The sequence below is a fragment of the Arachis stenosperma genome, chromosome 3 (assembly GCF_014773155.1).
Source record: "Arachis stenosperma cultivar V10309 chromosome 3, arast.V10309.gnm1.PFL2, whole genome shotgun sequence".
NCBI classification, from domain to species: Eukaryota; Viridiplantae; Streptophyta; class Magnoliopsida; order Fabales; family Fabaceae; genus Arachis; species Arachis stenosperma.
Window position 1 is genome coordinate 23695816 of NC_080379.1, and position 60575 is coordinate 23756390.

The window sequence follows — 60575 nt, forward strand, 5'->3', positions numbered from 1 at the left end:
ACTTGAAGTTAATAAGATATTTATAGAGGAAAAAATAATTTGATTATTTTTTTCGATCATTGATAAAACTCTTAATTTAAAAGGGGAAAAATAATTAGCACTCCGTGTTAAAAAGACGATAAACAAAAATTTACAACTCAAATCCAAAAAATGATAAATAATCAAAACACACTAAGGATGTCAACGGGACAGGACGGGGGTGAGAAATGCCTCCTTGATCTCCATCTCTATTTTCAGATTTACTCCATATTTCTGTCTCTATTCTCTATCGCGGAAAAATATTGTTCTCCATCCTCATTCTCCGCGGGGACTCCATTCACCATTTCTCTAATAGTTTTGACTAATTATTATTTTCTATAGGAATAGAGCTGAAAGTATTCATCCTATACAAAAACAGTAAGATTTTATACAAAAAATCTAAACGTTAAGATGGTGACTTTCAAAATGACGCAGTAGGAGACGTCATGGCGAGATGGGGGACACGACATCAGAGAGAAGAATGGACACGGCGACAGAATTGTGGAAATGAGTGCCACGAATATGGAAAAAGACACGATGAGGGTGATGAAATGGTGAGGAGTGACAATACGGTGAGACGGGAGAGTGGTGAGGGGGTGGCTGCAGAGAGGTTGGATGGAGTATGGATGACGTTGGAGATCTATGAACTAAAGAAGGGTTATGCAAATGAGGATTAAGAATTTTGAGTCTCTTTCTCTCTATATATATATATGACATGTGAAATGACTAAAAAACATATACGAGAATAAACTATTAAGAACAATTAAGTAAACTTAGAATTTCGGGAATTAGTGGGGACGGGGCGGGGATTTCCGCTCGAGTCCTCGCACCTGCCTTGGGGAATTTCATCCCCCATCTCATCTGGTCATCTTAATGAAAAAAATTTCCCACAATCGGATCTCTATTCGGAACAGTTTTCGTAGAAATTTCCGCATTTCGAGAAGTTTTGTCATCCCTAAAACACATTAAAAGATTTTCAATCTCTTACTAACCGCTATATCTAAGCAGAACACCACAAAGACACCAGACAAGCGATCTAAATTACCTACAAAAGACATTATAATGCAAGATCTCTCCTTTTAAATTTTGCAGAATCTCTATATTTGTAATAATGGGTGATTTTTTTTATTTTTAAAAAACGTATCCCATATTATAGTAAATGATGATTTGTAGATAGTATCGAGGTAATGGAGTGATAAGACTCTAATTACTGTATCTGCACAAGTCGGATTGAACGCGAAGAACGAAATTCGTGTCTCGAATAATTAAGTTGGATTGACAAATTTAAAATCTCATCGGATTGGATATATATAATTAATAGACTTTCTTAAAATAATTCAATATTTATAGAGCTCATAGTCCTAAACTATTTGGATCAGAATATAAATACTATTATCACAATTACTTTTAAATTGATTAAAATTGAACACTTTAAATAATGTTACAATGCATTATTGATTAATTAATAATAATGATAAAGATGTAAAAATCTTTTGCATTGATACTATATCTAAATTTAACATCGATTAAATAAATGAAAGTTATGTTATGGCCATATTTTTATGATAAGATACCATGTCAAAATTTTGGATAGAAGTTGTCTTTTACCTCTTCAACTAACGTATTTATATCATGTATGTCATTCATGAAGAAATAACCGAGTGTTTCTAAAATGCAAATAGAAAAACGGAGTCTACCTACAATATGTTAATATATTTTTGGTGGGGTGGGGGGAATAATATGAATAACTGAGCGAAATTGAATTATTAATAATCTACCTACAATTTATTATAACGATGTGAAATGAATTAATTGAGTCAAACTGAATCTGTCTTACGGTACATTAAGTCAAATTTATACCTAATAATTATATAATTTTAAAAAAAATTAATTATTTTGTTAGTTTTTATAATTTATAATTTTACCAAATTTTAAATAATTTTTTTATATTATTTTTTAATTAAATTTTTATATGGTATTAGATTTTGTAATTACTTATTAATAATAAACGTTATAAAAACATTTATATAGTGTGAATTTATTAATTTACATATACCCTCTTCTTATAGAGTTTATATTGATCTGAACATGCTTTTTTTTTCCCCCATTTTTCGTCTTCTATATTCTTTTGAGATATTTACAACGTCATATAAGTCGAGGAGCTTTTCTTTTTCTCTCATTTGGAAAGTTTTATATCAAGAAATCTCAACCTCAATAAAAAAAAGACACTTGTGTTTATGTTGAGAGACAATTGTTGTGCTCTCTTTTTCGGCCGTGACAAAATATAATTTTTTTGAGTGAATTAATAATGATGATGAAAATTTGATGAATTGTTAATTAAAAAAAAAAACAAACACTCATTCTTCGAATTTTTGAAATAATAAAAAAAATTAAAATAAAATATTTATTTTTTTATCGTATCGAAAGATGTAAGTTGTAATATTAGCTGAATTTTTTAAGATAATTTTGCCTATTTACATAATAGTTTTTTTTTTACTATTATTGAGATTTTTGTTTTCCGGGTCTTTACATTTTTTTAGTTTTAGAATAGTTGTTGAAAAATGAAAAGAGTACTTACGAGAAAATAGTAGAATAATTTTCCACATTTTTATAGTTGTAAAGTAACATCAATAATTAAATAATGAATTTTGCCTAAAATACGTTAAAAAATTATTAAAAATATTTAAAGTAACAAATAAAAGATGACAAAAACACCCAATTATATACAATAGCAAATTAGCACAAGTACTATATTAATACAAAATCAAAATATCAAAATAGATAACTTAAATTTTATTGAATTAAAATTAATTTTTCTTTCTAGACAAATAATAAAAAAAGTTTTCTATAATGATTCTTATATATTTTTTCTTTTTTAATGATTTTGAATTTGACCTTTTCAAAAAGAAAAATATCCATACCAAAAGAAATAGCTGTAGACCGCATCTCGTCGGACCAAATTACATATACTAGAATATACTATAAAAAAATATTATTTATACATTAAATAATAATTTTGTTTAATAATTAATTTATTAGTTTGTTTAAATGAATATTAAAATTTAAATTTTATATTGTGTATATAATAATTTATTGATTAATTTATATAGAATTTAAATTTATAATGATTTAGTCTTTGATATACTAGAATAATATACTATAAAAAATATTATTTATACACCAAATATTTTATATATATAAACAATCATATTAAATATATATTAAAATCAGTCACTAAAATTAGTTATTAATTAAAAATATATATATTAAAATAAATTAAATTATACATATATTTATATAATTTTAATTGTTGATTTTAATATATAAATAATATTTTTTGTTTGCTAATTTTTTTTTGTGACTGAAATAAATTAAACAAAGAAAAACAAAACAAACAAAACAAGGAACTGCTTAAATAGAGGGGTAGTCCCATTTAAGACTACTCTTAAACTCTTCCCAAGGTGAAAGAAGCTCCACATGCGAAAGTTGTAACTTCATCGCCATCTTTGCCATAGTATCTGCCACCGTGTTTGCATCTCTTATAATCAAACGAAAGTCAACACGCTAATTCCAATGCATGATATCTCTTATTTTGAGCACCAATGGATCAATAAACCCAAAACCATCTTGAGTAACAAGATTAAATGCTTCCACACAATCCGTCTCACAAGTAACATCTCGTTGACCCACATCCCAAGCTAAGAGATATCCTCTCCAAATAGCAAACAATTCTCCTTGAAGAATACTATTACTCTCAATCATTCCCAAACATCCCCTTTGCCAACTCCCATTACAATCTCTAATAACACAAGCAAAACCAACACTATCACCCAAACCAAAATAACTAGCATCACAATTAATCTTAAAAGTACCAATGGATGGGGGATTCCAAAAACCATTTAGAGTAGAGGGAAGGAACATACGTTGTAATTCAAAAATATTCCTAAGCTCCTTTTCTGAAGTTAATGCTAGACAAATCACTTTTTCCGGAGGCCAAGTTTCATGGGGATTAAATATGTCATTATTCCTTGCTCGCCATATCCACCAAAGCCCCGAAAAGAACTTGAACGGATGCTCTCTGCTATGATACAAGAACCAGTTCTTCAAATCCAAAGGATGACAAGAAATATCCAACCTATGCCAGACAAGCTGAGCTTTTGGACAATCCCGAATACAATGTAAAACCGATTCCTGGCTAGAAAGACATCTTGGACACCTATCCGATGACGACATCCCTCTTCTAAAGCGAAAACTTGCAGTAGGAAGAGCCTCCTTAAGACACAACAAAGCCAAAAACTTATGCTTTTCTGGAACAAGCTGACGCCAAAGCCAAAGCCAATTCTCCCGCTCCTCCCAACCAAATAGTTGCTTACACAACCACAAGTAACCATTGCGTGAGTTATAGACTTTGGCAGCAGACCCACTCCAATACCAACCCACTTCCAGACCTGCTTGTTCATCTGGATTGTAAGAGAGAATATTACCTTTCAGATTTTGAGATAAAGGAGAATAAAGAGTATCCAAATGCCACCTACCAACCGACCAAATATCCTATATCCGGAGATTCGAATCAGAAATGTGAACATAATCCATCTCATTAGATAACCGTCCTTCTCTCCTCCAGCTAGAAAACCAAAAATTCTGGTTCAAATCTCCAATACACCAAGCAAACCCATCCTTCAACACTTCCCAAGCCTTGCAAAGACACCTCCAAATGGGAGAGTCCTTGTTCTTAGGATAACTAAAACAGTCATATAGAGATGATCGGTACTTGGCATCCAACAATTGGACCCATAGCTTGTTTGGTTGCTGGAAAAAAGTCCAAACTAGCTTCCCAAGAAGAGCAATATTTACACAATAAGGATCTCTAATCCCCAAACCTCCATATTTTTTTGGAGTAACTAGTACCTTCCAACTAACAAGATTCAATCCTCTTCCATCAACTTGTCCTTTCCAAAAAAAATTTCTCATCATAGACTCCAATTTACTAATGATTCCTTTGGGAAAAATAGAGACCTGCATCTGGTACGTGAGAATAGCAGCGGCAATAGAATTAACCAAGCAGAGTCTACCAGCCTGATTGAGTAAACTCCCTTTCCAGCTTGCTAGCCTACTCCGAACCTTATCCAGGACACCATTGAAAGCTGAACGAGTCACCCTAGAATGGCTAAGGGTAACTCCAAGATACTTGCCCAAGTCCTGGACAAATCTGATAGAGGATACTCCAGTGAAAATCTCTTTCCTTGTTGCAGACACATTCTTAGAGCAAAGCGCTTTAGACTTCTCCACATTAATCTTCATCCCAGATGCTTTGCAAAAAGTCTCTAAAACCAACATCACATTTTGCACTTGTCTCTTTGTAGCTTTACAGAATGGAAGCAAGTCATCCGCAAACATTAAGTGGGATATTCTTGGTCCCCCTCTAGAAATAGCAACCGGCTCCCACAAGCCCAAATCAACCTGATGACTAATAAAGCATGCTAATCGCTCCATACACAACACAAAAAGATAGGGTGACATAGGGTCTCCTTGTCTAAGACCTCGACTAGGAGTAAAGCCATTCAGACGACTCCCATTCCAAAAGAATAGATAAAGAAGAAGCAGTGACACAATTCAAAATCAAATTAAGTGTAGGAATAGGAAAACCAAAGCTCTTAAGGGTATGAGCTAAAAACCTCCAGTCAACTCTGTCATAAGCTTTCTCCAGATCAATCTTAAAGGCCAGTGTGCATTTCTTTGATTTAGTCTTCTTCATAAAGTGGAGGACTTCTTGAGCAATAATGATGTTGTTAGGAGTTCCTGGTCCCGGAATAAATCCTCCTTGAAGCGGGCCAACAATATCCGCAAGATGAGGACGAAGCCTATTAACAAGGACCTTCGTGATGATCTTGTAAACTACATTGCAGAGACTAATCGGCCTGAAATCTTTCATAGATACCGGTGATTCAACCTTTGGAATGAGAACCAGTAAAGTCTCCAACATTCTCGGGTCAAGAGTAACACCGGAGAATGCCTGCTTAACCATCTTCCAAACATCAAGGCCAATGATCTCCCAATATTCTTTGAAGAAGAAAGCTTGAAATCCATTAGGACCCGGAGCTTTAAAAGAGTTCATGTGAAAAACAGCTGTTCTGACTTCCTCCATAGTAACTGGTGCCGTAAGATTATTGCAAGCTTCCTCATTTAGAGAAGGAAGATGCACATCACCAAGGAAACCCAAATCAACATCATCCAAATGACAGAATAAGCTTTTATAGAAAGACTCTGCTTCTTGACTCAGAACCTCTGGATCAGTTTCCCACACTCCATCCTTGAGAAAAAGGCCATGAATCTTATTATGCTTCCTTCGCGCAAGAGTTTGAATATGAAAGAATCTTGTATTCCTATCCCCGAACCTAACCCACTGCTCTCTGGACTTTTGGAACCATAGGAGCTCTTCTTGCACTAGAGTATTATTATAATCATCAAGCAACTGTTGCTTTTTCTGACGCAAATAAATACTATCCACCACTTCCAAATGCTTTTGTAAATAATTAATCTGCTGCTCTAATTCACATTTCTTAACAAAAATGTTACCAAATACCTTCGAGTTAAACTCTAGTGAATTCTTCTGTACTTCCGAAAGCTTGCCATGAATCCCTCTATTACCAGACCACCATGACTGGTTCACAATATCCCTATACCCAGGATGAGTAGCCCAAGCAGCAACAAATCGGAAAGGTCGATTCCCTTTAGGCTGAGGACGACCTTTACAACGCACCAGAATAGGGCAATGATCATACTGAAGCCTATTTAAAACTCCTGCATAAGCCTCTGGAAAGATAGATAACCAACTACTATTTATACAGACTCGATCAAGCTTTTTTGCCACGTCAACATAATTTTTCACCCTCCTGTACCAAGAAAATTGCCTCCCAATAGTCTTCAGATCAAACAAACCACTATCCCCTAATGAAGTAGCAAACATGTCTGCTCTTTGATGAGAAAATTGACAGCCTTTAGATTCATGAGAAAATTTGACTTCATTAAAATCACCAAGAACAATCTAAGGTCCTTGAAAAACCATGGATTGTGCAACAAGATAATCCCAAAAGAGAACCCTTTTCTTAAATTGAGGACTGCCATAAATACCACTACACCTCCAAATTAAATTATCAAAGTGAACCTCAACAATAACACCCTGATCAAAAGCATCAATGAACTTACAACAAACACCCTTCATAGAGGATAGAAACCAAATACCTCACTTATGCCCCTCTGCTTCTACTATACCAACAGAGTGATACCCCAACCTTTCCCAAAATAATTTTAAATGCTAAAAAGGGGAGTGAGTTTCAACCACAATAAAGAAAACAGGTCTAAATTTCCTAACAAGTTCCTTACAATGCACATGGGCTAACTTATTAGAAGCACCCCTAATATTCCAAACAATCATATTTAAACTATCCATAAATAATAGGGACAGAATAAATAAGAACATAAACTCTAAACAGAATCACCAACCTCAATAGGTGGTTTGTCCTGCGGTACTAGCACACTCTGATCCTTAATAATTGCCACCTTCGGACCTCCTGACACTACACCTGTCATGCTTCCATCTACTAAAATTTTTTCCGTTGTGCCACCATTTTTATCAACTGGCGAGTTCTGTAAGGAGGAAGGCCGATGACGCTTCCATAGAGAAATTCCACGACGTGCAGGAGTTCTGCGCGATGGAGATGGCGTAATTTCATGTTTTTCTCGCTTCCCCATCCTAATGTCAATTGATTTGCCTCCATCACCATGCAAATTGGGCCTTGGAACCCTTCTCGAACCAAACTTGTGCTGCTTTCCATCTTGGTCCTTCAAACCTGATGATTGGCCCATTGTGAATTTTCCCTTACGCAGCACTTGTTGCCAGCCCTCTTCATCATCCATGCATGCCTCATTAACATGACCATCAGGCACGTGAGGAGCCAATGATTCCATAACCACATCCTTCCCTTTAACAACTCCTAATTTCTCACACAAATTACGAGGATTCTCACTTAAATCACGAGCTTCTGATTCGGTCTCTTTTTGAATCTCATGATTGTTGTGTGGCACTAGTGTCGGGGATTCATTATTTTTTCCATCACCAAAGGAATTTCCGTTTCCTTCCAAGGACTCCTTCTCCATGCACAACGATTTATTATGCCCATACCGTGCACAAGTAGCACAAATCAACTGTAAACTCTCATACTCCACTTCATAAGTCACACCCTCCACTATAATATGTTTAATTACAGGCAACTCAAGATTAATTTGAACACAAGCTCGGGCATACTTTTCTCTTTCTGCAAGTTTAGTGGCTAAATCTACTTTCACCGGAATCCCTATTGCAGAAGCAATTCGTAGCATTGCTTGTTCCTGGTAGCACCAAATTGGAAGTCCCGAGACTCGAATCCATACCAGCGTTGATCCAAAGGATTTTTCGCATGGTCTAAAATCCACATCCCATGACTTTATTGCAACATAGTGACCGTCTATCAACCACGGACCACCAAGAATGACTTTTTTGTTTGCTAATTTTAATAACTAATTTTAGTACATAAATAATATTTTTGATATACAAATTACTAATTAATTATATATCTAAATTAATTTTAATTAACAAAACAGAAATGATTCGTGTATGATTGTTAAGAAAAAAATTAAATAATAAAAAAAACATATTTTAGGACGTCACGAAAAAAATAAAAAATGCAGTTAAAGGAAATGAGCGACCAACTCTCGTATCGCCAAGACGCCAACAGTTGTTGCGTGGAAAGTGAAATTTAATCTTTGATTAAAGTGAGAGGTCAATTCCCTCACCTTCAAAATTCAATGCCACATCTATGCAAATGCTGACTAATTGTATTTTCATTTTTCATTAATTATTAATTTCTTTTCGCCATTGTGTTTCTTCTTCTTCATCATCTTCTTTTAATACCCTTTTGCTTGCGTGACAAAAAAGGGGGCGTGTGGCCCCTCTTTGTTGCCTAGTCTTTTCCTTCAATTCCGCGTGTTTTTATTCCTTAACTTTCAGTTTCACTTCCTGATTTCTGTGTATGTTTTTTTTTTCAGATCTAAGACTTCATTCCATTTTCACAGAGAGTCTTAGATTTAGTTTTTGTAACATGTGTTTTTGTTAGTCTTAGATATGTCATAGCATAGTCCACAAGAGAAAAAATAAGAAAAAAGAAAAAAACAATACCCCAAATTCAAAGATTGCAACTTTGTAGAAAACAAAAAACACCCACCAATTGGAATCCAGAATCCGGTGATGGGGTTCCAAGAAAATGGGAATGGCGAAATGGGCTTGTCTGGGATCCCGTTGGGAGCCAAGAACAAGTACAAGAGAATGAACAGCGAGTTCCCTGAGACCGACGACAACGATGTTGATGATGTCATCACACAACAGCAACAACATGAAAGAAGAGACAGTACAAGAAAATATGTGATAGCATGTGCTATCTTTGCTTCTCTCAACAATGTCCTTCTTGGCTATGGTAATTGCTTCAATGGTTCCTTTGAAAACGTCTCTCCTTGGTTTTTGTTAGTTCCGTTGACAAAGTCTTCTGTTCCTGTTTTGTTTTGGTTTTTTCGCTGCTGTTTCCGCATTTCAATTGACCATAACTCCTCTTTTTATTATTATTTTCTTTTGGGATAACATTGACTATGTTTAGATTATTTTGCTGATTGGTGATGTTATGTGAATAACTATTTGCAACCATGTAGTTGATATAGATCTTAGACTGATTCGGTTCTTTATCAGATTTATCTTTGAATTCTGAGGTATCTATGAGGCAGATCTGCAAAACTTTGGTCTCAAGGCTACCCAGCTGAAAGAGTTCTCAAACTGTATATTTTATTGGGATCTATATTGGAGATCCATTATGATTTTCAAAATTGGGGTGTTTTTGGAATGGACAAAAGATTGATGATTTCTTTGGTGAATTTCAATTTGCAGATGTAGGGGTTATGAGTGGAGCAGTTATATTTATCAAAGAAGATCTGAACATAACGGAGGTTCAGGTAGAAATTTTGGTTGGTATTTTGAGCATTATTTCTCTATTTGGTAGCTTGGGTGGTGGAAGAACATCTGATATTATTGGTAGAAAATGGACAATGGCATTAGCCGCAGTCGTCTTCCAATCGGGCGGATTAACAATGACTCTTGCCCCTTCCTATACAGTACTAATGATTGGAAGATTTCTGGCAGGAATTGGAATTGGGTTTGGTGTTATGATCTCCCCTATTTATATTGCTGAGATATCCCCAAATGTTGCGAGAGGCTCGCTTACCACATTTCCGGAGATTTTTATAAATGTAGGAATCTTGCTTGGTTATGTATCAAATTATGCATTTTCTGGCCTTCCAGCACACATTAGTTGGAGGATAATGCTCGCTGTGGGAGTTTTGCCCTCGCTCTTCATTGGCTTTGCTCTCTTCGTTATTCCTGAGTCACCAAGATGGTTGGTAATGCAGAACCGAATCGACGAAGCGAGATTAGTGCTCGCGAAAACAAATGACAATGATAAAGAAGTGGAGGAGAGACTGGCAGAAATACAACATGCTGCTGGAATTGCCAATTCTGAGAAATACGAGGACAAACCGGTCTGGAGGGAGCTTCTCTTTCCTCCTCCTGCTCTTCGCCGGATGCTGATTACTGGACTAGGGATTCAATGTTTTCAACAGATCTCAGGGATTGATGCAACTGTGTATTACAGCCCCGAAATTCTAGAGGCAGCCGGGATTAAGGATAAATCTAAACTTCTTGGTGATACAGTTGCTGTAGGTATAACCAAGACTGTTTTTATCTTGGTTGCAATCATTCTTATCGACAAACTTGGTCGGAGGCCGCTTCTCTTAATTAGCACAATTGGGATGACAGTCTGTCTGTTCAGCATAGGGGCTACTCTAGCTTTGTTTGGACAAGGGCCGTTTGTGATTGCATTGGCGATTCTGTTTGTTTGTGGAAATGTAGCTTTCTTCTCAGTTGGACTCGGCCCGGTGTGTTGGGTTATTACATCAGAGATCTTCCCTTTAAGAGTTCGTGCTCAAGCGTCTGCGCTTGGTGCTGTGGCTAACCGGGTTTGCAGTGGCCTAGTAGCCATGTCTTTCTTGTCTGTGTGTCGTGCAATTACAGTTGCTGGAACATTCTTTCTGTTTTCTGCTATTTCTGCTCTTGCCATTGTATTTGTTTACATGCTTGTTCCCGAAACGAAAGGGAAGTCATTGGAGCAGATAGAGTTAATGTTTCAGAATGAACATGGGATTCAAGTAAGCGAAACGGAGCTAGGAGATGTTGAACAACTTGTGCAGAACAAAACTGATTCAATGAATTAGCTGCCTCTTATACAAACTCTGATCGATTCGCCATTTCATGGAAATTGCAATACATTTCTCTTCTATGTGTAACCATCATACTGCCCAGTTCTGCGCCGGACATTGATCGTATTGATGATTCGTCGTCTACGACCGGAGGGAATTTGCGGCCTGGAAGGTACGAAAGAAAAGTTGAAAAGAAATTGAGCAGTTGTATACCATAGCAAACTTATTCTTATTGTACAATTATTCTAAATAAATTTTTAGTTACATTTGAAGTCAATTATAGCGATGATTTTTGGCGGAGACTATCTTTGTCATGGAATGGTCCTCTCAGATGTTCTGAAATGACTTGTGTAGTACCATGAATCCAATGTACTCCGTTAAGGGATGTAATAATGTGACAATTCTTTAATAGATTATATTCTTTTTCAACTTCTATTTTTTGTGTCCTTGTGATTATCTTCATGTGACATCTAACATGCTTCAGCTTGATCATGTGATTGGCAACTTGCTACTGTCCTGCCTTTATAGATTAGCTTTTACTTTTTAGAGAACTTTCAACAGTGGTTCCATATGTATAATGTGAAGTTACTCATTGAAACATATCTTAGTTTGTACATAATTGTATTGGAAAACTTTCAAATATGCTGCTACACCGATATTTTAGTAAATTTTAACCGTTAATCTTAATTATATATATTATATATATTTTTTATAATTAAGATCAACGGTTAAAAATTACTGAAACATTAGTATACTAGTACACTTAAAAATTTTCCAATTATATTTGATTTTATATTTCTGCTCCATGGTTATTGTTAGTATGAAAGTTCTGAGTCTGTAGGAGCTTTTGGATTTGGAATAGTGGTAAAAAATTGTGACACTGGATGGAACCTATTTTCATCTTTTTCCATTTTTGTTCAATCCAAGCTTTGGAGCTGATTAAAATTCCTTTCCCATACTATTCCATTCCACCTTGTTCTACCGATCTTTTTTTTTGGGGGGGGGGGGGGGGGGGGGGGGGGGGGATTTTGTAGCATCACAAATAAATAGCATTTTATGGAGTGTGGATCAAGAACCCTGACTCCCTGTTTCTACTGAATATTGATCTAAATATAACACAATCGACTCTTCTAAGCCTATAGTGAACATTTTTTTTCCACAATATCTTTTAATTCAGTAAGTTAAGAATTAATTTGTCACAAACTTAAATTTCATTTAAGAGTATATTGTTGAATGCTAACCAATAAATTACTGTATATACAAGAAATTTAATCAAGCAAAAATGATATTAGGTGTTCTTCTGACATTTAAACAATAAGGACCATGTTCATCCAAAAAGAGCCCCCCCCGCCCGGGGGTTAGTATCTCAAAAATTATTTAGAATTGCTTTTAATATTTTCAAAGACAAATTACAAATATATTTGTTTTATAATATATGTTACTGAAAATGATAATAATTAAAGGATATAATCATAAATATATGTATTAAATTTTATACTTTTGACATGATAATATTAAATTCACTATTTGGAATAGAAATATAAGTTGACGGGACTAATTTTTTTTCTAAATTAAGTTAATGTCAATAATTACATTTTAAAATTTGAAACAAATAAAGAAATATTATACTTAATGGATAATTACAAGAATAAATTAAAACCCACTAATGAAAGACAAGAAATGTGACATAGATGATAGAACATGTTTACACCAATATAAAAGCACATGCCATTAGAGAATGAAAGATTTATGTACGGTTGTATTCTAAAAGAAATTGTTATTTTTACTATATCTTATCTTGAATAAAAATTATAAAATTATATGAGGTGCAGATTGCACATGCCATTAGAGAAAGATATATTTACTCTTGTATTTTAAAACAAATTGTTATTTTTACTTGTTTTTTTCTTGAATAAAACTAGATAAGGTATAGGTCTCCTGTATTTAATGGTGAATGGGTGACAAATATGTATTTGTTGTCAATTTCAATTGGTGAATGCCTACAAAAGACCTTTCAAAGATTTTAAACTCTCCTAGCAATCTAGCATAATAATTATTTTTTGTAATGATATTTTTTTTAAGATTCTGTAACTTATTATATTAGTATTTTTATTGAAAATCGATTAATGGAAAAGAACTATTTACAGAGAAGTTTAACTAGCAAAAAGTTGAGTGAAATGCTTTAAAGTGAAATTATTAGGATCTCGATTATTACAAAAATATTATATCATAAATTTTAAGTAATTAATATTTAAAAAAAAAGTCTCGCATCAAAAGATCAATGTTTTAAAGTTTTTTTTGTACTCTTCTATCTTACTAATTAACTTTTATAGTGTGACTATTTTTACGAAGTTTTATAGCTTGCATTAACTCAATATTTTGAACAAACAAACAAATATTTGTGTATGTAATAATTTATTTTATGTATACAATAATTTATTTTACTTAACTAAATATTAATAATTTAAATTTTATTATATATACAATAATTTATTAGTCTTTTAAATAGAATTTAGCTTGATAAGTTGAGAAATTAAGAGTTAAAAAAAAACATCTTTAGGAATCAGGATACATTAGAATATAATTGTAGGAGTCAAACCAATAATCGAACCGATTAAGTTATTGATTTATTAGTTTAAACCAATTCTATGTGTTGATTGAAAAAATGTTTTCGATAGAAGTAAGTTAATTCGGAGAAAAGTAGAGACAATTTCTCGAAAGAATGTATGCGTGAGCGTGGGGTTGAAGGTGATCAACGCGAATTCAATTATGATTGATTTATTAATCGGATAAACTTAATCGAATAGGACATTCGAAATAGGTAATCGAACAAGACATTCAAATGAGTGATCGAACAGTTATGGTAATGGAGAAGTTAAAGGCATTCATCACGCGAGGAATTTATGGAAAACGTGCGCAGCCAAGAGGCGGGAACGGTTACCAAGGAGAAGGCATTTAAGGTCGTGATCTTTGTAATTAATTGTAATTAATTGTCAGCTACTTAATGCAGATTATAAATATTAGGAAGTATGAGGGAATAAGAGTTAGAACTTTGCTTCAGAAAAGTACTCAAGCACACTCACATCCCAGCAAATTTTTGAGTTTGCAATCAAATTTATTTTCTGTAGGATTCCTTCTATGTTTTTATCTCTTCAATTTACCTTTTCTGTAAACTTTATCTTTCAAGTAAATTTATTTTCTAAGTGTTTTTTTATCTTCATTGTCTGATTTACATTTCCGCATTTAAGATTTTCATGCCAAAGTTCTTTGACACAGTCGAAGATATTTTCCTTTTTTTTTAATTTCAATGCAAACTTTTTCATTTTTAGTTTGTTTCTTTTTCGAAAACTTTACTTTTGTCTTTATTCCCAATTCCCATCTAATCGAAGACGCTTTGATGCACTTTTAGAAAATTGATACTTGCAAAGAGGAGTAGGTTTTGCTCCCAAATCACTAGATATCGAACCACCATCGATTTGCTAAAAATCGACAAAACACTATGTAAATAAAAAATATAAATATTCAAAAACCTAATATTAAAATTTAAAATATATATCTTAACTAATATTTTAAAAACAATTAAGTTTCAACAAATTATAATTCAGTTATTATTAAATAAGTATATAAAATTTTAATATTTTTTTTATGATAAAATTTTTTAATTTTATTTTTATATTTATTATATTGTTATATACTATATATATTTATTAAAAAATAATATTAATAAATATCGTATAATTATAAAAGAATAATTATATTGTAATTAATAAAAATATTTAATATTTTTTATTTATACATATTTAATAATATTTATATTACTAATTATGGATAATTAAAAATATAATTAATTTAAATATAAGTAAACATAAAATTAAAATAATATCTAAAAAAATTATTGTACGATTTTATTATATAATAAATATATAAAATAATAAAAAATAATATAATTTAATGGTAAAAAGAGTAACGAGTATGTAATATAAAGAGGATTTAAATTTAAATTATATTTTCATTAATTTTAAAATTTTTTTGAACGATTTAGTTACATCAACTTTTATCGATTTAGCCGATTTTTAGCATTCTTATTTTTAAACCGTTTTTAGATTGAATCAGACTAATTTAAAATTCAATTCATCGATTTTTTTTATTGAACCGGTCAATTCCATATTTCCATCCGATATTTACAATTTTGCATTAGAAAGATTCTTGCGTATTCATGATGAGATATAATTTTTTTTATTTTGAACTGGATATTTTTTTTTTGTCATGGGTTATAAGCTCAAGACAACCCACCCAAACCTAAATCCATATAGATCCTCCCAACCTATCTGAAACCAACTCCTGCTTCTCTCCTTGAATTTTTTGTTGAATCAATTTCTATAGCATATTCAAATTAGCCAACTCCCACGGTGAGTTCTTCAAACTCTTAATGCACAATTTCTTTCTCCAACCCTCCTAATGACAACGCCATTCTTCCCCTTCTTCAGCCTGGTATTAGTTGCCACCGTCGTTCATCGGAGGTTGCATTGATACCGCGCCTAATAGGTAGCTGAGTTGATATTCTGATTTCGCGCTTCACCGTCTTCTCTCTTCCTCTGCCATTGCTGCACTTCTGTTCGTCGATGCTCCTTCCTTACAATTATGCTGTTCCAACTTGCAGGGTGCATCTTTGCGCATCTGTACAATTATTTTTTAGGGTGGTCTGATGATCCACGATCTCTCCAGTGTTCCCATAGCCTCCAATGCTGCAACCTTGTGAGCTAGCCAATTTTCTTCTCTTGGAGTCCATGTGAAGCCAAATTCGATTTCTCCTCTTGTGAGTTCAAAAATATCCAGTAAAATAGGATCAATTTCACCTATTCTGCTTTTTGATTTTAACGTTTGCACTAGCATTATATTATCTGATTCTATTAACACCTTCATCTCCATGTTTTTTGATAGAATAATGGCCTGCCTGATTGCTAAAGCTAGACTAGAACACGCCATAATTTTCGTTGATTCTCCAATTACAAGATTTTCTGTGCTGTCTCTGATTGTCACTGCAGTGGCTCCTGTCCCTGTTGTTGTTTTAAAGGATGCATCAACATTAGCCTTTACCCAAGGCTCTGGGGGAGGTCTCCAGGTAATGGTTCTACTTTTTCTGTTTACTAGTTGTTTATTCTCTATCTGCCTATCCTGTGTTGCTTCTATGAAATGTATCTCTGCCATTTTTGCTCTGTGAATTGTGCTGCCTGGATGGATTCCTATTTTCTGAAACACTGCTTGGTTTCTAGTCTTCCATATTTTCCAGCTAAGAAAGGCTATCCTGGTGCCGAACCAGGCAGCTCTCGTCCAAGGACACAACAGAATAGCATGCTCTGTGCTTTCAATTTCTAAGTTACAAATTTGACACATAGGACTCTTAGCAATTCTCCTCTTGAATAAGTTCTCATTCACTGGAATAATATTATGTGCAGCTTTCCACACGAATGTCTTTATTTTTTGAGGAGCTTTAATCTTCCAAATTTCTGCCCATAATTTCTTTAGGTCACAGCTTGTGGACGCTTCTCCTCCCTTCACTCCCTTGTTCCTTTTTTGCCACATAATATCCCGACTTAACAGAGTAGGATCCATCCAAAGTATATGACCACACCAACCAATCCTCTCTATCTAATAAGCTAATAGGAGTTTTAATGATCTTCTCTTTTAACTATGAACTGAAGATAGAATTGATCTTCCTAGAATTCCATCCTTTCCCTGGATCAATCAGTTCACTAACAAATTGCACCTCCCTATGTTGTTCATCCTGAATTTTCTTGGAACCTATAATCCAGTTATCTTCCCACACCTTTACTTTCCTCCCATTCCCAATATTCCATCTACCGTTCCTCCTCAGAAAGTCCCTCCCCTCTAAAATACTACTCCACATCCAGGATGCTTTTGCGTTCCTTCGAGCCTCCCAAAAAGAGTAATCTGGGAAGTATATTGCTCTCACAAATTTAACTCACAGAAATTCCGAGTTTTGTACGATCCTCCATGCTTGCTTGGCCATGTGAGCTAAATTCTGAACATGGAAATCTTTGAAACCCAAACCTCCATCTTTTTGACTCATAGTTACCTTATCCCAACTCTTCCAATGTATTCCGCGTTCTTTGCCTGGTGCCGCCCACCAAAACTTTGCCACTTTGGCGCTTAATCTCTGACAAAAGTTCTTAGGAAATTTAACCACATTCATCGCGTATGTTGGAATCGCTTGAACTACTGCTTTAATTAATACCTCCTTTCCTGCTTGATTTAGTAACTTCTCTTTCCATCATTTCAACTTACTTATCACCCGTTCCTCTATCCATGACAATACTCTATTCTTGGATCTCCCCCATTGACCTGGTAAGCCAAGATACTTCCTTGGATTATCCCACGCAGCTATACCAAGTATTTCTTCAATATTCACTCTTACTTGTATCGACACCTGCTCTCCAAAAATTATGCCTGATTTCTCTAAATTAATGCGTTGACTTGATGTTTCGGTGTATTAATTTAGAATCAAAATGATCTGGTATATCTCCTCTTCCTTTGCCTCAGCTAAAATAATACAGTCATCTGCAAATAGGAGGTGAGTGATGGTAGGGGCATTGGGTGTGACTTTGAAACCAGATATAACTCCATTTGTGTGAGCCTCATTCATAAGAACCGTGAAAACCTCTGCTGCTATTATAAACAAATAAGGAGATAAAGGATCCCCTTGCCTCAAACCTCTTTGCGGTATCACCTTCTGTGACAACTCCCCATTCACCTTGAACCTGTAGCTCGCACTTCTGACGCACTTCATGACTAGCTGCACCCAATCCTTAGTGAACCCGAAGGCCATTAACACTTTTTCTAAGAAATTCCATTCCACTCTATCATATGCTTTATTCATGTCCAACTTGATAGCTAGGTTTTCTGATCCCCTCCTTTCTTTCTTTCTAAGGCTATGTAGTGCTTCTTGAACTATCACTATATTATCCTGAATTAACCGCTCTCCTACAAAGGCACTCTGAGTCGAGGATGCCACTTTGTCTAGAATCTTTCTCAGCCTCATTACTAGAATCTTTGAAATAATCTTATAGATGAAATTACAACAGCTGATAGGTCTAAGGTGGTCCAGACTTTCTGGTTGTTTAATCTTAGGAACGAGGACTACCGTTGTTTCACTAATTTCACCAGGTAAAGATTTCTTTGTAAAGAACTCTCCAACCACATCACATACCTCCTTTTTTTATGTCATTCCAGTGCCTCTGATAAAACAAACCGTTGAGCCTGTCCGGACCTGGCGCCTTTAAACCTCCCATGCTAAAAACTGCTTCCTTAACTTCATCTTCTGTTACTTGCTTTGTTAACCTCTCGTTCATCTCTTGAGTCACTTTTTTTTGGAATTTTTTGTACACACTGCTCTAGATTTTTGCTTTGTGAGGCCGTGAATAGATCAGTATAATAGTCTTTAATTAGCTTCATCACCTCCACGCTTCCATAGACCCAATCCCCTTGTGAGTTCTTTAGCTTTTCAATCCTGTTCATATCCCTTCTTTGGATTGTTGTTGCATGAAAAAACATTGTGTTTTTGTCCCCAAATCATATCCATTTTAGTCTTTACCTTTGCCCATAATATATCTTCTCTTGTTTCCATAACTGTTTAATTCTTTCCTTAATTTGCACTATCCTTTCTTGTTGATTTATTGGAAAATTTGCTGTTTGAAGATGCTGAAGCTCCTTATGTAGCCTAGCTATCTCTTTATCCGCTCTTAAAAGTTTTTTTACTCCAACTCTATAATTCTTTTTTGCAGTTATTCATCTTATCAATTAAGCTACCCCATCCACTGACCCTCTCCGTTCTCCTATTCTACCCTTTTCTAACGATCTCCTCGCATTTCTTGTGATCCTCCCAAAAAGCTTTAAATTAAATTTTTTTTTGCATTTTTCCTTCGGTTCCAATGTTAAGACAATAGGACAATGGTCCGAGCTCACTGCAGGCAAGGATTCCAATTTGGCATGTTGGAACAATTTCCGCCATTCCCAATTTGCTAGAGCTCTATCAATCCCCTCCCTTGTGATGAACCTACTTCTTGGATTACTGAACCACGTAAACTTTCCCCCTTGCAACTCCAAGTCCATTAAGCCGTTGCAATCCACAAAATTCCTAAACTCCATCATTTGACAAACTGGTTTTGGATGCATCCCAATCTTCTCTTCTTGGCTTAAGATATCATTAAAGTCTCCTATGAACATTTGCAGAGTCAGTGGGTCCTCCGTATTAGCTGCCAATTCTCTCCACAGCTTCTTCCTTTGTGAATACGTTGGGTTTTCATAAACAAAGTGGTTAATCCATTTATTCCCTTTTTTGTCCCTCACGTTTGCTTTAATAAGATTATTGGTCCACGAGTAAACTTTAACATTAATTTCATTATTCCATAAAAGACATAGACCGTCAAACATCCTCCGGGATTCTACACAAAATGATTTATCAAAATGTAACTTTCTTCTAACTCTATTGATATATTCTTGTTTAGCTCTAGTTTCCATAAAAAAAACCATGGCGGGCTTTATCTGTCTACACAGATTAAACAATTCGGATACTGTTGCGGGAGTCGCCATCCCACGACAGTTCCAACTAATGACACTTATGGCTGAAGGTGGGGAATGTTTAGGCCCGCCTCCTCAGCCTTATGTCCATATTCACTAGCAACATCTTCATATAAACCCATTCTACCATCATTTTCACCTCCTTTGACTTGTTCTCTTCGGGTTCTCTTACTTGTCTCTTCTTCACTTTCTTGCTCATTAATACTTGTCCCTGCTTTTGTTATGTCTTGTTGCCTAATCTCTTCCCACTTTCTCTTGATTTTCAGCTTTTGGTTGATGCCGTGCACCAGCTCTATCTCCAATGCCTCTGGTACATTCTCCTCCTTGCCCATTCCTGTCTTATCATCATCGTCATCATCACTCGAAAGTTCCACATAATAATACTCCCCTATTTTGGTTCCTTGCACTTGTGTCTTCCTTCCCTTTTTTCCTATATTTTTATGACCGGTATTCTCCTCTGCTGATCTGTTTAGTGAAAGGCTTTGACTTATTATATTGAAATTTTTATTATCATTTGCCCAGCCCACATTCATAACCCCCATCTCCAAGGCCTTCTCCCCTTTTAATATTTCTATGTCTAGCTCAATTTGCTTCCTTTGAGACTTGTGCTTCCTACTTCGGCCCAATTGGTTAGGCCCAATATATTCATTAACTCTTCTCTCACTTTCATCATCTCTAGATCTTTCTTGAAAGGGATTCTGACAAATCATACTCTCGGCCTCTTCTACTTCATACCCTCCTTCTACTTCCATTTCTTTGTCCGTACCCTGCTCGTTCTTGCTTTTCCAATAAGTCATATCACCCTCTCCAGTCGCATTCTCTTCATCTAGCCCTTTATTTTTTCCAACTACAATTTCTTCTTCCACATGTCTCAATCTCTGTCTTTTATCTGTATCCTCTAACCTCTCTTGGTCGTCACTAATCATACTAGCTTCTGCAAACATACCCAGTTGTTGATTTGACCACATTTCATCTCTTGGTTCCTTTTGCCTGGACTCTCTATTCTATAGGCTTTCTTCACGCATGGTTCTCCCAATCACTGTTACTTTGCTTCTGTATTTGAATGTCGAACCTTGGTGCTAAAATAGAAATTAGTCTTAATCCCGCAACTGAGAGACTTGGACAATATCTTGGTAGTTCTGGATTTTCAACTGCCATAGCCATTTCCATTTTGCATACCCTCCTATATTGGCCAATCCTTCCACAGTTATAGTAGTAATCACTCAGCTTTTCATACTTTATCTTGGCCCACGAATAATTTCCTTCTCTCCTTTGAAACCAAAATCCAGTTTTTAGAGGAATAAGGGTATTTAACTCTACCCTTATTCTTAAGAAGGTTCTAAGTAAATTTCCTTCCACAAAAGGATCCTCTACTTCAATCACTCTTCCTACCGTAGCTCCTATCTTTTCAGCATTCTCTCTATTCATCTTATCTAGAGATAAACCATGTATTTGAATCCAAATAGGAAGTAGATCATAATTTACCTCGTACTCAGACACCTCGGATTTCTACGATTGTAGGTTCAGCATATGTCCCAACATCCTCCATGGACCGTCGTTGTAGATCCTCTTGGCATCCTTTTGATTGCTGAAATTGAAAATATAAGACTCTGTTCTTGTGTTGGAGATGACCAAACCTTGAGGACTACCCCACATTTTGTCTATAGATTTTTTAACTGTTGTTGCATTTAGATTTCTTCTTGTAAGCACTTTTCCTACCAGTTTTTGATTTACTGGCAGTTTCCTCACCTCTGCATTGTCTTGTAGTTCCAAAACATCTCCTCCACAACCCTCTCTTGTGGGATTAGACATTGGCTTCTTCAACACACTTGTCTTTGGTTTCAGACAGACAAGAATGATTGTAGACTTTAAAGATGTTTGTGACATGTTTGAGATGGAATGACAAGATCGGATAAAGCTCCGCCAATCGGAGAAGCACCGTATTCTTCTTCAGGTCACCACTCTAGCTACCTAGAGAGAAACAACTCTCCTTACGAGAGAAACATATTTTTGACACTTTTTTGAACTGGATGTTAAGAACTCCCTGATGACAATGCTCTCAAATCTCGATACAGCACCACGACAGAAAATCGACAAACCATTTACCATTATAATAAAAATCACTTGACTTTGAAGTTTTGAATTTAGTGGCTACAATCTACATATTTAATTAATTTATATAGCTGGCGAGGGTAATATAGGATAGCACAATAACAACCACTTGTGCTTAAGAGAGAATAAGTGAATAACACATTTAGTAGGCTACAACCAAAGTCTAATTTTATTTGTATGCGTTTATAATATAATTAATATATGCTCTGAAAATATATATGGTTAGATATCAGAATAACAGAGTAGAATAATATAACTAAAATTTAAGAAAAAAATAGATAAAACTAAATATAATAATTTATCTTTAAATAATTTTAAAAATATTATAATCAAGTGAAAAATTACAAATTTTAAATTATAAAGAGAAAATTATAATAACACACTTAAAATACATACTATACTTATATATATATATATATAATACTTATGAAAACGTTTCAGGTGAGGCAAGGTACGATCTTGACACTTAAGTCTTCTAATTTTTTATATCATTGAGATTTAAATTAAAATATCGCAAATGCTAAAATTAAATAAAGCAGTGCTTATGTGAACACAGAGTGCTTTGGATTTATGGATGGTGAACATTTGACCGGTTGGATTATTGTGCAGTTCAGAATCAGTGAAGATGTCTAATTTGTCCAAAGCCAGTGTAGAATGAAAGTTCACCTTCGTAGCTCCACTGCCACCATTAAAACAATCGCCGCCAGTGTCGAACGCAATTAGCTTCACGGTAATGCGCCACAACATTCAATCACGGCCACTAGGTTGTCGCCACACTAAATTACAGCTTCGCACATAGCACCCGTAATTACCAAAAATAGTGACCATGAGTTTCAACTACATCATCACCTCCACTGACAAATCTCTTTCCAGATCTTTAACACCCTTTTAACACTCTCAATGGCGCTCTGCAACCATTCTTGATCTTTATCTCCATCGGACACAAAAAACCAACCCTATCTCGGTGTGTTTAACCCAATGTTAAAATTGGTCAGCTAAAACTATCCCAATCTCTTCAAGACCACATCTCTTTTCTAACACTTTTTGTCTTGTCACATGTGCAATCAAGATGACTAAGACAAAGCCTGCATAGTTTTTGAACTGTACACATCCCTCAAGCGTTAATATATTATTATTGTTTTACATTATTATTTTTGAAGAGGATATTGTGCTTAATTGTCTATTAGATAATTATTTATAGGTGTAAATTTTTTGCAAATATTCTATACTATTTTCATTTAAATTCTCTATAATGTCTCAGGAGGGTCAGAAGCATGTGAGGAGTGAGGAGAAAATTGCTATTTTCATATCTTACTCAGCATGTGAGGCATAATGTGTTGTAGTTTGATGGAAATTTTTTCTTGCAAGGTGTTGTTATTACCCAAGGAAGTGTTTTATCACTACAATAAAAACGGTAATTTGTGGCAGTTTATCTAGGGAAACCGCCGCGAAACGAAATTCCAGTGGTTCCACAAGCGTTGCCTATTAGGGAGTGGTGATTTGATTTTGCGGCGGTTCTAATGAACCGCTGGCAAAATTGTCGCAAATCAGATTGACGATTTTGTGGTGGTTGCAGAACTGCTGCTATTTTGGTCAATGGATTTTAATAAAAAACTGTAGCGGTTTTGAGACCGCCACAAATTTATGTTGGTTTTTTTTTAAAAAATTACAACAGTTTTGAACCCCCGCAATTTCATTCACGAGCTAAAAAAAAATAGACCAACTACAATATTTTATACCATTTTTCTTTACTATAACCTATTTTCTTTACGTTATATTTATTAAACTTGAGATATTAACATGAAAAAACACTCAATAAACAATATTAAATTCATAGATAATTGCGAAATGTTAACTAAAAAAATATTTATTTAAAAATTATTTACTCAAAAAATATTGAACAATATAAAACTACTATGTTAAGAGAATTCTATTAGCTGGATCAAAACTTTTAGTTGATGCTTTGATCAAATTTAGTAAAGCTTTTAGTTGATGCAGCACCAGTAGCACTTATACCGACACCAAGATCTCCATTAGTTATTGGTGCTCGACTAGACCTGCAAATTATTTCCATCAATCATCCAACGATACAAAGCCAAAAGAAATAGTTTAATTATAAAAAAGATATAATAAGTCATTCAATTAAAAAATTTTCGGATTAAATATACCAAATGTATTCAATTCCTTCAGATGGAGATTCAACTGGGCTAGGATTTGCCAGAACAAGCTGTGTCCAAACAAAGAGAAATTGTTGGTAAGATACTAGTTGTCCATGATAATATGATCAGCTTGAATTATTGTTGATTTCATTTATTTCATATAGCAACCATAATATAGACTTTGGTTACTTCAACATCTCTCTTCTCATGACTTTTATCTAACTCTTCAAGGGCATGGATGTCACTGGTGTCTATGTCAGTAACGGCTGCACAAAGAACATAAATTATAAGTTAGTTAATGCTTATAGAAAACTAACAAGCCAAAACAGTTTGTTCTTGCTAGACATAAAAATCAGACAAAAATCAAGGTAGAGAATAGAGACACTCATGTGACGTTTTAACAATAAAAACTAGATTTTTGTTTGGTAGTCTCCTACCTTGTTCTTTTTCATCCATCAACCATCTTAGTATCATGGAAGAGTGAGATCACATCACTTTCAAATGCCACCTGAAAAATGTTAGAGTAGATTAGGAAGCAGAAACTCGAGTAAGTACTAGAGTTTTGTGAAGTAAATGAACTTATAAGAGGGAATTACTTGAAGTCACATACAAAGGGCAAGAAGGAGTCTTGACAATGTTTTAGGGAGCACATTGCAAATTATTCTTATGCCACTGTCACTTATACCAGATCTGTGATGAAGGATAATAATTAGAATATGATCCAGAAGTGTAAGAAAATTGAAGGGGGAGGAAAACTACAATTAAATATTGTATTGAGTTTTACTGTATATTTTTGTATACATTGAGTTTCATCCGAAGCTTGTTAACAAGGTGAATGAATTAAAGTAGGTACGATACATACCCACTGAGATCAAGCAATTCTAAATTAGGGTAGCTAGAAGCAATAGCAGCAACAGATACATCAGTAATTTCAGATCCGAAAACAAGAGAAAGCATTTGCAGCCCCCTGACGATTCCACATTTAATGAATTCCAATAAGTTCACCAGCAAATGGATTTTGTATCACACATCAACTTATCATAACAAAATAGAAGAAAAACAAAACTGAAATGTTCATTGAATTTATGACAAATAGGCCTGACATAGCATGTTTATCCTATCGGACAAGAGCCTGGGATTTCAGATATGTAAATTGAGGTTGGGAATAAATTAAGGTTTGATTCCAAAGTCTTCATTGCAAATTTCATGATCTTTGTGTGTGAATGTTACATACAGGTTGCGCTTTTATAGTTATTATATGATTCAGTTTCATTTCATATACATCCTTTGACATGCCACATAAATTGGAAGTATGAGGTCTTCCATCCGAAACTTGTAGATGTTTGATGCTTGCACAATATGTATGAACAAGTAGATGTAAAAAAATTTGGAATATTGTGATTAAAACTTCTAAGTGAACAAAATTTGTTAATCATAGTCGAAAAATGGAGTTCAAGATTACAAACCTCAATCAAGCAGTTGTAAGAGCAAGCACAACAGCATGAGAAAGCCTCAAAGTAGCTTATATGTATATTCTGCAATCTTGAACAATTTCTGCCCAATCCTTCAATCATAGTTATTAGATCAGTACTATCATTTTCTTGTCGAGAAAACTCCAACGAAATCTCTCTCAACTGGGGACAGTTAAATACCTAACATTTTAAAGCAACTGTTAGTAACTAAAGTTCTCTCTCAATGTCTGCTCAGTTCTATCAATCTAAAGTTTGATCACACCATACAATATCAAGAGGAGAAAGGAAAGGTAACAATCACCATTTTAGAAAGAGAGTACAGATCTGACAGCCAAAGGGTAGTAAGACTAGCCGAACAGAGGACAAAGCCACCCAGGTTAGAACAACCTTTTGTCTTGAGACATTTGAGGAAATTCTAGTTTTCTTCTATGCTTAATGACTACCAAGAAAGATGAAACTCGGTGTATTTTAAATAAAAAAATAAAGAAAAAATCCTAGATTATCAAAGCAATTATTTTAGCACAAAAATAACCACTGATAACCTTGGATCATCAAAGTAGTGGAAAAAAACTTTGTACATGCTAAAAAATGAGCACAATCATAGATTCTCATTTAACCAAAACAAAAATAAAATATCATCTAAATAATTTATGTTATTGAACTTACCCATAATCACACACCTTCATAAAACAATGAGCCATTACAGATATCAGGAGAACTACTCTTTTCTCTTCCAAGTATAGCTTTAAATACTTTCCAAATAGAGATTAACAAGAAAAAAATCTTTAGCACCCAAAATCTCATATAAAAAAAGTAAGGACTTCATCATTTTCATCTAACTCTTCAAAATCAGCATTCAAATCAAGTGGCAAATTCAAGATATATAATCTATTGAATATAAAATAGGAGAGAAAAATTACTCCTCAAATCACTTTAATTGCTTTAAGTTAATTGAAATGTAACTTTCGGTGTTCAATCAATTGACAAATCCAAGAATCCAAATAAAAATGTGAATAAGAAAACAAAGACCCAAGTAAAGAAAAAGAAGGAAGAAGGTGAAGAACCTGAGATTGTGGTGGTGGCGATGGGGCTAGCAGCGACGGAGGTCAAAGGCGACTATTGCAAGAAACTCGTGCAGCACGGATAGAACATATTTGGCTGAAGAGGGGAGCACCGTTTTGGGGTCAGGGCCAGCAGAAGCTCATGGAGTAAGGGTTAGGATTAACAAGATTTGGGGTAGGGTTGGCAATTCATACCCTACCCGCGGGTATCCAATTCGGTCCAACCCGTTCGGGTAGGGTACGGTTCGGATATGCCTGCGGGTGTACCCTACCCTACCCTACCCGCACCTCATAATTTATAAAAATCTCTCTATATAGTGAAGGAAGTGAGAGTTGAACCCACAACTTCTCTTATGTAATGACTTATAATAAGTGAACAACCACTAAACTAGTTAGTTAATTTAGTAATTTAGAGCATTAGTTTTTTATTTTTTATGTTATTAATACGTATAGAATTCGAAATGATTGAATTTTATATTTATTTTGAAAAAATTTAATATTTCTGCGGGTAGGGTAGGGTAGGGTAAGGTTTAGAATTTTAGGGTGCGGGTAGGGTTAGGGTTGAGAGATTCTCAACCTGCGGGTAGGGTAGGGTAGAGTTTTAATAAAATTTTCAATATGCGGGTAGGGTTAGGATAAGGTCCAAACCCTACCCTACCCTACCCATTGCCAGCCCTAATTTGGGGTGCTCATGGAGCACCTTTATGCTTGTAATATCGAAAATTCTCTGTTTAGTAAACAATTCTAAAATCAAATCGAGAAAACCAAAAAGAAAACAAAACAAAATTGAAAGACAGACTTTTTGGTTACTAATAATCTAAACCAAGAAGCTGAGCAGACCTAAGGATGGGGCTAGAGAAAGCAGGGAGCAGACTGGCGATGGATCCACCAGCAAGGGGAAGCGCGATGCAACTGGTACTGATGAGCGGAGGTACACAGTGGCAAGGATTCGTGCACGGAGGTGTGTTCATCGCCTCTGCTCCCGTTTGTGTTTGCCCAAGGAACAAAAGAAGGAAATCTGTTGATTCTTCACTATATATACCCAAAACGATTGAATTGCAGTGATTTTTATTGAACAATTGCTATCCAACACAGTACCGCAGCTGAAGCCAAACCGCAGCTCAGAAGTGATGCGATTCTACCAATTTGCGGCGAATTCGAACACATACGCTAATTTCTGGCCGCTATACTCCGCTTTTCTTGTAGTGTATCTACTTTGATTTGCTCTTTTTATTATAAATATTTGGAGTAATGTGTGATATTCTCATTTCTTAGAAAGACACTTGAATATGGAAGTTGCAAAAAAAATGGTACTGTGAATACGAATAGTGATGATAAAATCTCATCTCTATATTATCTACAAATACGATTTATTGATCATTTTCTTTTATTTGAACATTAGAGTCAAGCTGCCTTCTTCTCTTAGCCTTTAATGAGCAACTCACCATTTTTGTCTTCCTTTTTCAAAGTATCCATTACCGTCTTTTTTAAATTGTATCAAGAGATACAATAGTCATTCAATCCCTTACTACAAAACAAATGCAATATTTGGAACCTGTTCGTACATAGAACATTGAAGTGGCAAGATCGCACTTTGTCCCACCTGAAACATATATAATATATATATATATATATATATATATATATATATATATATATATATATATATATATATCACAAAGATGATACATTGTGATTGCTTGCATTTCATGTTTATTATTTTATTCTACTTTTTAATACATTATGCATGACATACTATTATTTTATTGATCATGCATTTGATATTTATTATTATTTTATTAAATAAAAAAATATCTTCGGTCCAATGTACTCCAAATTACTTCGACTTGGCCCATTATGTACACTTTGTTTGGTATAAAAAAATTTGTGAGAAAAGAAAAGGGAGAAGATGAAAATGGATGGAAAATTAGTTTTTCTTTGTTTGGATCGCCAGAAAAATTGCATGGAAAACAAAAAAATCTATGTGAAGTCCAGTTTAATTTTTTCTGTCCAAAGTTGTGAAGAAAACTGAGATGAAACTGTAAAAATGAACAAAAGTACATATATACCCTTTTATATTTATATGTATTTGTTTGGTATAAAGAAATTTTTTTACACAATTATTTATATGAAAAACAAATATATATCTTTTTTTTATGACATTTAAAATTTTAAAAAATAATTTGAAAGATTTTTTTATTAAAAAAATAATTTAAATACATTAATAAAATATCATTTATATATAATATATGTAAGAATAATAAAGTAATTTTATACTATTATAATTTTTTTTCTTCCTACTTTTTTTTCTATCTAAACAAAATTTTTTTTTCTTATTTTCTTTCTTCTAATTTTTCTTTTATTTTCTTTCTTCTTATTTTCTTTCCTCCCATTTTCTTTTAAACATCCAAATAAAGTGGTAATAATTTTCTCTCTCTTTCTGAATAATAATTTTACATCTTCACATGCATGATGTTTAAAATATAATTTTTTTTACAGATTCACAGTCACCCTGACTTGGTCCATGTGAATAATGTGATCATTATTTTTTCTTTCTTGAATTTTGTTTGTATCTAATCTTTTATCTGCAGGTGGGTCCAAAACTAATAAGGAATGATAACCAATTTTCTCACACACACTTGACTCTTGAGAGCATACTACACACTGTGATGGAGAACATCAAACACAGTGATGTCCAAGTGAAGGGGCTCAAGCTGCATGTGGCAGAGATTGGAACCGGTATTTCCCTTCATCAAACACAATCATGTTTGTTTGTTAATTCATTTCCATTTGAGAGATCTTGTTTTGTGCAGGGTCAAAGGCAGTGGTATTCTTGCATGGATTCCCAGAAATCTGGTACACATGGAGGCATCAGATGGTTGCTGTGGCCAACTCCGGCTACAGGGCTATTGCCTTCGATTTCAGAGGCTATGGACTTTCTGAGCAGCCACCTCAGCCTGAGAAAGAAACCATGTTTGATTTGATTGATGAAATCTTGGGTCTCTTGGATGCTTTAAACATCACCAAGGTAAGTAGGTAACTACACTTTCTAAGAGTAAACTTGAGAAGCTGAAATTGGATCTGTTAACATGAAAGATTTGGATCCTCTAGAGTCATATAATTTCATTTGCTGAATTCAGTTTCAATATGAGGCCTCAAGATCACACAAAACAGAAACTAAACTAACCATTGTTTATTATATATGACAGGCTTTCCTTGTTGGTAAGGATTTTGGTTCCATCCCAGGGTATCTTACAGCAGCTCTGCACCCAGAAAGAGTAGCTGCAGTTATAAATTTGGGCATCCCTTTCATTCTTCCGGGTGAATCCGCCGTCCGGAACGACCTTCTCCCCAAAGGCTTCTATATTACCAGGTGGCAGGTACAAGATCCTTGCATTCCTCTCTCTCAACTTATTTGTTGTTTGTATCTTTTTTAGGTTATTTTTATCAGTTCATTTTGGTAGTTACTTTGTACTAATTTCAGGAACCTGGGAGGGCAGAAGCAGATTTCGGCCGTTTCGATGTGAAGTCAGTTATAAGGAACATCTACACTCTGTTCTCTAGCAGCGAGATACCAATAGCAGCTGATGATCAAGAAATCATGGACTTGTTTGATCCCTCTAAACCGCTTCCACCATGGTTCTCTGAGGAAGACCTTCAAACCTATGCATCACTCTATGAAAATTCTGGATTCAGATATCCATTGCAGGTTCCTTACAGGTAATTACACCTTCCACTTTCCCTCATCTGTCTTATTGTATAATATTAAGATGGGGAGAATAATGAAACAAGGAAGCAGAGGAAAAGAGATTCTTCCAACAGAAAATAGAACAAAAGACTAGTGAAACATAATGTAAGGGAGAAGAATTTAAGAAAATAAAAATTTCTCAATTAAGGACTAATAGACATAAGAGAGAGTAGAGAGAATTCTAATTAAAAAAAAAACAATCTAAAATCATTCATGGTCATTTACATTTTTATTATATCTATTTATAGTAAATCAATTAGTAGTAAGACTATCGTAATTGGACCTTGGTTCCACTTTTTACTCATTACACATAACTTTTCAATCTTTCTAACATGTCGGCAAGTCAATCATGAGTTTTACATTATATAAAAGCTCAAACAAACAAACATACTCTACCGGTCCTCCCTACTCAGGAATGATCTGGGGCCAAACGCTTAACACCATCCCATAAAACTTGTTTATCTAAAAGTCTATCATTAAAAGTGTGCATATTGGACTTTAGCCAAATACTCTAGATAGTGGTGTGTATACATCTCAACTAAGTTTATAAGGTGTGGAATTTCAATGTTAAAATACAATTGCCTCGTTCCTAAATAAATATTGCTTGGACTAATGTGGTATGTTAAAAAATCATTGTATTTGGACACACATTGTTCAGGCTTCAATAACTGTTTTTGGTTATTATCCATGCAGGAGTCTCAATAAAGATTGTGGCTTAAGTGACCCAAAAGTGAGTGTTCCTGCACTTTTAATAATGGGTGAGAAAGATTATGTGATCAAGTTTCCAGGAATGGAGGACTACATCAGAAGTGGAGCAGTGAAACAATTTGTGCCAGACATGGAAATCACATATATTCCAGAAGGAAGCCATTTTGTGCATGAACAAGTTCCAGACAAGGTCAACCAGCTCATTATTGACTTCCTTGACAAACAAAATGTTTGACTGTTTCTTCTGCTTCTTCATTGGAGATGCCATTTCTTTGCCGCTTAATGTTACCATTAATAGAAGTATGTTATATTCAGACTTTGAATTTTCAGTTTATGCATGACCATTGTCCAATGGAGTATAATAATGTGGTAAAGTACTATTTTTTTTCTCTAAAGTTTAGGTCAAATTCTAATTTGATTTCTAATATTTTAAATATTCTATTTCTGTCCCAAAAAATTTAAATAGGTTCAATGTTGTTCTATCGCTAAATTTGACACTAATAGTTAATGAAATGAGTAATGTGGACGTTAGTAACATTATTAATTAAATTATATTTTTTTTATGTGTTAAAAATAATCAAAACCTTTTTCTAACACTTTTTCTTCTCAATTTTTTTTGTACAAAACTCTGAATCTTAACTATCAATTATCAATGTTCCAAAATCAAAGAAATTTTTATATTAGTCGGTGGATCAATTTTATTTACATATGAAAATTAAATGTTATTGTCTCCTTAATATGCAAATTATTTGTGTCAAATTTAATAGTAAGACAATATTAAACCACTTAAAATTTTTTTGGTATTAAAATAAGACGTTTAAATATTTTTAAAATTAAAATAAGACGTTTGATTAAAATTCGGCTTAAACGCTAGGTATTAAATTACTCTTCTACCTTAGTCCATGACAACAATAAAGAAGTCTCGTGACCCACAAATTCAACCTAACAGAATACATAAATTCAATTACAATTTTAGTCTTTATTATCTTATCTTTATCTTATTTTTAATTGTTCTTATCTTATCTTTTATATTTTTTTTTACCCTCATAGTTTACAACACACTTCAATACAATTCAATCAATTAACAATCAATAAAATTTTTTTTTTTACTTTTTCTATTCTTTCACAATTTTATCACTACGGACCAAAATAATATTTTATTCAATAATAATAGTATGAGAATCTTCATAAACAAGTGTGCTAGTTTACATGACTTGTTATGTCGATAAAAAAATAATTTTACAGTTATTAATGAAATTAAAAATATAATATTTAATTTTAAAAGAATAATTTGAAAGAAAAATTGATTCCCACTTCCCAGTAATTGTAATAAAAAATTTAAAAATTAACTTTTACCTATGATTCCAATATCTAATTACAGTGTAGCTCCCATTAATCGTATATAAAAGGCTATTAGCAATTGTCTAGTAATAGGAGGTTTAGATAATTTACCTCAGTATTTATTTTTTTATGATATATGTCTTTTTTAATTTTATTTTTATATCAAATTTATATTTATTATACATTTTAAATATTTATTAGAAAACAATATTAATAAAAATTATAATTCTGGAAAGGGAAAATGTATTGGGATTAATAAAAAATATTTTGGTCTTTTTTCATTAAATTTATATATATTCAATATAATTTAATAATTATACACAAAAACTTATAAAAATATAGTTAATTTCAGGAAAAAAAAGGTTTTAAATTCAAATCCCATTGTCCACCCCCCAAAAAGTATGTTGCATAGAAAATGGGACAAAATAGCATGGTCTCAAGAATCAATAAAACTGATAGATTTGATTGGATTAATAAAAAATCGGTTACTAGTTCAATTCAATTAAAGTAAAAAATTGATTGACAACGAATCAATTAACAAGTTAATTGATCAGTCGAATCAATACGGTATTTCGATAGTTAATCGGTTTAAAATAATAAATTATAAAATTATTTTTTTGAAAGTATATATTTTAAATGTCTGAACAACGCTCTGCTAGGGTTCCACTCAGGAAAAAGATTTGATACAGAGGAGTACCAAAAAAGTCAAAATTTGAAGAGAGGTGAACCTTAATCACCCATCCGATTGCATGGAAATTGTTCCAGTTGAGAAGGAAAATACACCAATTCAAAAAAGTTTATACAAAGAAACTCTTCTGACCGGTCCTGGTCTAGAAGAGAATCCTGAGACATCGAACTTTATGGACGATGATGAACCCAACCCGGAGGATAAGTGGTATAAGGATGATGAGGATGTTTTAAATGGTGAAAAATCTTTTAATCCTTGTCCCACGATTCCAGTGTCAAAAGAGGAATTTGAGGAATGGTGCAAACCATGGAAAAATACTCTGATGGTCAAAGTGTTGGGAAAGCGTGTGACTTTCGCCTTTATGAAGCAACGCCTTCAAAGAGACTGGGAAGGTAAAGGTAAGATTCATGTTATTGATATGAATCGTGACTATTTCTTGGTTCATTTTTCAGATGAGGAGTACTATAATCATGCGCTTATGGAAGGGCCTTGGATGGTCGCTGGGCACTACCTTATTGTCCAGAGATGGAGACCTTTTTTCTTATCAGGATCTACAGAAGCTAGGAAAATCGCTGCCTGGATTCGCATCCCGAATCTCCCTATCGAACTTTACAACCATCGTTTCCTTTGGAGGGTAGGCTCGGCCATTGGGCATATGCTGAAGATCGACCGAACAACGTCTATCCATTCGAGAGGAAAATTTGCTCGCATATGTGTGGAGATCGACCTGACAAAACAACTTGTGCCACGTATCTCAGTCCTTGGATGCGAACTACACCTGAAATATGAGGGTCTATATCAAATTTGCTTCTCCTGTGGCAGGTACGGACACAGATCAGAGCCGTGTACGGAAAATCCATCAATTATTGGGGATCCTTTGGATGATGTCGGCACCGGAACCAATCTCCCGATGAACGGTACGACTGTTCATGGTGATAACCAAAATAGAAAGTTTGAAGAACCGCAAAATCAGCACAAAAATGACACTCATGGCAACGGTCAAAATAACCCTGATTTCGGGCCTTGGGTGATGGTCAAAAGATACTCCAATAAAAAGAAGATCCAAATAGGACAGAGATATTCACATGAAAATCAGAAGCAAGTTACCAAGAATAATTATGAAAAGGATGAGGTCCCAACAAGGAAAGATCCGGATGGATCACGTTTTACGATCTTGCACAAGGAAACTTCAGAAGACGCCCAGGTATGCTTGGAACGCGGTGATAAGACCCATAAGGAAATAGAAGTTAATGGGCTGCCTCAGACCCAAGCCCAACATGAGATGGTCAATTCCCCGATCCAGAAGAAGGTCCTGAGGCATAGAGCTGGAAAGAACCCGCAAAACCAAAAAAAGGCCTTGCCTCTTCCAAAAGGGTTATCTGACCCGGGTAGGAAACCAAACCACAACAAAAATAAGGAAAAAAATCCAATTATTGCCTCCCCCAACCCTAAAGGGTTGGCTGCTCAACCGAAAGCCGTCGAAGGAAAGGGTAAGGAGTCTGAACTTGAAGGTATGGAACTTATGGTCAAGGAGTATATGAAGAGGATGGAGCGAGAGAAATGGGAAGCCTTCAATTCTTCAAAGAATGCCCGTATGATGCTAGATCAACATGTGGTCCGGGAAAATATGCTATTCAACACTGAGATGAGTCACTATTCACTAGATGAACGCGCAGAAATTGGCGAGCCCAAAGGAAACCAAGTGAAGAAATCAGATGTACTCATGATAGAGGCTGGTTCTAGGGATAGCATTGAGGAAACATCCTCCAGGGGCCGTATAGGTCCAGACCACGGGGCCCCTGCCCGCAAGTAATCCTGGCCGTAGATGGCTTCCCCTCCCCTGTATCTCTGATTATGAATATCATAAGCTAGAACTGTAGGGGTACTGGCAGCAAAGCTTTCCCATCCATTATTCGGGACCTAAGACAGGAGTATGAGGCAAATTTCTTCTTTCTATTAGAAACTCATGTTAGTGGTTCTCGAGGCAAACAGATTCGGGACAAGATAGGGTTTGATAAATCCTTTGTTGTCGATGCTATGGGTCACTCTGGAGGAATATGGTGTCTCTGGGATTCCTCAGTTTGGAACGTGGATGTTTTGGATCATGATAGGCAGTATGTCCACCTTCAAGTTTCTGGTAAGAACTCGATTTCCTGGCTACTTATTGCTGTCTATGGTAGCCCCCAAAGGGTAACCAGAAGAGCCTTGTGGAACTCTCTCGAAGGGTATGCCAGGAATGTTAATCTCCCGTGGTGCCTGTTGGGGGATTTCAATGCCATGCTGCATGACTATAAAAAGCATGGAGGGACGATGAACAATAACCAAAGTGCCTGTAGGGAATTTCAAGAATGTATTTCGAATAGCGGCCTAGTTGATTTGGGTTACTCTGGATGGCCTTTCACTTGGAAGATAAGGAACCATGCGGAGAGACTTGACAGGGGGCTGAGTAACCTGGAGTGGCAAATTAGCTTTCCTGAGGCTTATGTGAAGCACCTTCCTATGCTTAAATCAGACCACTCGCCTATTGTAACACCCCACCACAGAGTCTTATGCTTAAGTCATAATTCAGAGATGGCAAGGTATTACGACCTCTAAATAAAAATTTTAGTACGTATAGTAGTATGAATGATTGATTATAACTAGGAGCCTTTGTAGAAAAAAGGGTAAACAAAAATCGCAACTCGAAAGCGCAACACTCCGATCGATAACGTAACGAACAAGGATAAACCAACGCGAGATTATATATATACAAAGGAGTGTCAAAAACAGGAATATCAAGACTCAAAATCCGGCTGCGAAGATAACCGGTCCGAGCATAGCAATATATACATATGATAAAATAAGAAAAACCCCAAAGGAAACCCAAAGGGACACAAATACAGAAACCTATTCTCCAAAATCTCCCATAAGAGGAGTCATCACAGTTTGTATTATTTAATGGAGATAAAAGTATCTAAGTAAAACATATAAACCAAAATAGAGTCCCGAGAACAAAGGATCTTCGCTAATCTAGAAGTCTCCAGCATGCCTCAGCGGGAAACCTCACGTCTTGCATCTGAAAACCACAAAATCTGTATGGGTGAGAACCAGAGGTCCCCAGCATGGTAACAGCTTCCACATATATAATACATAATAATAGAGGAAAGCCGAAGGCAATCCTAGAACTTCCTCCAGATAATTTAAAGGCTTATAAACAAGCTAAACTATAAAGGGCATCTGACTAAAGATTCTTCAGTCTAACTAGTACTTTCCTTTCCAATTCCTTCACACCTCCCAACCACCAGTAGAAGTATAATGTAGCAAACACAGTTATATCAAACAAGAAATATACAAGTAGGAACAAATAAGGCATTTAGACAATTAGCAAGTAATATGCAGTCAAATAGGCAATCTCAACCAATTCATATAGTATGCATATGATGAATGTCTGTCCCTAGTGGCTGATGATATCATCTGTCGGTTATAGAGCCAACCCGACAAGTCCTGGTAGCTAACCATTGGACTGTCCCTCTGTCGTGTCTCCCCAACTCGAGTTATACTCAATATAAACTTGATCATAATCATAATCCATATCCATCACCCTCACTGGTGAATATTTATGGGGGTGAGCTCATCCGGGGATTTCACAGTGCCCGGCCACCCTGACGACATAGGGTCAAAAGAGCTTCAAGTCTCAACCTGGAGCACGTGGTGGCTAGCCACTGCTTTCTCCCAGGGAAACTCTCATCTCCGATAATAGAAGTGCAACATTCACAATTCATTCAACAGCATATATATGCATTTATTCTTAGCCATAATCATGGCTCCGCCGTAACACGGCAATAATCCAGCCATCCGGCTCACGGTTAAATCCATAACCAGCCATCTGGCTCACGGTTAAATCCATAATCAGCCATTGCATTAACAATTACGGCCTTTCGGCCCATGGCATAACAAGCACTTCCACCGCCATCCTACGCCTCTCACATAATCATCTTTGATCCTCATTGATCATTCATTTTTCCCTTGTTTCACTCGCAAGTTACCACATCCCCTAGCTCCTTTTCTAATTGCTAGGCATATCATAATTATTTAAGACAAAAGTGGTGAGATCGGAGGCTTAGAAGTAAGAGATTTGGCTTTTAAAACTCAAAAATCAACTTTGGGATGAAAACAGGGCCACGCGTACGCGCACTCCACGCGCACGCGTGGATGGCCACAAAACTCATCGACGCGTATGCGTCATGCACGCTAACGCGTGGATTGAAAATTAGCCAGTCGACGCACACGCGTCAACCACGCATACGCGTGGGTGCTCTCGTGCCCCAGGCACAAAACTGGCACAACTCTCTGGGAAATGGCTGGGCATTAGGTGCAGCACATTCGGCACGCCCGCGCACATCACGCGCACGCGTGGATGGCACTTTCTGGAAGAACGGCGCGTACGCACCAAGTGCGCCTACGCACGGGGGGTCATTCTGCTAAAAATTTTCTAAGTTAAAAGCTGCAGAAATTCACAGATTCAACCTCCAATCTTCCGACGGACATAACTTCCTCATTTTAAATCGTTTTTCACCCGTTCTTCGAACGGCATGGACATCCCGGATCCAATTTCATTTCTAAATAGATTTGGCACAAAACAGAGATCTGTAGTCCAAGTTATGTCCCGTTAAAGTATGCCCAAAAACCATGTTTTTCATACAAAACCACAAAGTGCCATTTTCAAAACAAGTCATTTTCAACTCTTTTCAAAATCAATCAAAACATGCCAATTTCATCCCTTTTCTTTGAAATCAATCAAAATATATCAAATTCAACATCAAGCCTCCTCAACTCACACATTAACACTTTACCACAATTCACCAAAATCACTATCCCATCATTTTAACCCACTTCACCCAAGTGGCTCAAACCCAAACACATTGACATATCACATACTCTTCCTCATGAAAATTTTCAACAACACCAATTCCAATAAATCATCATTGTACACAATCAATATCATACTCACCATCAACATGGTTCAACCCACAATTCAACCATAACCAATCATCAAGCATATATCACAACATGCATATTTCTCATACATCATACCATCAAGGCATCAATAATCATCATCACATATATGACCACATCATATATCTCAACCATTCAACAACATCAACAATTCAATGCCTATCTTAGGGCCTCTAGCCTAAGTATTTCCTACCACATTACATATTAGATAGGGAAACCGAGACCATACCTTAGCCGATTTCCCAAGCCCAACCGGAGTACTTCCAAACCACTTTTACTCAAGCTCTCAAGGCCTCAACACCTCCAAAAACAGATTTTTCACCACCAAAGCCCTTTTCAAGCTTTTCAAAGTCACCAATCAAGCTCCAATATTCACACATACACAACCTAAGCCACAATCATCATACCCATACACAACATCTCAATACCCAAACATCATAGAACAACAAATTACACTAAGGTTGAGAATCTTACCACTCTCAAGGTCCAAGGAGACAAGATTAACCTTCTCCTTCAAGAGAGTTGGGTCCTATAACATCAAAGAGCCAAAAATCTCAACATTTTTACTCATGAAACTCGAAATCAAAGCTGGAAATTCGAAGAGCAAAACGTGGCTTACCTCAAGATTAATTGTATGGGTTTTGTAGAAATCTCCGCGGTGAATGCGTGGCCGCAAACGGTGCGACAATCGGAGCTCTAAATCAAAAGTTATGGTGGTTTGAAGATCAACCAAGGGAGAGAACTTGAGAGAGTGTTCTTCCCTCTTGTCCCTCCAATTTCAGCGTTTAAGAGTGTTATGTGAGGAGAGAGAGTGCTGAAAACTAGGGTTTTGGTTTAGTTATGTTGGGCCAAGGGCCCACTTTGGGTCCGGTTTGGCCTGGTTTGGCCCGTTCGGTCCAATCTTGGTCCGAATTCTATAAAATTGGTACCAAAATTCTCATCTCAATCTCCTCTATCATATTAAGCCATAAAAAAAAATCATGTTTTGGACTTTCTAGAATAAATTCTCATTTATGGATTAATTAGCCGTTAATTAACCGGGTTTTACATTCTACCCACCTAATTGGGAATTTTGCCCACAAAATTCAAATGTAATTACCTGAGAATAAATGCGGATAATCAGTTCGCATCTCTGACTCAAGTTCCCAAGTGTGTTCCTCAACACCGCCTCGACTCCATGCTACTTTGACTAATGAAACCTCTTTTCCACGCAACTATTTGATACTAGTATCATCAATTCTGATCGGAGCTATTGGAAGCGTCAAATCTTCTCTTAACTGAATCGATTCAGGTTCCAACACATGGCTAGCATCAGGAGTGTACTTCCGAAGCTGCGACACGTGAAACACGTCGTGCAGGCTCGAAAGATGAGGTGGTAGAGCCATCCGATACGCCACCGGTCCAACCCTCTCCAGGATTTGAAATGGACCAATGTATCGAGGATTCAACTTCTTTGCTTTAATTGCCCTACCTACAACCGTAGTCGGAGTAACCTTAAGGAAAGCATGGTCTCCTTCCTCAAATTCTAAGGGCTTTCGCCTCTGATCGGCATAACTCTTTTGACGACTCTGCGCCGTAAGCATCCTATCTCGGATTTTCTTGACTTGTTCAGTGGTCTCAGCTATCATTTCCGGCCCCAACAAGCCTTTCTCCTCAGCTTCATACCAGCGTAGCGGAGATTGACATCTCCTCCCATACAAAGCCTCATACGGAGCCATTCCGATGCTCGCATGGTAACTGTTGTATGCAAACTCCACTAATGGCATACACCGATCCCAACTCGCCGGTTGGTCCAAAACACAAGCTCTCAACATATCCTCTAGTGTTTGGATCGTCCTCTCGGATTGACCCTCTGTTTAAGGATGATAAGCCGTGCTCAAGCTGAATCGGGTTCCAAAAGCTTTCTAAAATGCACCCCAAAACCTTGAAGTGAAACGAGGATCTCTATCAGAGATTATAGTAGCAGGTACACCATGAAGTCTCACAATCTCTTTTATGTACAACCGTGCTAGCTCCTCAAGGGTGTAAGTCATACGAATGGACAAAAAGTGAGCTGACTTCATCAGTCGGTCCACAATCACCCAGATAGCATCAAAACCAGCCCTAGTCCTTGGCAATCCTGACACAAAGTCCATTGCAATACTTTCCCACTTCCATTGTGGAATCTCTAAAGGTTGCAACATCTCGGAAGGTCTTTGATGTTCAATCTTTACCTTTTGACAAGTTAAGCACTTTGAAACATATTCCGCCACATCATTCTTCATACCCGGCCACCAAAACATCACCTTTAAATCATGGTACATCTTAGTACTTCCCGGGTGAATGGAGAATCCGCTTTTGTGTGCCTCTTTTAAGATATCCTGCCTCAAAGTGCCAACATCCGGCACAATGATCCTACCCTTGAATCTCCATAACCCATCTTTTCCTTCCGACACTCTCCACTATTTCCCTTGCTCAATGGTCGGTAACACATTCCATAACGCTTCATCATTTTCATGAGCCTTTAGGAGTTCGGACTTTAAATCACTTGAGATTTCTAATCGGTTCAAACACAAAGTTTCGGATACTTCTCGAGCACCAATTTTCAGACTCTCGAATCCCTTGAGCAACTTCTCCTCTTGAAGCATCATCCAAGCTGCATATAATGACTTCCGACTTAACGCATCCGCCACTACATTCGCCTTTCCCGGATGGTAATTCAACTCAAAGTCGTAGTCCTTCAACAATTCCATCCACCTCCTCTGCCTCATATTAAGCTCTTTCTGATCAAATAGGTACTTCAAGCTCTTATGATCAGAGAAAACTTGGAACTTAACCCCATAGAGATAATGCCTCCACACCTTCAAGGCAAACACAACTGCAGCGAGTTTCCAAATCGTGCGTAGGGTAATTAACTTCATATGGCCTCAACTGCCGTGAGGCATACGCCACCACATTATGATGCTGCATCAGCACGCACCCTAAACCCTTTAATGAGGCATCATAGTACACCTCAAATGGCTCGTTCGGCTCAGGTAACACTAACACAGGTGCAGTGGTCAACTTTTTCTTCAATGTCTGAAAGCTCTCCTCGCACTCAGGAGTCCAAACAAACGGAGTGTCTTTGCGAGTTAACTTTGTCATTGGCAAAGCTATCTGTGAAAAGCCCAAAAAACTCTTTATCTCTGTTACTGTGGTTGGTTGCTTCCAATCCATCACAGCCTTCACCTTAGCTGGATCTACGGCTATTCCCTTCTTACTCACCACTTGGCCCAAAAACTTCACCTCACTCTTCCAAAACTCACATTTAGACAGTTTTGCATAGAGTTTCTTCTCCTTTAGAATTTGCAACACGGTCCTCAAGTGTTCCGCATGCTCCTCTTCAGTTTTGGAATAAATTAGTATGTCGTCAGTGAAGACAACAACAAATTTATTCAGGAACGGACGGAAAACTCTGTTCATGTAATCCATGAATACCGCCAGAGCGTTCGTCAACCCAAAAGACATCACAGTGTACTCGTAATGACCATAACGAGTCCTGAAAGCGGTCTTAGGGATATCCTCACCCCTCACCCTTATCTGGTGATAACCGGATCGCAAATCGATCTTGGAGAAAACTCCAGCTCCTTGTAACTGATCCATGAGATCATCAATTCTCGGCAATGGGTACTTATTCTTTATTGTAACCTTGTTCAGCTGCCTGTAATCCACACAGAGCCGCATACTCCCATCTTTCTTCTTTACCAGTAACACTGGAGCACCCCACGGAGAGACACTCGGTCGTATAAAATTCTTTCCCAACAAATCCTCTAACTGAGACTTTAGCTCGTCCATCTCTAACGGTGACATCCTATAAGGAGCGCTTGAGATTGGTCCCGCCCCGGGCACCAACTCAATAGCAAAATCAACCTCTCGGTTAGGTGGAAACTCATCAATATCATCGGGAAACACTTCCGGAAACTCACACACAACTGAAATCTGTTCCAACCTTTGATCATCACCCGAAACGCCCGCAGTTAACAACAGGATATCCTCACATTCGGTTCCGGAACAGTTCACCGTCATCGAATTCAAGTAATAATTATTCACCACGACCGGTCCTTCTGTATCCTCCGGCATAAAGTACACCGACTTTGTAGAACAATCAAGCAGAACATGGTTCTTAGATAACCAGTCAAATCCCAAGATAAGATCAAGACCGATCATCGGTAAGCATACTAAATTATGAATAAAATCACGCTGCTTGAATCTAAAGGAAACTTTCGGGCATCCTAGCCTAGTTACCATAGCCTCATGGGTAGCATTATACACTTTTAGGTCATAACCTATGGTTACAATCTTCAATCCTAACTCATGGGCTTTCTCAAATGCAATGAATGAATGTGATGCTCCCGAATCAAATAAAGCATTTAAAGTTTGACCAGCCATTTCACAGTTACCTCGAATGAGTGTCTCAGATCCCCCATCACCTATAGTTGAAGTGGTGAACATCCGACCATTCTGTTGTGCTTTTCCAGCACCTTGTTTCTGCTTCTCTGGACAGTTTGGGACCTTATGTCCCGCCTTACTACAGTAATAGCACAAACCTCATCCGGCCATACACGGGGCTCCCGGATGGTGACTTCCACACCTAGCACAAGCTTGCTCATTCTGTGGTTGCTTCCCAAACCTTTTCCCTTGGGAGTTGTTGTTGTTGGGCCTCCTGAAAGAACTTCTCCACTTGAAAGGTGGACCTCTAGGTGCAAAGTTTTTCCCTTGATTCTGTGGGAATGGTCCCTTGTGATTTCCTCTCTCAGCGGCTGCCTTCTTCACACACTCTTCAGCAACCCTACACTTGTTTACCATCACAGAGAAAGTTCTGACCTCTATTGGTCCCTGAGCTCTATTTCTGTTGTTGCCATGATTGTTTATCTGTTGCCCAAGAGCTTCAGCAGTGGCTTGCATCGCAGCAGCCATGTTTTCCAACGTAGTCATAAGGTTCACCGGGTCATTAGGGTTAACCTCCGGTGCACGAGCATTAGTACGACCTCTACCACGGCCTCTACCACGGCCTCTACTGCGTCCACGAGGCGCCATCTGGTTCCTATACACACCAAACAATCGATATTAAGTTGATCAGTCTCAATATCGGAAGTTTAGTGCTTCAAGTCCCAAATGCATGCTCATGAACGTTTATGCCAATTATATCAAGTAGATATACTAATAGCACATAACACACATACAGAGAATGCACAGAAGCATAATCAGTCCATCCCTCAGGCTCTACAGGAATGAACTGCTTTGATACCATAATGTAACACCCCACCATACAGAGTCTTATGCTTAAGTCATAATTCAGAGATGACAAGATATTACGACCTCTAAAATAAAAATTTTAGTACGTATAGTAGTATGAATGATTGATTATAACTAGGAGCCTTTGTAGAAAAAGAGGTAAACAAAAATCGCAACTCGAAAGCGCAACACTCCGATCGATAACGTAACGAACAAGGATAAACCAACGCGAGATTATATATATACAAAGGAGTGTCAAAAACAGGAATATAAAGACTCAAAATCCGGCTGCGAAGATAACCGGTCCGAGCATAGCAATATATACATATGATAAAATAAGGAAAACCCCAAAAGAAACCCAAAGGGACACAAATACAGAAACCTATTCTCCAAAATCTCCCATAAGAGGAGTCATCACAGTTTGTATTATTTAATGGAGATAAAAGTATCTAAATAAAACATATAAACCAAAATAGAGTTCCGAGAACAAAGGATCTTCGCTAATCTAGAAGTCTCCAGCATGCCTCAGCAAAAAATCTCATGTCCTGCATCTGAAAACCACAAAATCCGCATGGGTGAGAACCAAAGGTCCTCAGCATGGTAACAGCTTTCACATAAATAATACATAATAATAGAGGAAAGCTGAAGGCAATCCTAGAACTTCCTCCAGATAATTCAAAGGCTTATAAACAAGCTAAACTATAAAGGGCATCTGACTAAAGATTCTTCAGTCTAACTAGTACTTCCCTTTCCAATTCCTTCACACATCCCAGCCACCAGTAGGAGTATAATGTAGCAAACATAGTTATATCAAACAAGAAATATATAAGTAGGAACAAATAAGGCATTTAGACAATTAGCAAGTAATATGCATTCAAATAGGCAATCTCAACCAATTCATATAGTATGCATATGATGAATGCCTGTCCCTAGTGGCTGATGATATCATCTGTCGGTTATAGAGCCAACCCGACAAGTCCTGGTAGCTAACCATTGGACTGTCCCTCTGTCGTGTCTCCCCAACTCGAGTTATACTCAATATAAACTTGATCATAATCATGATCCATATCCATCACCCTTACTGTTACTGGTGAATATTTATGGGGATGAGCTCATCCGGGGATTTCACAGTGCCCGGCCACCCTGACGACATAGGGTCAAAAGAACTTCAAGTCTCAACCTGGAGCACGTGGTGGCTAGCCACTGCTTTCTCCCAGGGAAACTCTCATCTCCGATAATGGAAGTGCAACATTCACAATTCATTCAACAGCATATATATGCATTTATTCTTAGCCATAATCATGGCTCCGTCGTAACACGGCAATAATCCAGCCATCCGGCTCACGGTTAAATCCATAACCAGCCATCTGGCTCACGGTTAAATCCACAACCAGCCATTTCATTAACAATTACGGCCTTTCGGCCCATGGCATAACAAGCACTTCCACCGCCATCATCTGCCTCTCACATAATCATCTTTGATCCTCATTGATCATTCATTTTTCCCTTGTTTCACTCGCAAGTTACCACATCCCCTAGCTCCTTTTCTAATTGCTAGGCATATCATAATTATTTAAGACATAAGTGGTGAGATCGGAGGCTTAGAAGTATGAGATTTGGCTTTTAAAACTCAAAAATCAACTTTAGGATGAAAACAGGGCCACGCGTACGCGCACTCCACGCGCACGCGTGGATGGCCACAAAACTCATCGACGCGTATGCATCATACACGCTAACGCGTGGATTGAAAATTAGCCAGTCGACGCGCACGCGTCAACCACGCGTACGCGTGGGTGCTCTCGTGCCCCAGGCACAAAACTGGCACAGTTCTGGCACAACTCTCTGGAAAATGGCTGGGCATTGGGTGCAGCACATTTGGCGCGCCCGCGCACATCACGCGCACGCATGGATGGCACTTTCTGGAAGAACGGCGCGTACGCACCAAGTACGCCTACGCATGGGGGGTCATTCTGCTAAAAATTTTCTAAGTTAAAAGCTGCAGAAATTCACAGATTCAACCTCCAATCTTCCGACGGACATAACTTCCTCATTTTAAATCGTTTTTCACCCGTTCTTCGAACGACATGGACATCCCGGATCCAATTTCATTTCTAATCAGATTTGGCACAAAACAGAGATCCGTAGTCCAAGTTATGTCCCATCAAAGTATGTCCAAAAACCATGTTTTTCATACAAATCCATAAAGTGCCATTTTCAAAACAAGCCATTTTCAACTCTTTTCAAAATCAATCAAAACATGCCAATTCATCCCTTTTCTTTGAAATCAATCAAAATATATCAAATTCAACATCAAGCCTCCTCAACTCACACATTAACACTTTACCACAATTCACCAAAATCACTATCTCATCATTTTAACCCACTTCACCCAAGTGGCTCAAACCCAAACACATTGACATATCACATACTCTTCCTCATGATAATTTTCAACAACACCAATTCCAATAAATCATCATTGTACACAATCAATATCATACTCACCATCAACATGGTTCAACCCACAATTCAACCATAACCAATCATCAAGCATATATCACAACATGCATATTTCTCATACATCATACCATCAAGGCATTAATAATCATCATCACATATATGACCACATCATATATCTCAACCATTCAACAACATCAACAATTCAATGCCTATCTTAGGGCCTCTAGCCTAAGTATTTCCTACCACATTACATATTAGATACGGGAAACCGAGACCATACCTTAGCCGATTTCCCAAGCCCAACCGGAGCACTTCCAAACCACTTTTCCTCAAGCTCTCAAGGCCTCAACACCTCCAAGAACAGATTTTTCACCACCAAAGCCCTTTTCAAGCTTTTCAAAGTCACCAATCAAGCTCCAATATTCACACATACACAACCTAAGCCATAATCATCATACCCATACACAACATCTCAATACCCAAACATCATAGAACAATAAATTACACTAGGATTGAGAATCTTACCACTCCCAAGGTCCAAGGAGACAAGATTAACCTTCTCCTTCAAGAGAGTTGGGTCCTATAACATCAAAGAGCCCAAAATCTCAACATTTTTACTCATGAAACTCGAAATCAAAGCTGGAAATTCGAAGAGAAAAACGTGGCTTACTTCAAGATTAATTGTATGGGTTTTGTAGAAATCTCCGCGGTGAACGCGTGGCCACAAACGGTGCGGCAATTGGAGCTCTAGATCAAAAGTTATGGTGGTTTGAAGATCAACCAAGGGAGAGAACTTGAGAGAGTGTTCTTCCCTCTTGTGCCTCCAATTTCAGCGTATAAGAGTATTATGTGAGGAGAGAGAGTGCTGAAAACTAAGGTTTTGGTTTAGTTATGTTGGGCCAAGGGCCCACTTTGGGTTCGGTTGGTCCGGTTTGGCCCGTTTGGTCCAATCTTGGTCCAAATTCTATAAAATTGGTACCAAAATTCTCGTCTCAATCTCCTCTATCATATTAAGCCATAAAAATCACGTTTTGGGCTTTCTAGAATAAATTCTCATTTATGGGTTAATTAGCCGTTAATTAACCGGGTTTTACACCTATCTGTTTGCAACTTTCTAATGTTGTGACACAGAATAGAGGTAAACGACCTTTTTGTTTTCTTGCAACCTGGATTACCCACCCTGATTTTGGGAAATTTGTGGATGCTTCATGGAATGTCAGGAACTCATGGGATAAGGGAATTGATGACTTTAAAAATCAACTTAAGGATTGGAACAACTCGGTTTTTGGCAATATATTCAAACGAAAACACAGAATCCTTAGAAGACTCTAAGGTATTGCAAATAGTTTGGGATTATCTCACAACTACTATCTGAAAAATTTGCAAAAGCAACTTTGGTTGGAATATGAGAACATCCTCATTCAGGAAGAAATCTTATGGTTCCAAAAAGCTAGAACCAAATGGATCGAATTTGGGAACCGTAATACAAAATTTTTTCATGGATCTACAATGGTCAGAAGGCGTAGAAACAAGATTACCTCTCTGCAAAATGACAATGGTGACTGGATAACTGATAAGATTACCCTGGAGAGCATGGCCACTACCTTCTTTTGGAATCTCTACTCTGATAGCACTACCTATACCCCCTTCATTCTTAATAATAGCTTCCCAGATCTGAGTAGCTCCGACAGCAACAACCTGGGCCAAAATGTAACTAACGAAGAAGTAAGAGATGCTATTTTTGGTATGGGAAGATGGAAGGCTCCAGGCAGGGATGGGCTTCAAGCCATTTTCTACCAAACTCAGTGGAACAAAGTCGGCACTGATCTCTACGATCTGACCAGGATTTTTTTCGAAGACCCAAGCAAGATCAAAGAGGTTAATGAGACACTAATCACTCTCATTCCCAAAGTGGAACCTGTCTCACACTTAAAACAGCTGAGACCTATCAGCCTTTGTAATGTCTTATACAAGGTGGTTACTAAAATTCTCGTGAACCGGTTGAGAAAGGTTATGGATAAATTAATTATGCCGAATCAGTGCAGTTTTGTCCCTGGTAGGCAAAGCTCCGATAACATCATCATAACTCAAGAAGTCATACATTTCATGAGGCAAAAAAAAGGAAAGAAAGGCTGGATGGCTATTAAGATTGACCTGGAAAAGGCGTATGACAAACTGAAGTGGTGCTTTATCAAGGATACCCTTGATGATATTGGTTTTCCCCAAACCTTTGTTGACATTATTCTCTCTTGCATCTCATCCCCTAGGATGAGGGTTCTGTAGAATGGAGAGGAACTGGAAGAATTTACACCTTCCAGAGGTATAAGACAGGGGGACTCCATCTCCCCATACATCTTTGTGCTCTGTATTGAGAGGCTCTCCCAACTCATTAGTGCTGTAGTGGACTATGGTTTCTAGAAACTGATTTGATTCAAGAAGGACTGTCCCCCAATTTCTCACTTGTGCTTCGCAGACGACATAATTCTGTTTGTAGAGGCTAATATTGATCAAGCTAATGTTATCAATAAGTGTCTTGAGGCCTTCTGTGGAAGCTCGGGACAAAGCGTCAATAGAAAGAAAACCAGGATCTTCTTCTCTAAAAATGTGGGCTACACAGTGCGAGCAGAGTTGAGTAACACCTTGCAATTTGCCAGAACAGATGACTTGGGGAGGTATTTAGGCGTCCCTATTCTTCATTCAAAAGTCTCCAAACATACCTTTGAGGGCATTATTAACAAGCTTCATGCCAGGCTCAATACTTGAAAAGCTTCATCCCTATCCCTTGCGGGAAGAGTGACTCTGGTGAAATCTGTCCTCTCATCTATGCCTTTATATAATATGCAATCTGCTGTTTTACCTTCAGCTACTTGTAATACTATTGACCGTATTTGCAGGAACTTCCTCTGAGGAGATACAGAGCAATCAAAGAAAATCCATCTTCTTAGCTGGAAGAGAGTTTGTGAACCTAAGGGTTATGGAGGTCTGGGTATTAGACATGCAAGCCAAATGAATCAAGCCTTCATGATGAAGGCGGGATGGGGACTTATTGAAAGAAAGGACGCGCTTTGGGCTAGAGTACTCAGATCCAAATATGGCAGCGGCACCGATATCATACCCAAGGTGGAAAGGAGGAGGAATAGCTCGAACCTTTGGAAAGGCATATGCGCCTCATGGGAAAATGTTCAACAAAACTGGATTTGGAGAGTTGGGAATGGTTCCCAAATTCGCTTCTGGGAACACCGCTGGATTCTGGGTGTAGGCAAATTAAGTGCCAATGCAAACCAGGTGAGTAATAATACTAACTATTCAGAGATGCTAATAGACTTTCTCGATGTTTCAGGGCAGTGGGATGTTAGGAAGCTTCAGGAGATTCTGCCGGAGGATATTGTTAAAAGGATCGTTACTATCAGCATTAAGTCAATATATCAGAACCTCAGCGACACCCAAATCGCTCCTAACAAGATTTTTCAGCTAGTTTGGAACTGGCAGGGTCCTGAGCGTGGGAGAACCTTTCTCTGGTTAGTGGCTCACAATGCTATCCTCACCAATGAGAAAAGAAGACGTAGACACTTAACCACGGACGATGCTTGCCCTCGATGTGGACAGGAAGAAGAATCAATCATCCATCTCCTTAGGGACTGCTTCTATGCTAGAAGTGCTTGGCAAAGGCTTATCCCACCCAATGGCATTAATTCTTTCTTCAACACTAGCCTCCAGGATTGGCTAGCTCTAAACCTTACCGCGAATAACAATTGGTCTTGCCTATTTGGTGTTGCAATTTCGTCCTTATGGTTCTTCCGGAATAAACTTGTCTTCAATGGAGAGAATGCCAATGCTGTTAGTGTTAGCATCCAAATTAGAGCGCGAGCTGAGGAATTCCTGAAGGTAGTGAAAAGCAACCTGAATCCTAGAAATAACCAAACTACTAGTGGATGTCTTGTCAGCTGGTCGAGACCGAATGCTGAGTGCATTAAGCTAAATGTGGACGGGTCATGGTATGCTCAAAGAAGGAACGCTGCTTGTGGAGGAGTGTTCAGAGACTCGGCCAGGAGATTCTTGAAAGGCTTCTCGGCAAATTTGGGTAGCTGCTCGATTATGTACGCGGAGTTATGGGCAATCAATCATGGGATGACCATTGCTACACTAAACGGCTACCACAATCTGGTGGTTGAGTCGGACTCAGCAACTGCTATCAATTTCATCAACCACGGATGCTCCCGAGGACATCATTGTGCCCCTTTAATTCAAGATATCTGAATCCTAGCTGCACGCCTTCAACAAGTCTCGTGGATACACGTCTCTCGTGAAGCAAACATGGTGGCTGATCAATTAGCCAAGAGGGGATAAGAACTATCTCTTGGACTACACCTCTTTGATACAGCCCTTCTGGACATCAAATTCACTCTGCTATGCGACTGCATAGGGACCCTTAGAATTAGGGGTACTTAGTTCATTTGCTTTTATGTTTATTTTCCTTTTCCTTTGCTGGGGTGTTTGAACCCCCTTAGATCACAAAAAAAATATATTATTTTATTATATCTGATTCAACTTTAATTAAACTTCAATTGAATTTTAAACCTTTGAATATCTAATTCTACTAGTTTAATAATTTATTGGATTGTCCGAACCTTAAAAATGAGAGTAGTTTTTTTTTTTAGAAATACTGTTTGTACACCAAAATCAGCCACTAATATATTTGTATATAAATATATGTGTAGTTTAATTTATTATCAATGTGTATTTATATTCTAACATATATTTTATACTAGTGGCTGACATTAGTGGCTGATTTTGGTGTATGCATAGCATAACCTTTTTTTTAAACAAAGAATAAATGCAAATAAGCAATATAGAAACCTCAATTTGTAGTCGTTTCCATCAATGTTAAGGGTGTACGCGGATTGAATCGGATCGAATATGACCGAAAATTCGATCCGATCTGCACATTTTTTATCGGATCGGATCAGATATGATATCCGCGCTTTTTAGTGCCGGATCAGATCGGATATCGGATATATCCGCATAATTAAACCTTCTCTTTTTAATATTTCTATGTAAAATAATTCAATAAAAATATTTCTTTCATACTTTTAAATTTATTTATTTCTAAAATATTTTTAATCAAACTCTTTCTAAATAACAAAAATAAAATAATACAATATATGAATAATAATTATTAACTAAAACATATAAATAAATAAATATAATACCAAACATATATATATATATATATATATATATATATATATATATATATTTTAATTATTATTGTGCGAATCTGTGGATCGGATACGCAGATGTAGTGCAGATATTCGCGATCCAATTCGATCAATTTGCGAATCGAATCGTATCCACAATTTATAAATCGAATACGAATATTTACTACGAATCTGTAGATACGATCTTATCCATCAACCCTCCTAATCAATATCATCAACAACATAGGTGTCACTATATTCTACTCTTGGACAAAATGAGAGTAGTTTTAACTTTTAGTGGGATACTAAATTACTAATAAAAGAGCAAAAAGAATTTCAGGAATGGATAACTATAGATATTTTTTCAAACAAACAAATTTGAGAATCAAAATATTTCAGTAGTTAAAATTTTTTTAAAATTGACTTTATTTATATAATTTATTCACATTTTAATTTTTTATTTTATTCTCTTATTACTCTATTTATCATATTTTTAACGGTTCTTATATATTAATCATATTAATTATAATAAAATATTCATAATTATTAGTATCAACTAAATTATATATTAATATTTTCTTTTACAATTTGATATTTATATTTAGAATTACAATAAAAATTAATAATAATAAAAAAATTCTAATAATAATACTTCTTAAGTAATATTAATAGTAATTGATTCATAATTTCATATAAGATCATTAATTTATTGATTCATCTCATTATTATTGGAGGCCGTCAAAATAACGTAAAGGCCGTTTATGTTCAGAGACAAAAATCACGTGCAATTAAAATGGTCAAATACTTAAATTAATTTATTTAATTAATAAATTTATTCGTAATATTTATAACTTTATATTAATAATATTTATAATTTTGTAATTATGACATTTATAATTTTATATTTATGATGTGTATAATTAAAAAAAATTTATAATTAATATTTTTAAATTTTAAATTATATATTTTATTATATTTTTTAAATTATTTTATATGTATACTAATAATTATGATTTTAATTATTTTAATATTTTTTATTTAATATTTATATGTATATTTATTTATTAATTTTAATATGATGAATTAATAATTATTTTTAAAAATTTATTTTTGATTTTTATTTATATTTTATTTTTTATTTTTTATTTTTAATAATCTATATGTAAAATATGAGTTGTATAATAGAAGTTGTTAAAAATTTTTAATTTAGCATCTATAATTTTATATGTATAATATCTTTAATTTTAAACACATAATATTTATAATTAATGAATCGGTGTTAATTTATTATTTATTATTTTATTTTATAGGTCAAAAACTAATAATTTTAGACGTTTCTGATTTTTAATAAATAGAGACTAATCAAATTTAAGATGTTTTTATTTTTTATAAAATGCATTGAGGTGATTTAAAATTTTGTAAAGATTAAAAATATCAAAATTTAGAACTTTTATTTGGAAAAAAAATTATAAAATTATGAATGTAACAATAAAAAAAAATTATTAAGATTTAATTCACGTTAAATTTAGAATTGACTTTTGGTATAATTAAAAAATAGTTACAAAAAGAAATTAATTGTGTCAATTAAGTTAGGAGTGTCACATTCTCTTATAAATGCAAATATTATTGATTATGTATTTTTATTCAAAAATATTATTTGTACACCTCAGCTATTAATGTATTTGTGTATAAATATATGTGTAGTTTGTAATTTATTTTTAATATATATTTATATTTCAATAGTAATATGTATTTTATATTGATAGTTCATTTTAATGACCGATTTTAGTGTACGCGTAACATAGTCAATGTTTATTTATTGTCTATAATATTTTACCTACCTAAACCTAGCATTACTCCATTAAACGCAAATTATTTTTGATATTGAAGTGGAAGTAGTGTTTTTTAGAATTATAGATGATAAGGGTATTATTTTCAAATGTGTAACTTTTTTATTTAAAATGTAAAAATTATACACTTCAGACCATCCGATTTATTAAAAACAAAAATCAGACCATACGATTTATGATTTTTTTTTCTGTAAATCACAACAAATAAATCGGACCTTGCGATTTGATATTAAAAAAATTTTAAAAATCAACTTTCAAAGTAATTGGACTTACCAATTTCTGATTCCCATATCAAAATAAAAACATACGCACCACCAATAAAATTGAATTGCACATATTTATCTTCCAAAATAAAAATTTTTAGCCTCCATTAAAACGTTCACTAAAACTTAAAAACATTCATGGATGGTCATCCTTTTTTTTTCCCCTTGCGCTATAGGTTTTTCCACCTCAATTTCCTAACAAAAAGATTGGTGTACTCACATCATCTCATCCCAACCATGATGTTGACTTACCCGTTACCGGTCCCCCTCTTGTCCTTGTTTTTATCTCCCTTCCCACACTCTCTTCAGTCTTCATTCTACACTTTAGAACCCGTCCTTCTCTCATGGAGAACATCAAACACAGTCATATACAAGTGAAGGGTCTGAAGCTCCATGTGGCAGAGATTGGAACTGGTAACTTCCTTCATCCTTCAACAGAAAGAAACTGTTTTCTTTCTCCCTCTTTATTGAATGATTCTTTTGGTGCGTTGCAGGGTCAAAGGCAGTGGTATTCTTGCATGGATTCCCAGAAATTTGGTACACATGGAGGCACCAGATGATTGCTGTAGCCAATTCTGGCTACAGGGCTATTGCCTTTGATTTCAGAGGCTATGGACTTTCTGAGCAGCCACCTCAGCCAGAGAAAGAAACTATGTTTGATTTGGTTGATGAAATCTTGGGCCTTCTGGATGCATTAAACATCACAAAGGTAACTAAGGTTTCTGCTATAGTATATATCAATTTGTCTAGATATTTTGTGTTTATTATTTATTTATTTATTTATTTGGTTTTTCTGGACCATCAAATCAATGGTACATATGTGAACAAGGTCATGTTCATGTCGAACATGAGAAGATCCATATACTTTGGTTAAGAGTTATGAAGTTCATTCCAAACATTGATATCTAAGTTTTGAACTTCGGTTCATGTCTTCCAGAAAAAAGGGCTCTTATAATTAGAAGCTGAAAGTTGATCTATTAACTTGCATAATTTGAATCCTCTAAAGGGGGACGGGGATTCTGATTAAAATGAGAGATCATTTATGTTTGGATCATTTGATGAGATCCAGACACAATGTATTGTATTGATCCATGGCTAAATAATCTGGCTTTCTTACCTTAATTTTAATGTACTGAGAGTGTAAAATATTTTAAATAGTTGTCTAATCATGTCCATTTTTTTAGATGGTTATTCGGCAGTCAATGTAAAAAGTATTTATTTTTGCTGAAGTAGCGTGATGTAATTAGATGTACATATATAAAACTGCTTTGTATATCAAAATTAAATTCATAGTGGAAACAAAGAGTGAGAGAGGATGAGTAAAGAAAAGACCTTCTAATTCAGGTGGAAATTTTGACTAAATGCAAATTCTTTTGTTGATATCAGGCATTCCTTGTTGGCAAGGATTTTGGTGCCTGCCCAGGATATTTCACAGCTGCTGCGCACCCAGAAAGAGTAGCTGCTATTATAACACTAGGCATTCCCTTCAGGATTCCGGGGAAATCTGGTAGCAGACACGATGAACTCCCCAATGGATTCTATATTACTAGGTGGAAGGTATGAATTCCATCTCCTACTATAACTTTTGCACTCCTCCCCATGTGTTAATGTTAATTATTTCTTGAATAATTTCAGGAACCTGGGAGAGCAGAAGCTGATTTCGGCCGCTTCGATGTGAAGTCAGTTATAAGGAACATCTACACACTGTTCTCTAGCAGTGAGATACCAATAGCAGCTGATGATCAAGAAATTATGGACTTGTTTGATCCTTCTAAACCGCTTCCACCATGGTTCTCTGAAGAAGACCTTCAAACCTATGCATCACTCTATGAAAAATCTGGATTCAGATATCCATTGCAGGTTCCTTACAGGTGAAATCAGAATTTAACTTTACCTTGTTTTCAAACACCAAAAAGTGCAATTCATTTCTAACCAATTTTCCTGCCCAAAATCCTATTCAGCCCGTTGCTCAACTAATTGAACTAATTCAGCTAATGCCACTGTTTCTAACAAAATCCAAATCCTTAAATCTTTTGCCATTTATGGAGTGAAATGCTACTCCAAATGTTTGTTGTTTAATATGTGAAGCCTTGCATTTTAGTAGTGAAGTAAAATGATCAGATGTCATAAAATAGCTTTTGGAGTATAGACTTACTAACATTTCAGATTTGGACTGTTTATGATCCATGCAGGAGTACCAATGCAGATGGCGGCTTAAGTGACCCAAAAGTGAGTGTTCCTGCACTTCTGATAATGGGTGAAAAAGATTATGTGATCAAGTTCCCAGGCATTGAGGACTATATCCGAAGTGGGGCAGTGAAACAATTTGTGCCAGACTTGGAAATCACATACATTCCAGAAGGAAGCCATTTTGTGCATGAACAGTTTCCAGAGAAGATCAACCAGCTCATCATTGACTTCCTTGACAAACAAAGCGTTTGATTATTGTTCTTATGCTGAGAGTTTGTTATTTCTAAGCTGCTTAGTATGACAGACAATAGAAGCATGTTATTTTCAGACTTTAAACTTCCGTTTTGAGCATAAACTCACTAATAATCGTCTGAAGCTTCCTAAACAAGTGTGATCATGACTGTTAGTCAAAAAAGCACATATATTCTCCCAATTGGTTTGGATTCACTTGTGTTATTTTGAACATGATCTTGTCATGCTTATATCTCCATTGTCAACTGTTTGTCATTTTAGTTTGTAAACATGGCAAGGTCATGTTCAGATCAAATAGAAAGAATCCAAATCCGTTGCTAAAATAATAATTCACTTCACTATTCTACTAAAAAATATGAAAAAACTAGTCCGGTGAGGTTAACATATCACAATACTGAGCAAACAATTCAAATCAACCTAGATACGAGGAAAATTGAACTAAAAAGTCAATCATTCTTGTTGAATCATAATTTCCGCAATACAAGAGTCACTTAACAAAGTACAAAAACAAGTTTCAAGCTCACAAAAGAATTTGTGTGCTTTTTTCTAAAATAATTTTCCTTATTTTATATTTGATAGGTGCTTTAGATATTTGCAACATGAGGAGTATAACTATTATTTTGTAGTTATTAATTTATATTTTTTAGTGGAACTACTCCAACGGTGGTTATTGGTTCATCATCTATAAATATACTGACACTCTTAGGTATATTTAAGCTCCACTCCAAGACACTTAAACCTGCTAAGACCCTTGCTGACTTAGGCATCAGAGTGTTTTGCAAGTACTACCCCCATCTCCTCACAAACAACTCGGACGACGGCTACTTGACGCAGGCTAAGTCGGAAACCATTTCACTCAGAGGTTGGACCTCACGTTCAATCCCAAACACAATCCAGTTTCAAATAACCCTCGAAACATCGGCGCCGTTGTCGGGGACTTGGGAATCAACACTCCATGGTGGACGATCACCTTGAAGACGGATGCACAGCGTCTCAATCGGATCCAGAATACCAAGATATGGTCAATAACGACCAAGCCCTTGTGGTACCTCCTCCAAGGACGGAGGAACCGCATGGTGAAGGTACAACGGGCGATCATCACCACAAAAGAATCCCTTCCGAGGTTCACCACTCGGAAGGAGAAAACCAACCCCATTCCACCGACCTCATGGGGCTCCGACATGGACATCATCGCCAACTCAAACAGCTAGAACAGGAGTTAGAGCGACAGCGGGAGACAGAGCGAAATCTGAGAAGAGAAACGGCAAAGAGAGTTGGAAGAAAAGCTCCCAAAGTTAGAATCCAACCTCCGAGGAAGGAATTCGCGTACAACTCGGAAAAACACCCCGTTGGGTCAGAGTTCCTAGAAACTTCAAAAGTCCAGGCATGAATCTGTATGACGGAACGACCGACCTGAGGCACCACTTAAGTAACTTCAAAAGTCGGATGTACTTGGCTGATGCCTCAAATGCTACTCGCTATAAGGCCTTCTCGACAACCTTAACAAAGTCGGCCATGAAATGGTTTGACAGCCTGCCACCTTGGTCGGTTACTAGTTTTGACGACCTCGCGTGGAAATTCCTTACACAGTTTTCAATTCAAAAGGACAAGGTCAAGCACATAACCAGTCTACTCGGAGTCAAATAGGAAGTCGGCGAATCCCTTAGAGACTACATGGAGAGATTCAACAAGGCATGTTTAGAAATCCAAGACTTACCCACTGAAGCAGTAATAATGGGATTGGTCAATGGTCTCCGGGAAGGTCCTTTTTTCTAGTCTATCTCAAAAAGATACCCGACCTCATTGAGCGATGTACAAGAATGAGCTGAAAAGTACATTAATATGGAAGAAAACGGCAGGCTATAAGAACCAAACTGGCGACTAGGACATCCTCATCAGACACGGAAAAAGGAAAAGGAGCCCAAGAAGAAAGAAGAATATGGCTCGGAGAAACCTAGGAGGTATCACAACTACACCGCACTGCGAGTTTCTCTCGTGGATGTCTACAGAAAAATTTGTTATACCGAGAAGCCTCCCCCCCACGTCCAATCAAAAATAAAAAGGAGGGAAGACGCAATGAGTATTGTGAGTACCACAAGCTGTATGGGAATTCTACAAATGATTGTTATGACCTAAAAAATATGATAGAAAAACTAGCTAGAAAAAGTCGATCGGATAGATATCTCATGGAAAGGTCGGACTGCCATGGAAGAAGGATCGGAAGAGAGATGATGAAGAAGTCAGTCGAAGAAGGCAGCCCCCACCAACTCCCGAGTGAAATGTCCACATGATAACAGGAGGCTTCGCCGGCGGAGGAGTAACCAAGTCAGTTCGAAAGAGATATCTAAAAGAGGTCTATTACGTCGTAGAAGAAACCCCCGACCTCCCAACCACCTCTTTCACAAAAGAAGATGCATAGGAAATTGCATCTGGGCAGAATGATCCCGTAGTAATTACTATGATACTTGCTAACGCAAACTTACATAGGACTTTGGTGGACCAAGGAAGCTCAATTGACATACTGTTTAAGCCTGCATTCGACAAGTTAGGATTGGAAGAAAAGGAATTGAAATCCTACCCATATCCCCTTTTCAGGCTAAGGGATACGCCGATTAGACTATTAGGGTTCATCTTCTTACATACTACCTTTGGGAAGGGATTGAAGTAAAAAATCCTAAACATCAACTACATTGTCGTGGATGTAACTTCAGCCTACAATGGCCTAATTGGCAGGACAACTCTAACTGACTAGGAGCTGTTGTTTTCACTCTCCACCTCTGCATGAAATTCCCAACATAGGACAGAATTGCTACCATTAAGGGAGATCAGAAGCTGACAAGAAAATATTACAATGAAAGCTTAAATCTACGAGGTAAAGGTAAAGAGGTCAATTCTATTGAGCTCAGAGGAGTCCAAGGAAGAGACGAGCTACAACCACAGCCTGAAGAAAAAATGAAAGAATTCTAAATCGGAAAAGAAGTCGGAAAAAATACCAACATATGAGTTAATATAAGGGTAAATTTAAAAAAAAAGAACTCATGAAACTGTTGCAGGAAAACTCTGATCTCTTCGCCTGGAAGGCCACCGACATGCCCGGAATAGACCCCAAACTTATAACGCATAAGCTGGCGATATATCCCATTTCCTGACCTGTCCAACAGAGAAGGCGCAAACTCGGACCAGAGCGAGCTCAAGTGGTCAAATAGCAAGTTCAGGCACTACTAGAAGCCAGATTCGTTAGAGAAGTCAAGTTTCCAACACGGTTAACAAATGTGGTATTGGTAAAAAAGCAAAATGAGAAATGGAGGATGTGTGTAGATTATACCGACCTCAACAAAGTCTGCCCAAAGAATCCGTATCCCCTTTCTAATATCGATGCTTTAGTAGATTCCTCTTCAGGATATCAATACCTATCCTTCATGAATGCGTACTCGGGATACAATCAAATCAGATCAGGAGAAGACATCATTCATCACACGCAGAGCGAATTACTTCTACGTGGTCATGCCATTTGGATTAAAAATGTAGGGGCCACATATCAAAGATTGATGAACAAGATGTTTGCACCTCACCTCAGAAATTTAATAGAGGTATATGTGGATGACATGTTGGTAAAAACTAAGGATGAGGCAAATCTCTTGTCCGACCTCGCACAAGTATTCAGCACCATAAGAAGACATGGGATGAGACTAAATCCCACCAAATGCACCTTTGCAGTAGAAGGAGGAAAGTTTTTGGGATTTATGCTCACACAGAGGGGAATTAAGGCCAACCCTGACAAGTATAGAGCAATCTTAGAGATGAGGAGTCCGACTTGTTTGAAAGAAGTCCAACAATTGAATGGGCGACTTGCAACCTTGTCTAGATTTCTAGTAGGATCGGCCTTGAGATCCTTGCCACTTTTCTCACTTCTTAGGAAAGGATGCCAATTCGAGTGGACTCTGGAATGTGAAGAAGCCTTTCAAGAATTCAATAAATTCTTAAGTCAACCACTTATCCTCACCCGGCTAGAAACGAGAGAAGAGCTTGTGCTGTACTTAGCTGTCGCTGATAAGGTAGTAGCCTTAGCATTAGTACCGGAAGATGAAGTCGGACTGTATCCTATTTATTTCACTAGTAAAGTCTTACAAGGGCCAGAGTTAAGGTATCAAAAAATAGAGAAATTTGCATACGCTTTAATCCTGGCATCTAGAAGGCTCCGACCTTACTTCCATGTGCACACCATAAGAGTCTGGACGAACCAACCCGTGAAGTAGATTCTTCAGAAAACGGACATAGCAGGTCGGATGGTACAATGTGCCATAGAACTTTCTGAGTTCGACTTAAGGTATGAAAACCAGACAGCCATTAAAGCTTAATGCCTCACCGACTTCATAGCAAAATAGACAAGCGACAAGAATGAAAACTCCACGACCTGAAATCTTTATGTAGATGGATCCTCCAATAAGATCAGGAGTGGTGTGGGCATCATAATGAAGAAGGGACTCAAATAGAGCTTTCCCTAAAGTTTGAGTTTCCTACTTCTAATAATCAAGTCGAATATGAAGCCCTGATTGCAAGCTTAAAACTTGCCAAAGAAGTTAGAGCAACCGAAGTGGTAGTCTTCAGTGATTCTCAGATAGTAACTTCTCAAATCAATGGAGAGTACCAGGCAAAAGATCCCAATATGAAGAGATACTTGAAAAAAATACTTGAGCATCTTCAACAATTTCTTGATACCGAAGTCCGAAATATAACTCAGGAACTTAATAGCAGAGCAGATGCCCTTTTTAAATTGGTGAGTACCAAACAAAGAGGAAATAACAGAAGTTTGATATAAGAAACTCTCAAGGAGCCCTCAGTTATCAAGTCGAATAACAAGTCGGACATTCTACCTGT

The 60575-nt window shown here is 36.5% G+C and overlaps 4 protein-coding genes across 6 annotated transcripts; all 4 read left to right on the top strand.

Annotated features, from left to right (window-relative positions):
• The first annotated feature begins 8885 nt into the window (after positions 1-8885).
• On the top strand, positions 8886-11787 carry LOC130968757 (probable polyol transporter 4). Of its 3 annotated transcripts, XM_057894208.1 has the most exons (3): positions 9289-9527; positions 9794-9879; positions 9989-11787. In XM_057894208.1, exon 3 carries the CDS (start codon positions 10000-10002, stop codon positions 11365-11367), a length of 1368 nt encoding a protein of 455 aa, XP_057750191.1. In that variant the 5' UTR covers positions 9289-9527; positions 9794-9879; positions 9989-9999; the 3' UTR covers positions 11368-11787. The 3 variants fall into 3 exon arrangements, with proteins under 3 accessions (XP_057750189.1, XP_057750191.1, XP_057750190.1); XM_057894206.1 differs by lacking the exon at positions 9794-9879 and having other exon boundaries at positions 8886-9527; XM_057894207.1 differs by having other exon boundaries at positions 9794-11787.
• A 17577-nt stretch (positions 11788-29364) lies between these two features.
• Positions 29365-31605, top strand: LOC130967663 (uncharacterized). The gene is made up of 5 exons (XM_057892620.1): positions 29365-29493; positions 29568-29782; positions 29964-30134; positions 30239-30474; positions 31196-31605. The coding sequence occupies exons 1-5, from the start codon at positions 29424-29426 to the stop codon at positions 31443-31445; spliced, it is 942 nt and encodes a 313-aa protein (XP_057748603.1). The 5' UTR covers positions 29365-29423; the 3' UTR covers positions 31446-31605.
• A 1695-nt stretch (positions 31606-33300) lies between these two features.
• LOC130965690 (uncharacterized) lies at positions 33301-39543 on the top strand. The gene is made up of 3 exons (XM_057890448.1): positions 33301-35048; positions 35120-35765; positions 39526-39543. The coding sequence occupies exons 1-3, from the start codon at positions 33301-33303 to the stop codon at positions 39541-39543; spliced, it is 2412 nt and encodes an 803-aa protein (XP_057746431.1).
• Positions 39544-53535: 13992 nt separating this feature from the next.
• LOC130967443 (uncharacterized) lies at positions 53536-55800 on the top strand. Its single transcript, XM_057892297.1, has 5 exons — positions 53536-53669; positions 53750-53964; positions 54642-54812; positions 54891-55126; positions 55448-55800. Exons 1-5 carry the CDS (start codon positions 53600-53602, stop codon positions 55695-55697), a joined length of 942 nt encoding a protein of 313 aa, XP_057748280.1. The 5' UTR covers positions 53536-53599; the 3' UTR covers positions 55698-55800.
• Positions 55801-60575: the final 4775 nt, after the last annotated feature.

Excerpts from the sequence above, each read along its gene's own strand:
- LOC130968757 (XM_057894206.1), top strand. The coding sequence starts at position 9,302 with ATGGGGTTCCAAGAAAATGGGAATGGCGAAATGGGCTTGTCTGGGATC. Across the intron at positions 9,528-9,988 it reads CAATGTCCTTCTTGGCTATG|ATGTAGGGGTTATGAGTGGA; the intron begins GTAATTGCTTCA and ends TTCAATTTGCAG.
- LOC130965690 (XM_057890448.1), top strand. The coding sequence starts at position 33,301 with ATGGAAATTGTTCCAGTTGAGAAGGAAAATACACCAATTCAAAAAAGT. Across the intron at positions 35,049-35,119 it reads CACGGGGCCCCTGCCCGCAA|GGGTACTGGCAGCAAAGCTT; the intron begins GTAATCCTGGCC and ends CTAGAACTGTAG.
- LOC130967443 (XM_057892297.1), top strand. The coding sequence starts at position 53,600 with ATGGAGAACATCAAACACAGTCATATACAAGTGAAGGGTCTGAAGCTC. Across the intron at positions 53,670-53,749 it reads TGTGGCAGAGATTGGAACTG|GGTCAAAGGCAGTGGTATTC; the intron begins GTAACTTCCTTC and ends GGTGCGTTGCAG. Across the intron at positions 53,965-54,641 it reads ATGCATTAAACATCACAAAG|GCATTCCTTGTTGGCAAGGA; the intron begins GTAACTAAGGTT and ends TGTTGATATCAG.
- LOC130967663 (XM_057892620.1), top strand. The coding sequence starts at position 29,424 with ATGGAGAACATCAAACACAGTGATGTCCAAGTGAAGGGGCTCAAGCTG. Across the intron at positions 29,783-29,963 it reads ATGCTTTAAACATCACCAAG|GCTTTCCTTGTTGGTAAGGA; the intron begins GTAAGTAGGTAA and ends TATATATGACAG. Across the intron at positions 30,475-31,195 it reads CCATTGCAGGTTCCTTACAG|GAGTCTCAATAAAGATTGTG; the intron begins GTAATTACACCT and ends TTATCCATGCAG.